This window comes from Silene latifolia, chromosome Y, assembly GCF_048544455.1.
Source record: "Silene latifolia isolate original U9 population chromosome Y, ASM4854445v1, whole genome shotgun sequence".
NCBI classification, from domain to species: Eukaryota; Viridiplantae; Streptophyta; class Magnoliopsida; order Caryophyllales; family Caryophyllaceae; genus Silene; species Silene latifolia.
Window position 1 is genome coordinate 456,059,073 of NC_133538.1, and position 72,089 is coordinate 456,131,161.

The 72,089-nt window shown below is 40.4% G+C and overlaps 2 protein-coding genes across 2 annotated transcripts; both read right to left on the reverse strand.

Annotated features, from left to right (window-relative positions):
- Positions 1–47,952: 47,952 nt before the first annotated feature.
- Positions 47,953–49,240, reverse strand: LOC141632832 (uncharacterized). Its single transcript, XM_074445343.1, has 2 exons — positions 48,981–49,240; positions 47,953–48,700 (listed from the first exon to the last, which is right to left on the reverse strand). Exons 1-2 carry the CDS (start codon positions 49,238–49,240, stop codon positions 47,953–47,955), a joined length of 1,008 nt encoding a protein of 335 aa, XP_074301444.1.
- A 631-nt stretch (positions 49,241–49,871) lies between these two features.
- Positions 49,872–51,612, reverse strand: LOC141632833 (uncharacterized). The gene is made up of 2 exons (XM_074445344.1): positions 50,820–51,612; positions 49,872–50,563 (listed from the first exon to the last, which is right to left on the reverse strand). Exons 1-2 carry the CDS (start codon positions 51,610–51,612, stop codon positions 49,872–49,874), a joined length of 1,485 nt encoding a protein of 494 aa, XP_074301445.1.
- Between the last annotated feature and the right edge of the window lie 20,477 nt (positions 51,613–72,089).

Sequence of the window (72,089 nt, forward strand, 5' to 3'; positions counted from 1 at the left end):
TTATATACATTAACTTTTCAATTTTAGATCTGAAAAATATAATAAAATGCAACATATGATGTTTTTCTTTAGTCATAGAGTATGTTTTATTAATTTTTTTTTTCATTAATTAAGTCACTATTCATGCCATTTTTCTTCAAAAATCCATAAATCATGCAAAAGACTTCACTATAGCCCATTATTTTACACACATCTTGTAAAATTGCATGTGACAACATACTAAATTTCTATGACCAGATTCGAAATTTATCTCATATTAACCTATTTTTCACCTAAATCCGAATTTAATAATGAAAAATCCATTTTTCGAGCATAACAAGTCCAAAAATTATGAAAATTTACAGGATATCTCAAAATAATATATGTGACAACATATCCAAAAATCACTGGAAAATTCGAAGTATAGCTAATTTTAGACCGAAAATGACATTTTTACTCATAAAATCATATTTAAATGCCATTATTGTATAATATGAACAATAAAAATCCGTAAATTAACCAAAATATCCTAAAACATTTTAGGACCAGAAATTTTAACATGCATGAATTAATTTTGTGATATATCATAATAACACAAATTTTACAAGTTTTATATGTTAATCTTTATAACTCGGAAAAACTTTTAACCGATTTGCATGCAAACAACCTTGGCTCATGATACCGATTGAAGGAAAAGTAGATCTATATACTTACATATTCATATATGTTATAATTTAATTTGTCATAAAATTAATGATTGATCTTATGCATGCAAACATTAAAACAAAATAAGGAAGAAACATTGTTCTTACATTGTGATTTTCGGTTTAATGGGCACAAGAGAGATCACCTTTCTCTCTTGTTCTTGAACTTTCCCTTTTGGATGAACTAAGACCCAAGTGTAGGATCTCTCCCAAGGATTTATACCCAAAGCTTTCTCTTAATTAAAATTAATATTATAGATACTATTACAATATTAATCTTGTAGAAAAATGACCCAAAACAATTTGGTCTTTAATCTCCCAAAAACCGGTTGGGAGAGAATAGGAGAGGAAGTATTTTCTCTTTCTAAAATCTTAATTTTTGATAAGTTAGAATGAATGAATAATGCACACTCATGCATGTAGTGTATATAAAAAAATATAAGACAAAAACCCTTTGCCTTTTCTTTGGTAAAACCGGGTAGGAGGGAAGAGGAGGGAAGAAAGGAGACCCGATGCATGCTCTTGTTTGTCTTCACAATGCAAACTAGGGTTGCATGGCTAGGCTATTAGTGAATGATTATGTTTTCCACTAATTTAAACAACACAATTTTAGCCAAAACCTCCCCTTAATTTCGGTACATACATAAAATGGAATCCATTTTATTTTTGTCAATTTTGTCTTATGTCACATGTCATATGTTACATAAATTAGTTATGTATTTTTAACATATTAAAAATCAACGTATTAATAAAAATACGTCATATACAAAAATCGACTTAGTAATTCATAATTACTTGTACCAAAATATTTTACCAATTTACAAATCACAATAAATTGTATTTATAATAATTCATTCAATTTTAATTGTTTCTTTAAACAATAATTTCATCTGAGTAATGATACAATTCAAATACTCAGACCGTATCTCATTTTAATCAATTTCAATGTGATACGTAAATTTTACTTCCAAAATCGTCCGTCAATTTTCAAGTAATAATTTAATTAACTCGTAACGTTATACGATTAATTAAATGATCAATTAAGAGTGTTGCCCTATAGGTATGACCTAGCTAGGGGATCAACTGATCACCACCGTCGCACGACAGTAATGTCAAACTCTAGTCAGCCAATCATTACCGATATATGTTGATCAGTTGACAGTAAAATATTACTTCCCAATTGTATTCTTTATAATGAGACTTAAACATGTGATCATCATGATCAACAGTCGTGATCGCATTATTATCGGATTGAATTAATATACCCTCATGTCAAGCTTGTCCCAGTGAAATCTGGAAACAACAAATACAAACCCCATGTTTAGTTTAGAGTAGCATGTAGTTATTTGACATATGCTTATTATCAATTTTGTTGTATTATGCTCAAAAGGACTACTGACGAAGATTTGTTGTCCATCCTTCGCTGTTTTTAAATGACCAAAGATGAAAATTGCGTTGAGAACTAAATACAAGGATTGGTACTTCACACTATAAAAGAAGGACATCCACTTCAGTGAGGCATTTTGCATTATTGCATTATAATCCAAAACCAAAGAGGCAAAGAGTAGCTTTGGCTCCATTTTGGAAATGGGGAAAAAAACATAATAACAAGCTCTGTTCATAATAGTTTTTTTTAATGTGAAAAGGGAACAACAAAGGAACAGTTTTGATGATGGCGGGTTCTGAACTCAAAAAAGATCAGCAAGCTTTTTATTATTGACAAACCCAATAATAGTTACGTAAGGTCCCAAGAGGCAGCATAACCAGCAGTTGATCCAGTATATACCAATTGTGAAGAAGGATTGTAGCACAAGGTCTTTATCCATGATTAACATAAGGTCACATAGAAATAACATGGGCTACATCACTAAATGAAGGAACTGTACTCTAGTAGAGTCAGGAGATGCTCTGTCAGAGTTACGAATTAAATGAATGAAGCACTGAGAGTCGCGGTATGCAAAAGAAGCAAAATCATAACCTGTGCGATCATTTGCCTTCAAAACTGCTATTGTTTGATCAGATGTTGGACCATATAAAGCTACATTTCCAAGAGACGAACCACTCAGAATAAGTTGGTCCTCTCCCAAAGCTAAACATGTTATAAGTACAGAATGCATCCTACAAGTTTAAATAGAGACTCATCAGCAGGATATAAAGGGACACACCAAGTATATCATAACCATTCCATAGATTACATAGTTACATCGAATACTCTCAAATTAGACTGATTCCAAACATATTTCTATAAACCACGTAGGTTTGTGCAAATAAAAGTAATGAATGGGTGGACATTTACTTAAAAATACACCCCCCCCCCCACTCACGACTGAGGCTTCAGCCACCATGAAATCTAGCCCCTGTAATATAGTTTTCGCAAATTTAAATAATCCCAAGTTTCCATCATCTACCAGAATCAAGCTTGGGTTTGAGTTTTCTTATAAAAAGGTTTCAACTGTATACATTTGATTATATTTTGAATTTTTTGTCGATGAGTGGGAATTACAATGCACCCGTAGATAATACCCCCGCTATTCATCTGAAATTCATACATTTTCGACAATTTCCTGTATATACAAGAAATAAAGCACTAAATTTTGAAAGGATGATCATTTTAAAGTATGGGAACCTTGAAGGTTTGCTCATTGTAGTGGCCAGGAGACACACTTGGAGAGCGCGGTCAGCTATCATTGAATGCCCATGTTCGATCCACGGAGGGTGGGCACCGGTCCAAAACCGGACCGGACCGGACCGGAACCGGTTTGGACCGGAACCGGAATCGACAAAATTCATGGACCGGGACCGGACCGGATTACAAAAATCCCGGACCGGGACCGGACCGGAAAAATTCCGGTCCAAGACCGGACCTGACCGGTTGGACCGGAATTACCCACTTTTTCAAATTCCGGTCCAAAAATTCCGGTCCATTGGACCGGATCGGACCGGATTGGACCGGAATAAAAATACAATTTTAAGAAAAAAAATGCAAATAACAATAATTCCGGGCATTCCGGTCCAAATCGGTCCGGACCGGAAAATACCGGTCCCGGACGGACCGACCGAAACCGAATCTTGGAAAATGGTGGACCGGAGACCGGACCGGAATTTTTAATTCCGGTTCCGGTCCACTAGATTCCGGTCCGGACCGGTCCATTTTTCCGGTCCGGACCGGATTATGCCCACCCCTATCCACGGTCACCCTGGCTCAAAGCATCTCGCTCCATTTCCTCTCCTTACTCTCTTCCCATCCCTCCTCCCTCTCTCTCCCCTAAACTCCGGCCCGTTAACCCTCTCCCTCAATCCCACTCAATTTTAACAACAACATGCATAAATGTTCTCCCTCCCTTCCTTCTTCCCCCCTCTCAATATGAAGCAAGCCATGCAGGATACAATACAACCCGTCTGAAGCTTGGTTAGTGAGCAAACTTGCGTTCAAACAAAGACCTCATCGAAATCAAGACCACATTCAAAAGCAACATTATAATGACTATAAGATTGATGATCTGGACCTTACCACCCCTAAACACAGCTTTCCTCAAACAGTAAAATTTACATTGTTGTAGACATTTTACAGACATATCACTTTTCATGGCTTGATTGTTCTCATGGTATATACTTAAGCGGCTTAACATGAAAAACATTAGGATTATCCTTCATATATCAGAGGGATCAACTAATGAATGATATACACTGACCTGAACCCCCAACAGTGTTCTGAGCAGTGACAAGAGTGATAAACTGATAATAGTAGAACAATAGACTCTAAGTGTGGCACGAGCCTTCAAGTCTGCCTGAATTCCAACACCTGCAACCGTCAAAGCATGCAGTATTTTCTCTTTGGCGCCATCATAAACCCCTGAAGCCATCAAAATGTACAGTTATTATACCTTCTGGAAGCAGCTGGTGATCTAAACTTGCTCAATTCAACCCCAAACTGCAGTTCTGTGAAGCACATAATCACAAAACTAATTATGCCCATTCGATATTAACCTGCCTGTATGGGTCAAACCCCATTAACCATTGGCTTCTTACTTAACACTAATCTGAAAGTGATAATTCATTCATGGTATTGTACTTGTAAATCTGAGACTCCTATCTCATCCAAATTCAAATACTAACATCAATTTCCACTTTCAAGGTTTGAGTCGAGACGACAAATATTTTGTCCAGGCTGTTCATCGGGCACAATGAACATCAGATTAAGTGAGTAGTTCATTCCAAACAGGAGAAGTATCTAAGGTCTTTCTAATATCGGAATAATAAGTCAAACAGCTGAGCTAAATCAGGTTATATAAAATTGGCAGGTGAGCTTTCTAGATGTCTACTATCCACAAGAAAACCAAGACTATGCCAAATGTTATTTCTTTAAGGGACGTGCATGACCCAATATAACGACACGAAACACTACAAATTATGAGGAGATAGTCTGACATTATTAAGCGTCAACCAAACTTTCAATAAACCAAACTTTCAATCTGTCTATGTCACATGACAAACAGAGAGCTATCAAATGAGATTTTTAAGTAAAATTGAACTTATTTATGCCACTCCAGAAAACATTATCCCTTCAACTTTGTTGGTTAAGGGATGTTTATTTTTGCCAATATTTTCTCACAATAAACAATATTACAAACATCTTGAATTACAATAATATGTAAATAGTTCAATTTTACATGTATCTTCACATATATGTGAAGAAATTAATGCCAAAGTTGATGAATGAAACAACAGGAATGAAAAAGACATTCCTGTCAAGAGTAAACCCATTTCATAAAATCAACAGACAAACAAAGCATTAATCAGGATACCCACGACTATTCTTTTTCAATGTTATCAGCCTTAGTCTAAACTTTCTAGCTTTCTATATTAAGTATCGCTTGGGCTACTCTGATAGTTTTTCTATTGTTCGTTCCTTTGTATTAAACAATTGATACTCATGCCTGGGTTTAAGATCAATTTATCATTATCAGCAATCAGCTTATTCTCTATTTACAAGGGCTTTAGGCTTTAGTGGCTATGTGAGCACCTCTAGGTTCAAATGGAACTGTATCGAATCTCGCTTCATTTCTCAGCTCCCTGAGAAACAGGTTGACTGCTCCCAGAAGCTTGACAGGGTTGTTAACAGGGTCAATAATTTGGAATGGAGGTAGTATAAAATAAGTTTACTTCAAAACGATTGAATCAGATAAGGACAGTATTTATACCTTAGCAGATAGGGTATATCTATCTAGAAAGACAGTGAATAGCTTGCACCACAAAGATGAAAAAGCGACTACACATCTGTTTGGGAAGGCAATGAAAATGCACGTTTCTTCCAAAAGTGACCAAGTACACATAAACACACATGGAAAACAAAAAGATGTGATCTTAATGTAAGCCGTCACTTGCAAATATTTTGACATTGGAGTCATGAAGCACGGAAAATAAAATCAACACTACAAAATGATAGTACACAGCCAACAAAGAAGAGTAACACTTAAGAGGGAGACATGAGGAAGAATAAGATACATAATACGTATAAATCCCTGCTCGAATTTGCCTTTGCACCCCCACAAATCATTATTCTCAAACAAGACAGTCATATAATTCAGCCTGATAGACAACCAAACATGTCTCACACTTTTAATAAGTGAGATCGTCTTTTAGGAGACTCACACTCTATGTCTCAATTTATATTTACCCAAAAAATTCCTAATCATAACTTTTAAAATCTATTTACGAAGCACAGTTTTCTGATAGATTTATGAAAGTTAAGACAAGATCAACAACCATTAAATTATACTTTCAAAATTTTGCCATTTCTCTCTCTCTCTCTCTCTCTCTCTCTCTCTCTCTCTCTCTCTCTCTCCCCTTTTTCTACACATAAGAGAAGCAAGTCAAGTGACAACCTAATGGCTCAACTCTCAACTCTCTTCATATTAGTGTCCTTGTTTTAACGGAATTACATGTAATTACAGGATCGAGCAACATATCCTTACCCCTTTCTCGTTAACCTAAACCCGACAAAAGACAACTAACATAGAAAGCTTATAAAGACACAACATACTCACTCGTGACATAAACAGTCACATGAGAATTTGTCTAAATTCTAAGCTCCAGTCGCACTCCAATGCATAGCCAAGTAGAAGTAGATTTTAACATGCTGATATTACCTCATTATCCATCCACCAAATAAACAGAAGCAAAACCTCAAAAAAGCCATTATTCTCTTTTAAATTTCACGCATAAGACACCAATGTCAACTTGCTTTGACTTCCAAAAGAGTTCATCATCTGAGCCAGCTAGCATTAACACCCCCACATTCAACTAAAACTAATACGATAAGAACTACCGCTAAATGTCTAAAATCTAAGTTCATTTACTTTCTGAAATTAACAAACCGCCATGAAATACAACCAAATTTACAAACAAACACAACTCGACTATCCTACAAACAGGGGCGGAACCAGGAATCAATCGTACCTAGGGCTAAAAAAATCTAAAGACAATTTTATAGATAATTCGAATGGCCGCACTTATAAGACCGGTTAAAATGTGCCACACAATTATTTAGTCGACTAGTATTAGACCAAATAACACACCGAAACTCATTACATAAAAAGCAAGAATATCATCAATAATTCAATTATATTTGATTACCCATTGCAGTTATTTAATTAAATATAATTTGACTCTTTTATTTGTAAAAGAATTGCAAAAATATTGAATCTTTCAAAAGTTTTATATACACTTTATTGGATGAGTCAAAATACTTGGTAACTTCTAACAAAATTAACAAATTTACAGCATAATGAAGTCAATTAGTACAAAATCCGAGTTGGGTAGTAGGAGAATTTTATATAAATTCAATGGGCTCACAAAATCTTTAGTAATGAGAGTAACAAAGCAAAGGTGCCCAAAATAAAAAGTGGAAAAAGGCTGCCACGAGGAATTGAACCCAGTATCTCACATACAAAAACCAGCAATTTAACCGCTGGACTCCATCTGTATCTATGCATTTTAGTTGTAGTAATTTGTATTTGATAAAACAAATCGGGCTATAGCCCAAGTAGCGGACCTCTGGTTCCGCCCCTGCCTACAAAGCAAATCCTCTCAGGATTGAAGCCAAAACTAAGTAAATTCAGCTAACTGAAGCAAAATCAGCAGCTAAATTACAACCAAACATAGACACATAGTACCTTGGGTAATTCACTCTTACGTCTAATGCAACACGTCACCGAGGCAACAATATCTTAAAGATTATCTAGTAAAAGATTCAGGAAAATAGTAAAATAATAATAGAACAGAATAATGTTGACATACAAAATAGTAAAAGAAAGAAGTTTTTGCTTAAATGGGGACGAAATACAAACTATTTAACAAAATAAGGCGGGTTTCAAACTATTTACCAAAAATGAGTCCACGTCATCATTTCCGATTTATAATTTTTTTTTTTGAAATTTGAACATGTCGCTGTCCTGGACAGCGAGAAGTTGCTTCGATATTTAGGTGTTTGACAAGCTACATTCGTCGTGTCCGTTCTCCTTACTTCGACCACCAAATAATGAAATCCAACCACCATCATGTTCTTCTCACTTCCCTTATCATATACACATCTTTTGTTGAGTTATTAGCTTCATGGTTTACGCGAAAAACAACCCGCAATATCGCCGGTCACAAACAATTTCTGTTGCTAGCTGCAAAAACGAAACCGAAATGGCTGAATGTTGTATGCTCACTATTGATTTACCTTGAAGTGGTTGCCGAAGCCAACTGGAGTTGATCAACCTTATAATGAAGAAAATGAATCTGGTTATTTTGAGCAATGACATTGATCGGTGCTGATTAGTTTGATGAGCAATTTTCCAGCAATGACATTTAATTTGTCTGCTTTGGCTGAAGTTACTCCAAGTGGAGATTGATGCAACAAGTATGGTGGCTATGAGTATATTCAAACCGTCATACACTCATACCAACCTTTACTCATACCAACGCGGTTAGAAATTTTCTGTACGAGGCTCATTTTATGTAGAGTTCTCATATTTGTGATTCCTCTCAATGAAATTTTACATGTTGAAACGCTATTATGAGTTGCGAGCTTCCAGCTTCTTCGAAGCTACTTATTTGCGGTTTTGAAAAGTAAGCTTCCCATGAAACAAAGCTGTAGAAGCTGACCATAATTCCTAAATCCTACTGTATATCACTAATATCACTATCAATATAAAAGGATTTCTCGAAACCGAAATTGTTAGTGAACGGCGATATTACGGGTCATTTTTTGCGCAAACCATGGAGCAAATAACTCAAACAACAATGTGAATACAATAAGGGAAGTGGGAAGATGTGAATGGTGGTCGTATTTCATTATTTGGTGGTCGGAGTAAGGAGAACGGACACGACGATTGTAGCTTGTCAAACACCTGAATATGGAAGCCACTTCTCGCTGTCCAGGACAGCGACATGTTCTAAATTTCAAAAAAAAAAAAGAATATAAATCGGAAATGATGACATGGACCCATTTTTGGTAAATAGTTTGAAACCCGCCCTATTTTATTAAATAGTTTGGATTTCGACCCCATTTAAGCAAAAACTTCTAAAAGAAAGATATTTGGACCTAAAATGAACAATGAAGATCACATTTGGGTGATATCACCAGTGACTTAATCATCAACCTCTGCAGCTAATATGTGAGCAATGGCGTCTACACCATCTAATGTCGATGTGGCCCCATTTCGTTCACTACCTGCACGATATGTAGCAACTGAAGCTAAATCACTTTCCATTCAAAAGTAACACTACAAATTTGATCTTGAGTTTGCCACTGGTAGTACTTTCGACGACTAACGTGATATCTTACTTGAAAATGGCGTATGATAAGAGAAATTATATAAAAGAACAAATAAGCAGTACCTCAGTGTCACTGCATTACAAACTCATTCAAAAAACTCTACCACGCTGTCAGATTAATGACAACTGAAAACAGCTAGTGAGATAGTTCCTCCGACGAAGCAGCTATCAAAAATAGACTAAAGCAACATTCAATTTCACTAATGAAATATATGGATTGAAAAATCATCACCTTCTAACCAGGACAAGTGCCATCAGCACGGGACTCCATCACGAAACTCTGGTAGGACCCCACAACTTTCACACTCCATTTACAGATGTATCTCACGCCTTTATAAACCCTCAAATTTATAGACAACTCTCCTACAGTCAGTGTTCTTTTTGACACAATGACACCTATTGATAGGTACAAAACTAGGTGTCGTAAAATACTAGAATTAGCCTATCAAATTAACAATTTATAAGTCAAACTATACTCTAGACTACTCTAAATGATAAAGTAATATAGTGCAAGTAAGGGTCTGTCCCAAGAGAAGGTCTTTTAAGCTAAAAACTTGAAATGTAAACTATTGACTACTAATGACAAAGCTATAGACAAACAATGGTTATTCACAATGTCAAACAATAGAGAGACATGAAAAGGGGGGTTTTTGAGTTGATTGGTGACATGAAAACAAGGTAAAATTGAGATTAGATGAGATGAAAGGATGGTAGGTGAATGTCTTTAGGTCTTCAAACTCTCGGGTATTTATAGGCGTTCACGAAAACCTAGAAAGATTTCCACTTAAGAAGCCCACAAAGAAGATTAGAAAAACCCGTAAAGCAGAGCTGCGCAGGCTGCGCAAACACTGTTCATGCCTGCGCAATTTTGCGCACCTGCGCACCCTGTTTGCGCAGGCTGCGCACAGGCTCGCATTTCTGGGCTTCTATTTTCCACGAGCTAGACCTCTTCAATTGCCTTCATTTCTTCTAGTCTTCATTCCTACTTCTCCTAACTGGTTTCCGGGTTACAAGTGATCCTCTTGTGCCTTGTCTTGACCTTTGAAAGGTGCTCTATTGCCGCTCGGGTTCCATGCATAAGGATTGAGTGCCCAACCGAGTAAAAATGCACAAGTTACCACCATATAACCAATTGCCAATTGTTAGAAAAAGTGTACCAAAAGATCCATATTGAAAGACACGAGGGTGATAAAATCACCCTCTTAGACCGACACAATACATTACTATCAAACTCCCCCACACTTAGACTTTTGCTAGTCCCGAGCAAAACCCGAAACAAGCAACCATGAAGTCTACAAGAGGGTGTAGGAGCGAATGATCTCTCTTCCCTTTCCTCTTCCTTCTTATATCTCCCTCAAAACACAACCACCAATTAAAAAGAAAAAGAACTTGACTCAAATTTGACACCACTCTTCACTCACTCCCCCGCCTTATTTCTCCCTCAAACACGGACATGACACACCACCAACGCCGACTCATCACGCAACTCCACCCTTCTTATATCACCAAAGTAGAAGTGGTCACTCTTGCCTTATCCCAAGGCAATAGCAAAGTGACCTAAACAATCCTCCAACTCATTCATCTTCCCCTTATATCACCCCCTTATCACTTCAAGCAATGCAAGTCATGCTACTAAGTTGGCCAAACACCAACCAAAGATCAACAACTTAGTAGCCAACATGAAAAACCACCAATTTGAAGTAAAATTTTGTGACACAAAAAGAAATTAAATCCTAAAGCTAGCCTCCTTCCAAGACCCTCCTTATCACTCCCTTCTTGTCCCTCCATCTTTTTGGTGTTGCATTTTTCAATTTTTCAATTTTTTTGTTTGAAAATCCCTCATTTTGCCCAAGGTGCCCTTTCGGGTTTTCACCTTAGCTTTTTCCTTTCCTCTCATCGGTGGCTCGCAACTCGATTCTTCATTTTGCCCGGAATGCCCTTTCGGGTTTTCATTCCGTCCTCGGCCACCTTTTCCAATCTTGCCTAGGTGCCCACCCTTGTGGGTTTTCACCTAGCCGGAATTTTCAATTTTTTTTTTTTTTTTTTTTTTTTTTGCATTGACTTGAAAGACAATTTACATATGTTACAATTTCTCACTCCCTCACACTTAAATCTCACATTGTCCTCAATGTGAGGGAGTGCCAACTTCTTCAAACTTTTAGTTGGAGGGGCCCGAGCCTTCGCCTTGCTCATATGCCCCCCGGTTCATTCTTCTTCTTTCTCTTCTTTCTCTTTCTTGTTGGGCCCTTATGTAGGCCGTATTGACTTGAGCTTCATTGATGGTGGGTTGATAGGTTGGTTCATTATGATGAAGAGTCATGCCGGAAAGGCCTTGAATAAGGCCAAAGGAGTCTTCATGGGCTCGAGCGTCAAAGTAAGAGTCCTCAAGGTATTGGTGGTGCCTTTCGTTTTGCACCCCAAATTGTTGACTCACTTCTTCACGCCACTTATTTTGCTCTTGCCACATGGCTTGATTTTCCGCCCAAGCCTTGGCACTTTGTTGTTGCCATGCAAGGGACTCCTCTTGCCTCTTGGCAATCTCCTCAAGAATTTTCCTTTGGGCCAATTCGGCCTCATCTCCTAACCTTTTATGTTCTTCAAAAGATTTTCGAAATTGATCAAAACTCTCCAATCTTGGCGCTTGTTGTTGTTGCCAAGAATGGGAGCTCTCAACCCTCCCACTAATTGCTTCCAACGTCCCCCGGGTCTCCTCAAAGTACTTAAACATTTGGTGTTGCCATGGTGGTAAAGGTGGACTTGAGGAACCTCCGGCCTCAAACATAGGAGTGTCTTGAGGCGGTTGGTAGGATGAAGGAATGTGTGGGGTCTCATGGAAGCCCCCCTCAATTATCTCAACCTCTCTTTCTTCCTCTTGTTGGGGATCACGAGAAAATTCAACGGCTCTCCTCTTCCTCATTTTTGGTGGGGGTGGGTTGGGGAGATTGGCCTCGGCGGGACAAAAGAAGTCCCGGGCTCGTGGTCCACTCGGGAGGGGGCCATTCAAAGGTAGCTTCATGTATTGTACACCCCCCTCCCCCAACCAATGACAACTCCATGGAACCGTATCCAATGGATGAATCATGTGAGTCTCTACCAACCCCGCTTCATTGTAAAGGTGATTCCCCCATACTTGAGGTTGTTCATCCGGAATATCCCTAACCAAACTAGCCACAAAAACAGTGACCAAACCTCCACAATTAATGCTTCCCTTCTTCTCACGTTGCTTAGATGCACCAACCACAAAATGCCTTGCCCAATCCGGCACCCCCTCCCCCTCGGGCAACATTGCCCACATACACTCACGGACCCCATCATTGAGTTTGGTAGGCTCCCCCATCATAAAGAAAAAGCACGAAATCATCCGTGTAAGAATCCGGATGGGGGGGTTTGTGATTGAGGAGATCTTGTCATTGTTTGTCCGGGGTGTTTTCCTCGTGAGGGCAAACCAAGTATCGTCCAAGGCCGTACCCGGTAGGTTTAAGGAGGAGGGTGGTTTGGTGATTCTAAAAATTTCCCTCACTTTCTCAAAGGTTATGGTATGCCAAGTTTTGTTCAACCTAAAGTTCACCCGTTCATTCCCTCTTTCCCCCGTGATTTGGATGGTCGAGAGGAATTCTAAGGTGTAGGCGGGGTATGTACGAGGTTGAAGGTTAATGTACCTCTCTAACCCCACCTTGGTGAGGAAGGCAAGGGTGTGGTCAAGGATACCCATATCCCTCAAGGTTTCCGGGTGAAGGAATTTGGAAATCGGTAGGGGCTTACTCTCAAGGAACTTAAAGTAAGTCTTAAGGTTGTTTGGTAACCCTTCATCCCCCTTAAAAGGTTTGGGTGGTGCATTGGGTGGAGGTTGGTTTGAGGATTCACCCTTCTTCTTAGACTTTCCTTTGCCAAGACCAAAAACCATCTTGTTCTCTTTTAAAAGTGCAAAAACAACCACTTAAAAACAACCAAAAATCTGAAAATTTTTCTAAGGAGCAATTCAACAAACACCTTGTGTGCACTAGCACAATATTGTGTAGCTAAGGTAATTTTGTTGAATATTTGCCTTCCCTAACAGAAAATGATTGCCAACAATCCCCAAACAAGCAATTATAAGCAAGAATTTAACTCAACTACTCAAAGGAAATCGAATTGAATAAATTTAAGACAAAGATAGTGAAGAAAGTTGTTATACCTTCCCGACAATCCTCAATCTTGCTTGAATACGGAAGAATGTTGCATAAAAACCCCTTTATAACCCAGAAATCCACTTGAACAAGCTTCAAATCAACCCGGAAAAATTCTAGGGTTTGGGAGATTGGGAGATTTTTGTCAGAAAATTGGAGATTTATTGGTGTTTTTGATTCCAAGGATGAATTTGGTGAAGAAATTGGTGATGAAAAGGAGGTTTGTTGTTGATAATAGGTGATTTGGTTGGATGTTGAATGAATGAGAGGAGTACTTTGGGGATTTTGTCGAAGAAAAGCTTAGTGGGGAATGAGGGTTGAACACGGGATAAGAAAGGATAAGGAACCGAGATTACAGACCTGCGCAGGCTGCGCAGGCTGCGCAATCACTGTTCACGCCTGCGCAAAAATGCGCACCTGCGCAAGCCCTATGCGCAGACTGCGCATACCTTCGCAGTTTCGTGCTCAGCTCCTTTAATTGTGAAAAAGCAAATCTAGTTCATTTTTTTCTTCTTTTACCCTTGATCTCTTCTTCAAAGCTTCTTCCAATCATGTTACCCATTAAACCCGACTCTCATATCCTCTTGGGCACGCCTTCCAAGAGGGTTTTTGCAAATCACTATATCATTTAACAAACCTCAAGTGCCTTTTTACATATCAAATGCAAATGAAATTAATTCAACGAAAATTAACATGCGAGTAAAGAAATTGCGGAATTAAATTGCGGAAGTAAACTACGCTAAGAAAGCAATTAAATTGGGATAGAATATTTACAAACTTGCCGTTATTTAACGTCGATTGTTCGACTTAGTCAATGTTGGAGAATCAATCTTTGTAAATTGGATCCTCTAGAAGAAGATCCTCTTCGCCTCGTAGTTCGATTCCTTTGTAGTAATTCTTCAACCTTTGCCCATTTACCTTTATCACTTTTCCCGAGGTCGGGTCTTCCACCTCCACCGCTCCGTGTGGAAAGACCTTCTTGACTTTGTAAGTTCCATACCACTTCGACCTTAGCTTGCCGGGAAAATTCATGAGGCGACTTTGAAAAACCAACACATCTTCTCCCTCTTTGAAAACCCTTCTTGTGACCATCTTGTCATGCCAAGACCGAGCCTTTTCCTTGTAGATGCTAGCATTGTCATAGGCATTGTGCCTAAGCTCTTCCAATTCTTGAATTTGAAGCTTCCGGTGCAATCCCGCCTCATCGACATTTTGATTAAAAGCTTTGATTGCCCAATAGGCTTTGTGCTCCACTTCTACGGGAAGGTGGCATCCCTTCCCATAAATTAGCCTATATGGGGACATGTCGATTGGGGTCTTATAAGCCGTTCTATAAGCCCAAAGAGCATCTTCAAGCCTCTTGCTCCAATCCTTTCGGTCGGGATTGACCGTTCTTTCCAAGATGTGTTTAACCTCCCGGTTAGAGACTTCCGCTTGGCCATTTGTTTGGGGGTGATATGCCGTAGAAACTTTATGAAGCACACCATATTTTTGAAGCAAGGTTGAGATCACCTTGTTGCAAAAATGAGTCCCCCTATCACTAACAATGGCCTTTGGGAAGCCGAACCTTGAAAATATATTGATTTTGACAAAAGCTTGCACCGTCTTTGCATCATCACATTTCGTGGGAATGGCTTCCACCCACTTAGACACGTAATCGACCGCCAAGAGGATGTAGATGTATCCATAGGAATTAGGGAATGGCCCCATGAAGTCTATTCCCCAAACATCAAAAATTTCCAAGTAAAGCATCGGTTGTTGGGGCATTTCGTTCCTACGTGATATGTTGCCAAAACGTTGGCATCTATCACAAGTAGTAACGAAAGTATGAGCATCTTTAAACAACTTGGGCCAATAGAACCCGCACTCAAGGATTTTACGTGCCGTTCTATGAGGCCCAAAGTGACCCCCACAAGCGTACTCATGGCAATGTTTTAGGATGAATGGGATTTCTACATCCGGTACACAACGTCGGATGACTTGGTCTTGACACATTTTCCATAAATATGGCTCATCCCATATATAGAATCTAGAATCGGACTTGATCTTGTTCCTTTGACTAGATGAGAGTGAGGTGGGAAACTTCTTTGTGACCATGTAATTGACAAGGTTGGCATAACAAGGCTCAACGGCCTTCATGGAATACCGTCAACTACTCCCATAGTCTTCACGAGATCTTCATTGATGTGAAGCCTACTCAAATGGTCGGCCACCACATTAGCACTCCCTTGCTTGTCCTTGATCTCTATGTCAAACTCGCTCAACAAAAGCACCCATCTCATGAGCCTTGCCTTGGTGTCTTTCTTGTCTACAAGTTGCCTTATAGACTTGTGACCGGTATAGAAGATGACCTTTTCACCCAAGAGATAAGCCCGGAATTTTTCAATGGCATACACCACCGCTAAAAATTCCTTTTCCGTGACGGTGTAGTTCCGTTGAGCATCATTCAAGAGTGAAGGAGCATATTGGATCACATATAAAGCTTTGTCATCTTTTTGTCCCAAAACGGCTCCAATGGCAAAATCTCTTGCATCGGTCATGATCTCAAAAGGCCGATCCCACTTGGGTGCTTGAATGATTGGGGCCGATATAAGTCTCTCCTTCAACAAGTCAAATGCTTCCCTACAATGATCATCAAACACGAACTCCACATCCTTGTGCAAAAGTTTGCACAAGGGGTTAGCTATTTTGGAGAAATCCTTAATAACCCTTCGATAAAAACCCGCGTGTCCTAAGAAAGACCTCACGTCTCGAGTATTAGATGGATACGGTAAGGTTTTAATCACATCCACCTTTGCCATATCCACCTCAATCCCTCTTTTCGACACTGTGTGCCCTAACACGATTCCGCTACTCACCAATAAGTGACACTTTTCAGAATTTAAAACGAGGTGAGAGTCTATGCACCGTGATAGGACCATAGCGAGATGATCTAGACACGAGTCAAATGAGTCCCCATGGATGGTGAAGTCATCCATGAAGACTTCCAAAATGCGCTCCACATAGTCCGAAAAAATGCTCATCATGCATCGTTGGAAAGTGCCGGGGGCATTGCACAATCCAAAGGGCATGCGGCGGTAAGCATAAGTACCAAATGGGCAAGTGAAGGTTGTTTTGGATTGATCCTCCGGGTGAATGGGGATTTGAAAATACCCGGAATACCCATCCAAAAAACAATAGTACTCTTTCCCACCTAACCTCTCTAGCATTTGATCTAGAAAGGGTAGGGGGAAATGGTCCTTCCAAGTGACTTGGTTTAGGCGGTGATAATCAATACACACCCTCCATCCCGTTTGTAAACGGGTGGGGATCAATGCCCCTTGAGTGTTTTTGACTACCGTCACCCCTCCCTTCTTTGGCACAACTTGAGTAGGACTTACCCATTGGGAGTCACTAATTGGAAAGATAATACCCATTTGGAGAAGTTTGATAACTTCTTCCTTGACAACTTCCATCATAGGTGGATTAAGCCTCCGTTGTGGTTGCCGGACGGGTTTTGCATCCTTTTCCAATCGAATTTTGTGCATGCAAGTGCTTGGGCTTATCCCCTTGATATCCGCGATGCTCCATCCAAATGCTTCTTTGTACTTATGCAAAACATCCACCAATCTCCTCTCTTGATCACCCTCAAGTTGGTTTGAAATTATGAGGGGTAGAGTGTTATTTGCCCCAAGAAAGACGTATTTCAAATGGTCGGGGAGTGGTTTGAGATTGGGGGTGGGTGGCTTAATGATGGATGGAAGGGGACTTTCAAGGGAGGCCTCTAAGGGAAGAAAATGGGATGGGTTGTCATAAGAGTAGGAAGAAAAACATGATTCGGATGAGCTGGGAATTGCGCAGGCTGCGCATAGGGTCTGCGCAGGATTGCGCAGGCTGCGCATGGGGGGTGCGCAGGCTGCGCATGGGCTCGACATTTCCTCTTCAATTTCTTTCACTTCTTTTTCTTCCTTTGATTCTTCTAGTGGTTCTTCCTTTTCCAATGCTTCTATACTTTCCTGCACATCATGAGACAACAAAAACCGCAACCCTTCCTTCTCGACATTGTTAGTGAGGGTCACCTCAAGTGGGTCCCTATGACTAATTTGGTAAACTCGATTTGCCAAATGTTCAATTTTGTCAAGAAAGTAGCAACAACTCAAATCATTGGTCTTTTTCATCGTCTCATACACATTATATTTCAAAACTTTCCCTTCAAATTCCATGGTCAAAGTTCCATCATACATGTCAAGCTTGGTTTTAGAGGTTCTCATGAAAGGCCTCCCTAGCAAGAGGGGTGTAGCCTTAGAGTCCGGTTCCATATCCAAAACATAAAAATCGGCCGGAAACATGAATTTATCAACTTCTACCAACACATCCTCTACAAGGCCCTTGGGGTGAATTGTGGAACGGTCCGCCAATTGGATCACAACATTGGTCCTAGACAAGGGAGGCAATTCTAAGGTCTCATAAATGGAATAAGGCATGACATTAATAGAGGACCCCGAGTCTAGCATAGCTCTAGCAAAATCTTTGCCTCCAATTGAGCACGGTATAGTTATCATGCCCGAATCATCGCACTTTTTGGGAAGATTTTGTTTGAAAATGGCCGAGACATGCCTACTAACCGTGACTCTTTCTACTCCTTTCCTTGGCTTCCGTTTAGGGGTGCAAAGTTCTTTGAGGAACTTTGCATACCTAGGAACGGTGTTAATGATAGTAAAAAGAGGGATGTTGACCTCACATTTCCTAAAAGTCTCATAAAGATCGGTGTCTTTATCAAACTTCTTGGGACTTGTGAGGGCACTAGGAAATGGTACCTCCGGTTCATATTCCTTTTCAATCTCTTGGAGTGAATCCGTTGTGTCGGTGCTTCCTTCCTTTCCTTTGCCAATGCTCAAAGGACTCCTCTCTTTTTCCTCATTAGCTTTTGAAGATGATCCTTTCTCTTGTTCAACCACAAGTTCTTCTTCAATTTTCTCTTCAACCTCAATAACCCTTTCTTGTGACTTGCCCCTTCTCTTCTTCTTGGGAGGTGATTCTAAAGTTCTCCCCTTTCTCAAAGTCATAGCACTAGCATTATCTCTAGGAGGAAATGTAGTGGAGGGAATAGAAGTTGAGGTCCTTTGATTTTTCTTGGCAAGTTCTTGGGCAATTTGGCCAAGTTGGACTTCAAGGTTGGCAACCTTGGCATCACTAACATTCTTGTCGGCATCAATCTTGTCAAGCCTCTTGTTTGTTTTAACTTGCTCTTGCAAAATGTTTTTAAGCAAGTCTTGAACACTTGGTTCCTTTTGAGAATTGTTGTTACCTTGATTGCCAAATTGGGATGATTGACCTTGGCTTTGGTTTCTACCTTGGTTGTTGAAATTCCCATTCCTATTTCCTTCTTGATTGAAATTCCCATTCCTATTTCCTTGAGAGTTTGAACCTTGACCTTGTCGGGAATTTTGGTCCCTCAAGTGGTTGAATTGACCATTCACAAAACTCTTTGAGGTGTCACCACCCCAACCAAGTCTAGGATTGTCTCTACTCCCAACATTGTAATTGTTGCCACTAGGGTCATAATTGTAGTATCCTCCTCCGGAAGGATTCCTAGCATTGTAATTCCCATACCCCATTGCACTTACATTCTCCACTCCAATTACTTCTTCAATCATGATGGGGCAATTTTCCTCCAAATGAGGACCTTGACAATAGTCGCATTCCACTTGATTCCCTTTTCTCCCATCCTTGTTTGGATTGTTAACTATCATATTCTTCACTAAGTGAGTCAAATCATTCACACTTTGTTCAAGGTTTTGAGTAGATGAGGAAGAGGTTCCCATTGAAGAAGTATTCCTTGTTCCCCTTTGAGTTCTTCCATAATTCCTCGTAGTAGAGGCAAGTCTCTCAATGATTTCCTTGGCATCCACCACTAATGGAAAAAACCCCTATTGCGTCAGTTGTAAATGGCCTTTTGCGTCAGTTTTGGCCTGACGTATATCGAGGGGTCGTATTTGTAATGCGTCAGTTGTAAAACTGACGTAAATGTTGACTATTTGCGTCAGTTGTACGTACAGAACCGACATAAATAGCTTACATTTGCATCATTTCTTAATAAATAACTGACGCAAATGTGCTTAGAACTGACGCAAATAAGTCGTTATTTGCGTCCGTTTTTCTCGTGACTGATGTTATTGACATTTGCTTTGGCGCCAAATTGGGTAACCTTTTGCGTCATTCCTTTACAAGATATAAAAACTGACGCAATTGATTATCATTTTTTTCAAAAAAATATAAAAATTTGCTACCAAAATTTTGGCAGCACCTCCCCACAATAATCATCAAAATGCCAAAAAATTTCAACCTGCAACAAGATATCCAACCAAAGGACATTACATCTCATTCCAACCAACAAGGTTCCAAAATCAATCCAACCAACAACGTTCCAAAATACAATCCAACGAACGTCGTTCCATAATACAATAATCTAACCTAACTAAGTTTCCAACCAACAACGTTACAAAATACAATCCAACGTATAAAAATCCAACAAAAGTCATAGTTAGATGTAATCTATACTAAATGTATGTTATCTAAACATTTATTCGCCCAAACTTCTCTTGCCATATTCATATCGATCATTGACATGGATGAAGTTGCAATATTCTGCATTTTCAAAATCAGTATTATAGTAATAAACGTAAATGAAGAAAGAAAATTGACAATGAAAACTTAAAGTAAGATTGAATTACCTGTTCAAATTATATCTCCGCAGATTTACAATAGTTGAAGGTTATGTCATACATCCATTTCATGACATAATAACCACACTCATAATCCTCTGGTTGTTGCGGACACTAAAATTTTAAAAAAAATACAATTAATAATAAGTATTAGTAGATACATAAAGTAAGATTAAATTACCTTTTCTTTTTTAGAATTTGGCAAAAAAAGAGTCTAAATTTTGTTTATGTCAATCTTAACTAAGTTTACAAAACACCATATTTACTTCACATATTATCATCACATTCATTCAACTAAAGATGGGTTTCAACGAAGGAGTGGGGGGACACGACTCATAATAAGAAAATCATAACCAGGCCAAACATAGAGTACTTGCTAAATTGACTTAATGACGCGTACAAGAGATTCCTCATAAGGCACTAAGATACCTAATTCGCTATTCAAGACACCATAACGCTCCTCATAGAGATCATACGAGACTAGCCAACCGTCACCTTTTCCATAGTAAAACCGGTCCCTAACAATACCTAAATACCGACCACAAATCCCATCTGGTAGCGAGACATGGTATAAAATCATCCAGGATTTTGTAACTTCATATTCAGCCATAACCCACATGTCAAAAGACGAGGACATAAATCCCTTCATATTATGTCCTCTCTGTGCATTGACCAAACCAACACACCCATTGAAGGTGACAATAAACATATCAGACCAAGCATATTCATCTCCTACAATAGGAAATGCTATCATTCTATACAACTCACATTTAGCGCATCTACGTTTCCAGGATCACCATACTTATCTAATAAGAAGGCGTAAATTAAAACAAACTAATAATCGTCCATAGTGTCGTTTGAGGAATCAAAGGGAGTGTGTTGCCGTAGTCCCTCTCCCTGACAGTATTTGTTTGATGTAATTTTGGGACTGATTTCTTTAATTCTTATATATAACTACACTCACATTTCAACAACGTGTTGGACAATATCGAGAGATGAAGGGAAGGGAGTTCAGAAAAATCATTTGGTTAAGAGAGGAAAAAAAATGACAAGGGTATAATTGTTACGTACCGTGATCTCTTTGATATATAGTTTAGTATTTTTAACATTATAGTTGCGTCGTCCTCCAAAAGCACAATATAGTATCCAAGCACCTTCAAGAACCTTTTTTATGTCCATTGTCTTAAGATCCCTTTTTCGTGAGTCCAAAATATACATTGTGTTTAATCCCACGCAAATGACAACCAACATCCAATGATTACTGTGATCAAAACATGACAAAATCATTACATATGGCAATACTACTATTGAGTTGGTTAGGTTAAAGTCTGATCATGAATTTACTAAATTTGAATTTGCTAAGGAAAGATTGATTTTGTTAGGTCAATATGATGCTCGTAAGATTGCAAACAGTGGTCTATGACTTCAAGACTTGGAGGGAACTGTATATAAAAAAAGGCATGGAGAAAGTAATAAGTCACTAGTTAACTCTAAAAGCAAGAAGAACCTTCAATTACAAATTAAAGTTGCGTTCCCAAGCCTTGTCTATGGTCTGTGGACTAGAAATGAGATTATAATTGTCAAGGAGATAATTAAAGAAATAACCCTTCCCTTCGCTCTTTATTATTGGAAGCGAACTAAGCATAAGCCAGTCAGGCGCTTCCTCTTAGCATTTCAAGTTAAAATGTGAGTGTTATTCTACCACTAGTTCATAAGCTAATCCACAAGCAAATACTTCAAGTCCTCACACCTCATTCGACTTGACCAAATGCTCCCCTTCACTCAAATTCGCAGTTCAGACATTCAACCAGCTGCATTACAGTTAACTAGACATTCCAGGTTCCTCATGATTACATACATTCATATAAGCATTACCAAATGAGCTTGAAGCATCGGTTGGGAATTAAGGAACCAACACCTCCCCCAGGTACACTACCAAACCAAATCCCACTGATTATTGACTATCTAACCTGAGGGAATGGGAAAGGGAGGTGCTACAGCTACAGATACAACTTAAAAAGCTAAAAAGCTGCCAGTTTAATACTTACCCTTCATGAAATGCTCCCATGATATATTTCTTTTCTTCTTGAATTTTCATTGCATGGGCAATATACGCTTCACATTGTTTTGGATTATGCATGTACTCCAAAAGTTTCACGGGGCACAAGTATGCAACTAATTTAGTAGTTTCGATTGTAGTTGCACACTGATACAAGAAACTACAATTTCCATCATAAAACCGCCGTGAGGAAATTAATAACCAAACGATTAGTGAACAAAAGACCAATAAATAAAATAGGTTTATATATACATACCTTTCCCAAGCTTGAAGCATAACAACATTTAGCCATAAATATATCGGAACATCTGCCTAATTTCAACGACGGTCAAATAGCATTCAATATCATTTTTCTCTCGATAATTAAATACTGAGGCATCAATCACAATTTTGATGCAGGCAGTGGTCGACAAGGAGCACAACTTCTTCTCTAAGATCTGACAATGATAACTCAAGGTTTTAACTTCCTCTACACTAAGAGGTGCTCTATCATCTTCTTCACCTCTATGTTGTCCCCCCTTGTCCTTTTCAAGGGATGTTGCCTATTATAACATAAAAAGAGTAAATAAAAAGTGCCCAAATATTACCATGCAATTGATCTAACCTTAGCATCAGAATCTATAAATAAATATAATTGAACTTAACTACCTTCTTTTGAACCTTATTGCCAGATTCTTTAGTATCTTTGGACTTGACTTTTCTCTTTCGAGTCTTCTCTCCTTTATTGGCCTAATAAAAATAATAATATTTGAAATATTTATTTGATGAGAGTAATGTTAGGTTTCTCACTAAGTATGACAATGGTCTAAATGTTATAGATGAAAATCAAGTTACCTCATCATCACCTAACAAAATCAAGGTTTTCGGCCATTGTGCAAAACTCCCTTCCACTTCTCCAACCTTACTAAATCCATTCCATGGACATGGAAGTAGTGCGTCAGCTTTAATAACTTCATCGATGGACACATGGGCCTTCTGCATGGTTAATTGTGTGTTGTGTACCTTTTTGCCTTTAACCCATGGTGAAACCATCCCCTGAGCAGCAACCTTCACTTCTCCGTCTTCAATGATAGCAAGTCGACAAGGAACTCTCTCCTAAGACATTGTCATAATACAATTAAAAATCAAAAGATCTGTATCAAAAGATCAGGAAAAATAACCCAGTTTGTCAGTTGGTTAGTTGGTCAAGATATCATCCACAGAACAAAAATTCACAGTCTGAATGATGCACATTGTCCAGATCAGTCTGAATGATGAACAAAAATAACAACTTTTATCTTATTTTAGCCTACTGCCATTTCTGTCCCTACTTTATGCTAATCATTGTTTTCTAATTTATTTGCAAGATAAACTATAACACATCACCAAACCTCCAAAGAGTTTGTGAGTTTGTTAGTTTGTGTCAGGTGTATCATATCTGATGCCTATCAATTCATGGTTTCAAACTTCTAGTTTCAAAGTCGAGTATGTTATGCGTTCTGTTTCAGATTGTTTCAGATTGTTGGGTTGAAGCACAAAAATTCAGTAATAAACAAATTCTACTACTATTTAAATAATTTTTGTATAAATAATTTTTGACGATAACTTACCTTTAATTCGATGAATGGGTCACTTAGATGAGTTGAATGACAACTACTATTATCATGTTCATCAGGAGAATGATTCTTTGGCAAATTCTCCAAAGTAGCATCAGATAATAACATTTTCCCACCATTTCTCAAAGCTTCAGCTATTTTCTTTTCCATCAGTGCATTCATTTGCTCCATAGCTTCACTCTTCGCCTTCTCAATAAGCAACTTGATGTCATCATCTGTATACCGCTTTCCACGATTATCTCGACTCAGTGGTTTTCCAAAATAAGTTTGGAGACCAACAGAGCCGCCAACTCCTCTCGTTCTCCCTGAGTGCTCTGGTTTCCCTAATGCTTTCACCAACGCATCCTCAAATCTAGAAGGAACAAACTCCCCTTTTTCCTCCTTTTCCTTCCAAATCCCCTATTATGAAGGAAATATGGTACAATGCGATAATAATGCACACACTAACATATTTACTGAAGTGATAAGAAAAAGATATTAATTTGTTTAGAATGAACTTACATATTCATCAACAACTTTTTGTAATTCTGATGGAGGCTCAGCAGTAGTTGGCGGGGTATGTGCTTTGATCCAAGCATAACCTCTATCACTAAGACGGTCCACTACCGCTTTCTGTGTAAGAGCGTGATCTACATTAGGTTGTTTCTCTGTCTCTTTCTTAAGTTCTTCTACATACCATTTATCTTGCTTGCCTACATACCCGGCTCTTCCCAAATAATGTGGATGTACATTATGCTTCTGGGTGTTTTGAGCCTTTTTTCTCTTTTCCTATAAAAAAGCGAATCCAAAATATGACGAAAATGTTAGAACATAAGTAAACGAATGCTAACTGCTGGCTTATGTTTTATGATCTCGTCAACAACAAACACATGGCTGAAGGTATTAGTGCAACCACAAGAACTAAAAATGCATAAAGTAGTAAGATGTTAGGTGTTTCGGAATCGGTCCTCTGAGAGTGTTATTACCCTCAGCATCTGTAAGGCTTTGCACTGTCCTATCTCATTTGGGATTGACCCGGAAAGGCGATTATTTGACAAATCAAGAAAACTAAGACCATAATGCAGGTTGCACTGTCCTATCTCATCTGTCAGTTCCAGCCAACAGCTTGTGAAAGTGGTTTCCGTACCTTTTCTCAGCCCAACTCAAACCTTATTTCTTGAGATTTTATTGATTAAATAGTACAATCTTCACAATGATTTGGGTAGGTTAGCAGGATTACGGGTTTTGTTCCTGAGACGCTTGAAAATTGCTCTTTTGGTATTGAACCAGACAGACTATTCTAATAAAGATATATATTCACAAGCTCAGAACAGTTACCTAACTCAGGTGGGATATCCCACCTGACACTGTGTCCCAACTCTTTTGGGATACTCCCTGAGAGATCCTTATTTCCACCTGCCCTTAAAGTTTGAAGATTTATAAGTTTTGCCAACTCAGTTGGGAGTTCACCATTGAAGTTATTATCAAAAAGGAACAGATTTTCTAATGCAAGACAATCACCAACCGCAACTGGGATACTACCAGTGAGTTGATTGGAGTTCAAGATCAAATCTTTAAGGTTCTTAAGCTTCCCAATTGAGTTGGGAACAAACCCTACAAGATTATTAGTACTTAAGTCAATAAAGTTGAGTAAAGGGATTGTGCCAGTAAGATGGACAACAGATAAAGAAAAGAAAGAGATCCCTCCATGATTCCAACTATGTGAAGCGAAATATATGTTAAAGCAGGAAGAAATATAGTCCTCACAACGATTGATTCCCATCAACCCTATTGCTATCTTAAGTACCGTTGATTGTTTTTCTTATCTATAAAAGGTAGAAATAGTGTCATCGTATATAACATTTTGCATTTGCAGCATCTGCAAAGTGAATTTCCCTGCTCAGAATGTGAGTATTTGGCTTAATAAACAGCATGGTCGGACAAAACTTCAGGAAAGAATAGTCTGTGCAGGATGATGTCTGGAGAGCTGAAAAATCATTTGAATAAAGAAAAAAACACTGACCTGAAAATCAGCAGTCATGCGCTGCTTAACAAACTCGTCCCAATCCTCTTGCGTCAGTTGTTTGTACTTTCCAACTGGACTTTTAATAGCGACTTCTCCATTATCAGACTTTTCTTCTCCATCAGACTTCTCTTCCCCATCATCAGACTCTTCTTCCCCATCTGTTTCTTCTCCATCACCAGACTTTTCTTTAGGGAAAATGTAGGGGCTTGTCATCCTCGTCTTCCAATCCTTATATCTATTACGCACAACCCTTAAAATATATTTCTTTTTGTCATCCTCTAGATTCCATGTTTTCTGGAAAAAAAAAAAACAAAGATAATGCTACTAATGATCTAATACAAATTTTTTAATTCAAATAATCATAATGCTAATAATTTACTACCTTCGCACAACGCCACATTGTATTTCTCTCGCCATTTGTTACATCTTTCCAACTTCTAATGATCCTGATATTTCGCGCCAACTTTCCCATATCAGACCTAAATTTCTTCAACCACCGTCCATAAGGCTGACCAAGCTCATTAAAATCAATATACATTTTCTCTTTTTTCTCATTTTTCGTTTGGTCTGCTGCATTATCAGTATTACTAAGAATCTCTTCAAAAGTTTGTCCCGTTAACGGACCCCTCGTCTTCTTTTTTGGACGTGAATCTTTATCTCCATTTGCACTCATATTGTGGACCTGAATTTAATTAAAAAAAATTAGTATGAATAAATGAAGAAAAATAACCTCATACATAAATGGGAGTAGCATTGGAGATTCAAATAGCAGCCTAATTAAAAAATTAAGAAAATGAACATAAAGATAAAACGGGTAATCAATTAGTCAAGGATGATGAAAAACAAAAACAGATGTAGTCTTCTTGTATGCTTCTACTCGATTCATTAATGCAAATAATGACATTTAAAAATAAAAATAAAAAGAAACAGAGCCAAAATTTGTGAAATATTAGCTGATAGCATTACTTCATATAACAAATTTCAGTTCAAATAATTATACATCAGCAACGCAAATGACATAATGACATAATCGTCTACAAACTATTTTAGAAATCAACAAAGGATGTTATTTTTTATTTGGAGTTATCAAACCATAATCCCTCATCATGGTCATCTCGCACATAGACTTCGTCACGTAGTACTTGCGAATTTTGACATGTGGTCGAAAAAGGAGAAAGTTCATCAACTTGATCATACTCTTCTTCATCAACAACACCATCTACGCCAAGAATGCGTCTTTTACCATTACAAACAACTGACCGTTTCTTGTCTACAGGATCCTCAATATAGAAAATTTGCTTTGCTTGAGATGCTAGGATATAGAGGTCGTCTTTGTGACCTAGAAAATTGAAATCTACTAAAGTGAAACCCATATCATCAATATGAACTCCCTTATCACAATCGGCCCACTTACATCGAAATAAGGGTACTGAAAAATCATGATAATCAAGCTCCCATATGTCTTCAATTACCCCATAATAAGGCTTTGTTACATCTACAGGTTGTTTACCCTTTCCTACATATTCAACTGACGATGCCATAACTATAACGCCGCTATTTTGCATCGTACTTTTCGCATCCTGACGACTTGTATAAAAGCAGAACCCATTGATATCATACCCTTCATAGGATATGATGGTGAGCTTGGGACCATATGCTAACCATCTTAAGTTCTCACTTAGGTCACATGTTGTGTCCGAGAACTCTGTCATCACCTTTTCTTTAAACCATTGTACAAATGTCCGATTGTGTTCACTTACCAACCAAGCTTCACGTTTATGTGGATTTTGTCTTTTTATTAAGGCAAAATGATCAATTAAATATGGATGAACTTCAGTCATATGTTGCAAAACATACATATGTGCCTTATCAAAACAAGCACGGTCAACTGTAATAAACTTTTTTCCCAAAGTACCCTTCCCTTGAAGTCGTCCCTCGTGCCTAAAGGTAGGGAGTCCGATAGATTGCACACTGCTCAAGTAATCTTGGCAGAATCCAAGTGTCTCACAAGCAACTATTGCTTCAACAATGCTAGCCTCAGGTCGATACCGATTCTTCACTCGCCTCTTATACGTCCCCATCTCTCGCTCCATAGCCCACATGTTTCTGAGGAAGACCGGGCCACAAAGTTTGATTTCTCTAACCAAATGAATGATTAAGTGAACCATAATGTCGAAAAAACTGATGGGAAAGTACATTTCAAGTTCGCAAAGTGTAACAATAATATCAGCTTGTAGCTCATCTAAAGACTACGGATCAATGTCCTTAGCATTAATTGCACTAAAGAATCTGCAAAGCTTAATGATCACTTGTCTAACATGTTTAGGTAAAACGGACCGAATAGCCACAGGGAGGAGTTGTGTCAACAAAACATGACAATCATGAGATTTTAGTCCCACTAACTTCAAATCTTTTAGTGACACAAGACGGCTTATGTTGGAGGAATACCCATGCGGTACCTTTATACCCTTTAAAGACTCACACAATGCCATCTTCTCCTTCCTAGATAGAGTTGTGCAAGTCGGGGGTAAGTAGGTACGTTTCCCCTTTTCAATTGGTTTTACCTCGAAACGCCCCCTAGCAACCATGTCATATCTAGCTTTGACCCCATCCTTGGTCTTATTAGGCATGTTCAACAAAGTGCCGATGATACTATCAAATACATTCTTCTCTACATGCATGACATCAATACAATGTCTAACCGACAAGTGCTCCCAAAAGATGGACCTCTTTGTGTGGTACACCCCATCCGGTGGAGGTCTGTACGGTTTTCCAAATTCTGTGGTGATGTTCATAACTCGTTTGTGATACTCTTTTCCACTCAAAAATAATGGAGCCGGCCGGTGCTCTGTTTTACCATAGAATGCCTTCTTCCTCTTACGATATTGATGACTTTCATGAAGAAATCTACGACTGCCCGGGTATACATATTTCCCGCAATTCTCCAACCATTCAGATTCAGTGTCATCACCACATACGGGGCACCCCTTGTCAGTCTTCAGCCTATAACCAGAAAGGTTTCCATAAGCCGGGAAATCATTAATTGTACAATATAGCATAGCACGCATTTGAAAGTGTGAGCCGCTAGCTGCATCAAACACCCGCACACCAACATTCCATAACAATTTCAAGTCTTCTATTAGTGGAGCCAAATAAACGTCTATGTCATTACCAGGTTGTTTAGGACCCGATATTAGGAGCGTAAGTAAAATGTATTTACTCTTTGTTGTAAGCCAAGGAGGCAGATTATAAATTATTAGCATTACTGGCCAGCTGCTATGTTGGGTACTAAGAGTCCCGAAAGGATTAATTCCATCGGTACAAAGCCCTAGTCTTAAATTCCTAGGCTCTCGACCAAAGTCTGGAAAGGTTCTACCAATTGTTCTCCATTGGGGTGCATCAGCCACATGTCGTAGTTTACCATCTTTATTTCTCTCTTCGTGATGCCACACCATATATTCTGCATCTTTTGGATTTGCAAAAAACCGAATAAACCTTGGTATAATTGGCAAATACCATAAGGTCTTGATCGGGCTCCCTTTCTTCTTATCTCCTGCTTTGATCTTTTACCTCGCTGCTTTACATCGTGGACACTCATCTAAGTCACTATAATCTTTCCAGAACAAAATGCAGTCATTTGGGCAAGCATGAATTTTTTTGTAACTCGTAGCCAATGGACACAACACTTTCTTACATCGATAAGTATTAACTGGAAGCTCATTATCTTTTGGCAACATTTATGATAAAAGTTTCACTAGAGCGGTGAAACTCTTATCACTCCATCCATTTGCCGCTTTCAAAGTATACAATTTCAACACAGCTGATAAACGAGTGAATTTGGAGCAACCCGGATATAACGGTTTCTTAGAATCATCAACTAGCCTCTGGAAAATTTCCGGACATTCTATAAAATCTCTTTCTAAATCATCCATCATTCTATCAATATTCTCACCCTCTACGTTGTTGTCCTTATCTTGACTATCATCGTTATCATTGACCACATTAATCGGAATGTCATTAAAATCCAAACCATGCATCTCAAATTCATCCACATTATCAAACTTGGTCCCGTGATTTAAAGCATTTGAGGTACCTTGCATGTCATATTCTTTCTCTCCATGCCATATCCACACATGATAATCAGGTTTAAACCCCTTCATTGCCAAATGATTCCGCAATTCCTTTGCACAACTTACCTTTTTCCGGTTGTTACATACATTACACGGACAAATGAGATGCTCCTCATCCCCATGTTGTTTTTGATGTGCAACAACATGGCTGATAAATTCATCAAGCCGTTTAAGAAAATAGAAATCTCGTTTCCCATACATCCAATTCCGATCCATGCCCAGCATATTACACCGCTAAGAATAGAATAATAGTTTGTATTAGAATAATGGTCAGACCCAGGGACACTGACAGGACAGTGACAGGAATATTTTTTATAAATAAACACCGAGAAAAGTATGTATATAATTTCCGTGAAACAATGAGAATTATTATAGTTGAGTGCAGCAGGTAAGAATATCGGATTACAGTGGTGTAGTGGTGTGGCAGGGGTTTAAATTGTTAAATTGTTTGATACTTGTATGTATTCTGCATAATGCTGCTAGTGCTCTTTGTCCCGATGGTATGCATTTTTTGGGTAGGTTTTGCTGTCTAGCTTAAGACGGTCTTAAGCTAAGACCTCTCATAGTCGCCTTTTCATTTTAATATATCCAAATCGATTGTGGGTATATATGAAACAAGAATTTGGAACATTTTTGTACTTATCCTATCTGATTGTCAGCCAATTGCTTGTTATGTTAAAACAGGTTGATGAAACCGCCATTTGATTGTCAGCCAATTGCTCTCACAATTAATGAAAACTTGTCACGACCATCCCTTTATTTTGTTGTAGTTACTGAAATGGAAACAAATAGAAAAAAATATATGAGTGCCAGCAATGTTGATTCCGCTGAATATTTGGAAGCCCATCACATACCAATCAACCTTGTTTCGGTGTTTTGAATTTGATTATGATTCATGTGTTTTTAGTTGATTCATGATGTTCAATCCAGTGGACGTCAAGACAATTTTACTGGTATGTTGAGCTTGCAGGCTGCAGTAAGTGCCCACTTATTAATTGTACATTTTCAATTCTCACACTGACATTTTGATTTTCCTAAATCATTTAATTTAATTATATCCAATTCAAGTAACTTGTAGGCTTAATTGTGCTAGTGTCATCATAAACAATTATTGCCTATTAGTTGATCTTGAAGGCACTAGGCAGGAGTTGCAGCATCTAAAGTAATTAAATTTAGCTGGTGTTTTTGTGCAGTGCTGGTTGATACCTGTCGAAATGAGTATCAAAAATAATATTTATAATTTCCAAACTACAACTAGCAAGCGGTAGTAAGGGTCGATCCGCAGGGAGGTAGGGAGATAATAGTTGTTATTAATTCTAGTCTAAGGGTAACAGTTGTGGGGGGTTTTGGAGTGGATTATGTCTAAGTCTAAATGCGTAAATAAAAGGGCAAGTAATAAAAAGAGATGTAAGCAATAATAAAAAGAATGCTAAGACGGTCGGTTCACTGCAGCTGCGACGACGGTATCTAAGTAAGTCTGATAGATCACGATAGGTGGGCAAATAAGAAGTCCTCTCGGTCCATTCTTAACTAGTAGCGCCTCTCAGCCTATATGCTATCGTCCCTAGGTCTCACTAATACTAGCTCTCGCCCTGAAAAGTGATTCCTAATGCCTAAATTACTTATCTTTCGATCTTAGCAATTTAGTCGTCTCAATTTATTAATCTATTTTCCCTCCCCTATCTCTCGATCTTGTGGGTCGGTCAAATACTAAGCATTTAACAAGTCTCCTCTCGGTCTCGTTGTCAAATATTGCAATTAAAACATTGAAACGGTGCTAATTTATCGCGCGTCAGTCGATCGACCAGCTAAGCCAGTCGATCGACCAACAGGTCCAGTCGATCGACTGACTAATCCAGTCGATCGACCAAAGGCCGACATCAGGTTTACTAATCTACGTCGTCTTCACCGCAGGTCCCCTCACATCTTAGCACGGGGTTTCAAGCTACGCATGATAGAATTGATAACAACAACTAAATTAACAATTAACGGAAACGAATACATAATTAAACTAACTAAGCAATAGAGATGCAAAGGACGAAATATTGATGGCTTTGGGAACTAATCTAATCAATTCTAAACTAACAAAATAATAAACTTAAGGACTGAAATTATGATTGAGCAATACCGAAACTGAAGGCAGAAAGGAAATCCAGATGCAAAATAGCGAACATTATTGAGAAACTAAAATATTTGAATTGAATGTAAACTATGCTAAAATCGAGACCTAATGTCTCTCCTAAAAACTCATGATTATTCTGAAAACATAGGTTAGTTTATATAGGAAAAATCCTGCGTAACCTTTATTCCTAAACCTAATCACAATGGGCTTTGGAATTCTCGATCTCTTAATTTGCGCATCAGACCCGTTGTTCAGTCGATCGACCATAAGCATCAGTCGATCGACTAAGTAGCAGCGAACAGTAGCTACTGGAACCCGTGGGGTGGTCGATCGATCACTTGGACCAGTCGATCGACCAACAGCGCTGTACAGAATTGCATTCTGACGAATTCTGCATCGCGCACCGATCTTAAAACAGCTGCCATTTCTTCGTTCCTTGGTCAAATCAGACATTCTACGCGGCGTTGGAAAGCTAAGAGGATAAGCTTTCACCTCCAATTCGAATCACTCGATTATCAGGTCTAGAACTCAAGATATAGCCATCTGAAGCAGGCTGCAATGTCGAGAAGCACTTCTTTGCTTGTTAAACTCGTACGCACCCATGCTTTTGCTATCTTTAGGCCTTGAAACGCGCACCAAGCTCATTCCTCGAGTCAATACTTCATGTCAAATGCAATGTTAATTACTTAGGGACGGATTCGGCTCGATTTCCGCTCAATTCTTCATATTTCTGCAATAATAGACAAAAACACAAAAGTAGAGGAAAATAGGGAAATAATGGCATATATTGCACATTTGAGCTCTGAAATGCGTGTAGAATAAAGTGTGAAACATTATATTTTAGACACGCATCAAATCTCCCCAAACCAAACCTTGCTTGTCCCCAAGCAAGAACTAGACTCGATCTAATGACCTAATGGAACGAGTTCAAACTCAGAGCAAAATGCAAACTGTAAAGCCTAAACCAGTTTAATGCAAGAACCAACAATCAATTAGCAAATGAATCATGCAAACGAGTTATGAAGTCGTTAAAAACTGCTGAACCGTCAACCATAGAGACTTATCAAATTGGACTCTCACGGGTCGCTCATATCACACAAATAAGAACAAGGTGAAAATATAAGAGGATAGAAAGAATTCATTTTGTAAAGACTCTCACCTAACTACGACCTATAAGAACATGCCTGCAATATAATATGAAAGTAATCTCTACAACCGTACATATGCATTCCAACCAAACAGATGACCATGACACATGCCGAGGTAAATATGGATATGTGAGGTAAAGGGTAAGAAGGGGCTAAAATGAATTTGGATATGAGGAGTAATAAGCCAAGCTAGTAACTACAATCCAAACTATAAGCGAATCCCAACTTCAAACTCAATGTAAATGTTACAAGACGGTGCCAATTCAAGGCACAAAACTCACAATCTCCATAAAATTGACTCCCCAAAGAATATAAACGATAATATGGGAGTGGAAATCACCAAATCATAATAATTGAACCATGTGATTTTTTCGAACTTTCTTTTTCTCGGGATGCAGTCGATCGACCAATATAGCAAGTCGATCGACCGTCCTCTACAGTACCGAACACTCTTTTTTTTTCTTTTCTTTCTTTTTCGAATCATTTTTCTCTTATTTTTTTTTCTTTTTTTTTTTTCAATTCTATTTTTTTCTTTCTTTCCTTTTCCTTCATCTTCCCAACATTATCTCAAAATGAGCATATAACCAAATCGCAATAAAACATTCCCAAAAATACAAGTACTAGCTCGGATAAGGTAGGCTAATTTTAGACTGTAGTTTATGGGACAAAAGAGGCTAAATTTGGCTATGAGGGGTTTATGGGCAAAATAAGAAAAGGGGAAACCTCTTCCACATGTGTCAGCAAAATCACAAACCGAATGCATACGGGTATTAAGCAGATTAAGTTCATATTTATGCACATTAAGGAAACGTGTCTCATAAGGAGTACTACTCACATTCCTAAATAAACCGGTCATAGATGACACCAGTTATAAAGCTCTAAACCTCAGAAATATGATGTAGCTTGCCAAATTTCTAAGTCAAGTTTAAAGTTCAAATGAATAATTTAACGAAAACTCGTAGATATGCATATACGATTCTACTAATAACATGTTAATTTAGCAAGGCTTAGGCATAAACAAATGCAATTGCGATGTCATCATGGAAATACTACCGTTCCGACTCAACCTATATGCTAAAATAAACGTGCATTTTATGGAAATTTTTGAAATTTTTCAATTTTTTTTTTTTTGAATTTTTGTATAAAATGAAATGAACAATGCAAAACAGAATGTAAACGTGAATGCAAGCAAATGATATGCGACGCAAAACCCTTCCCCAAACCAAATCTCACAATGTCCCCATTGTGCAAAATCATGTAATGAGAGAAAAGAGAAACGGGAAGTTGCGAGAAATAAATAAATGAGACATGAAGTGGAACTCGGGAACTCACAAGACTTTAAAGCGCGAAAGGAAACCTCCCCAAACCAGCGTGAGCTAGGAGGTTTCGTGGCAGCGCAGATGCTACCAATAAATACCTGAAAAGATAAACAAATACCACGCATAAAACCGAGAAAACAATAATGAAGCGGCAATTATGTGCAAAATTGAGGAAAATAGAAGAAATAAATAATGACGGAAGATAAAGTGGAGCAGAAAACTCCCTTAATTCCGCAAATCGACCAAACATAGCAGGAGAGAGGTCGTAAACAGGTACAGCAGTGCAGGGTGGTCGATCGACCTCATCACTCAGTCGATCGACCAAGTGAACAGGAACAGAAGCTCCTGGAAACCGCAGACCAGTCGATCGACTACATAGCCCAGTCGATCGAAAATCTGCTTGTAACTTCAGATTTCTTCGAATTAGCTCAATTACTCGAGCTAATGAGGTCTACAAGCCTGCAAATGCACAATAATACGCGCCCAAAATTGCGCAAAACCCAGTTGTAACAGTCTTAAGACGAAAATTAAACTAAGCACACACTAAGAGTTTTTATTTCTAAACAACTATGAAGTTTATTCGCAAAACTAAATAAATCACATCCGGGTTGCCTCCCGGCTAGCGCTGGTTTCAGACTGGTCCCGCTCGACCTCTTTTTCTTCAGCAGCTTACTCTAATGGAGCCCAATCAAAACAACTCAAGGCTCTCAGCAACCTATCATACATCTGCGCATGTGCTACACAAAACTGTAAGTAGCACCATAAGATAGAAATAGCATAGGAAATCAAAATGTAAAAACATTTAAGCCTAACAAATTTCCTATGGCAGCTCTTAAAATCATCCACAAAATAATTCTGCCCTCCAGCTAAGGGAGGAATATAAAAGCTCAAATTATCCGCAGGTGTAAAATTAGAGAGCTCAGGAGCAATTAACTCAAAAACAACGCGAGTAGAATTAAGATGCTCAGACGGGTATGAACTGTGAGGTGGAGGAGTCTGTTCAACTAAGGGAGAAGGTGGATAATCGTCCCAAATGCATGGGGCGGTAAAGTCAAATGGGTCAATTGGGTCCTCTATAATAGGTTCGTATATAATATCGTCATACACATCCCAATTAACCTCAAGACTGTCACCCTCCTCATCGCTAGACTCGTCAAGATGGAGGTTCTCAAAGAGAGCCTCCATATCGACCTCACTATCAGTGCAAGAATCATAAAGGGGTTCTAGACTATCCTCATAAAAAGGATTGTCAACCACGCTAATGGTCTCCTCTATGTCTCCGTCAGCATTTCCTAGATTGGTTTCTAAGGTCTCACTCACCCCCTCATCTGAGTCAACATGAAGAGAAAAAGTAGGTTTAAGAGATTCAGTAGCAAACCAATTAAAGAATTCTAATACCTCAATGACGGGGATTCCTTCGAAATCCCACTTACCTATAGACTCGAGGTATGCTCGCGTAGGGTCATTCATATGCCTTAAAAATGGTGCGAAGATATTTGGAGATCAGAGAAGGCATCTCGTCTGGGCTCAATAAACTCCCAAAGTCTGGCTAAATAAACACCAAAGATTTCGTTCTCTTCCTGCGGAAAACTCAGAAGGAACGACATGAGAACGGTCTCAAGGAACCGAAGTTCCCTGAGACTAAAGAAAGAAAGACTAAAATTAAAAACAACTAAAACTAGCGTTGCCTCCCCGGCAGCGGCGCCAAAATTTGATACCTGTCGAAATGAGTATCAAAAATAATATTTATAATTTCCAAACTACAACTAGCAAGCGGTAGTAAGGGTCGATCCGCAGGGAGGTAGGGAGATAATAGTTGTTATTAATTCTAGTCTAAGGGTAACAGTTGTGGGGGGTTTTGGAGTGGATTATGTCTAAGTCTAAATGCGTAAATAAAAGGGCAAGTAATAAAAAGAGATGTAAGCAATAATAAAAAGAATGCTAAGACGGTCGGTTCACTGCAGCTGCGACGACGGTATCTAAGTAAGTCTGATAGATCACGATAGGTGGGCAAATAAGAAGTCCTCTCGGTCCATTCTTAACTAGTAGCGCCTCTCGGCGATCTTTTGGTCCCTAGGTCTCACTAATACTAGCTCTCGCCCTGAAAAGTGATTCCTAATGCCTAAATTACTTATCTTTCGATCTTAGCAATTTAGTCGTCTCAATTTATTAATCTATTTTCCCTCCCCTATCTCTCGATCTTGTGGGTCGGTCAAATACTAAGCATTTAACAAGTCTCCTTTCGGTCTCGTTGTCAAATATTGCAATTAAAACATTGAAACGGTGCTAATTTATCGCGTGTCGATCGATCGACCACTAAGCTGATCGATCGACCAACAGTCGATCGATCGACGACTAATCCAATGATCGACCAAAGGCCGACATCAGGGTTTACTAATCTACGTCGTCTTCACCGCAGGTCCCCTCACATCTTAGCACGGGGTTTCTAGCTACGCATGATAGAATTGATAACAACAACTAAATTAACAATTAACTAAACGAATACATAATTAAACTAACTAAGCAATAGAGATGCAAAGGACGAAATATTGATGGCTTTGGGAACTAATCTAATCAATTCTAAACTAACAAAATAATAAACTTAAGGACTAAAATTATGATTGAGCAATACCGAAACTGAAGGCAGAAAGGAAATCCAGATGCAAAATAGCGAACATTATTGAGAAACTAAAATATTTGAATTGAATGTAAACTATGCTAAAATCGAGATCTAATGTCTCTCCTAAAAACTCATGATTATTCTGAAAACATAGGTTAGTTTATATAGGAAAAATCCTGCGTAACCTTTATTCCTAAACCTAATCACAATGGGCTTTGGAATTCTCGATCTCTTAATTTGCGCATCAGACCCGTTGTTCAGTCGATCGACCATAAGCATCAGTCGATCGACTAAGTAGCAGCGAACAGTAGCTACTGGAACCCGTGGGGTGGTCGATCGACCACTTGGACCATCGATCGACCAACAACAGCATCACTGCATTCGACGAATTCTGCATCGCGCACCGATCTTAAAACAGCTGCCATTTCTTCGCTCCTTGGTCAAATCAGGCGTTCTATGCGGCGTTGGAAAGCTAAGAGGATAAGCTTTCACCTCCAATTGGAATCACTCGATTATCAGGTCTAGAACTCAAGATATAGCCATCTGAAGCAGGCTGCAATGTCGAGAAGCACTTCTTTGCTTGTTAAACTCGTACGCACCCATGCTTTTGCTATCTTTAGGCCTTGAAACGCGCACCAAGCTCATTCCTCGAGTCAATACTTCATGTCAAATGCAATGTTAATTACTTAGGGACGGATTCGGCTCGATTTCCGCTCAATTCTTCATATTTCTGTAATAATAGACAAAAACACAAAAGTAGAGGAAAATATGGAAATAATGGCATATATTGCACATTTGAGCTCTGAAATGCGTGTAGAATAAAGTGTGAAACATTATATTTTAGACACGCATCACTGGTGGGGAATTGTTGAAGGCTGGAGTCCACAGAAGTAATCATCTGAGAATTTCAGCACTGCAGGTAATTGTAGTTTAATACAGTATATAGTCTGAATTAACTAACAGTCTTTCTATTCTGTTTTGCGATCATGGTTTGTTACATCTCATTTATTTGACTGGAGCAATATTAATGTATTCATTTAACTTGTAGGTATTAGTTTGAATCTGGTTTGGAAACTGCACGGATAGGCGAAGTATGGAGTAATGGAAAATTTCAAGTGAAGCCCATTGAGTCTATTTTTGAGTAAATATGCCAGTCTTCTATATTGTTACATATTTGGACGAGGAAGCTCTTAAATTGGAGATCAGAGATACAATACAAGATACAAGAGCTTGAAGTAATTTCAATGTTGTCTCCTTTTCCTTTGCCCAGGTCGGAATATCGGATTATAACTAAAGACGTATGGCATTTTGGTTGAAGGTCGTATTATAGCTAAAGATGTATGGCATTTTGGTTTTGACACAGCCATGTTATAGTCAAATTTAGCTGTTGTGCTGTGAGATTGAAGCCCAAAATTGAAGCTGTGTTGTGCAGTTAGATCAAGACCCACAATTCAAGTTTTTGTGAATGTTTCGGTAGCTTCAATTTCGACTTTTGGATGGCACCAATTTAGGTTTAGATTATCTATTGATTAGGTGTTACCGAATTGAGTTCATGCTCGTAAGCTTTTGTAATGACAAATTTTATATTCATTATAATATATGCTATTATTTTATATATTGTCATTTTTTAATTAGTTAAATTTTATTTTATATAAAAAAAATCAAAAACCTTTAGAATTTAAAATGTCATTATCGATGTATATGAAAAAAAAGGCGGATCTTAAAATTCATAGAAAGGGCTTAGATGGCGTTTATAAAGCCCTTTACCAGCATATCAATAAATGCCACTAAGAACTTTTAGCGACATTGGATTTGGCGGCATTTGATCAAATGCTGCTAGAACTTCTCCCGGCGTTTATAAATGCCGCCTTAAGCAAAATCAAACGCCATTATAGATGTGCATTGTTGTAGTGCCTAGAGATGCCAGACCTTAAACCCACCCTAGCAGATAGTAGAATTTGCAAGAGACTCGTAAATAAGAGAGTATATTTAAGCCGTGCCTAGATGCCAGACCTCAAAGTCTCAAACCTACCCTAGCAGATAAACCGCGTAAAGTTAAAGACAATACGGTTATATCGCTTTGATGTTAAATATACATTTGCGACTAAAGAAACAGGAAAAAGCGGTGCAAATGATTATAGAAGAAAATGTCAACAAGACAATTCTGACCCACCACCTTCCCCTTTATTCACAATTCTGTCACCCTTTTTGTAACAGGTGACCTAACAGCCTGATGATGCAAATTAAGAATACAATTCAAATTTATTTAAGCATGTAAACTTGATAAAAATAAAACAAAATATTGGTACCCGAAGAACAGCAGCACGATATTGGTGTAAGCACAAGCACGACAATAAATCTAACAGCATCTAAACTCAATGAACAACAAAATAAAAAGACGTAAGACGGACAGCAGCGAGCATACCTGATAAATAACTGGCGACGGACAGCGGCGAGCAAAATAAAAAGACGATCAAACAATTATCAACGCTATAAGCTTGATACCCGACGAACAGCAGCACAATATTGGTGTTAAAGGGCAGCGAAGAATCTGGGTGGCGATGACAGAACGACGGCAGCACGGTGGTGGTGGTGCGATGATTGGCGACGTCAGAAGCAGAATCAAATAGCAGAATCACGACAATAAATAACCGACGACGTCAGAAGCACGGAACGGGAGGACCGCTTTGGTGGCCGTGGTGGCGTGCGACGGCAGAACGGTGGTGGTGGTGCGAAGTCTGAGCAGCACGGTGGTGGTGGTGGGGTTTGGTTATGTGAGGAAGAAGAAGGGTTTTGAGTATAATTGGAATTTAATTTGGGAATGAGGGGATACGTAATAGCGAAGTATCGAGAATTTGCCTTTTTTTTTTTTTTTAATTATTATCATTTATATCGGTTTAAAACAAAACTGATGCAAAAACACAATTCTAAATAAGTCGGTTATGTTAAACAACTGATGTATTTGATAAAATACGTCAGTTTCTAAAGACCGCCAAAACTAAGAGCTTTTTGCGTCAGTTTTAGTAGAACCGACGTAAATTGATAGACGCAATAGGTGTTTTTTCTACTAGTGCACTATGGAAAAATTTTCCAACCCTCCTCCGGTAGCGGAATTGACCATTCTTTGATCATCTTGGCTTAGCCCTTCATAGAAGTTCACAAGAAGATCATCATCGCTCAACCCGTGGTATGGGCATTGAGCTACCAACTTTTTGAACCTCTCCCAATACTCATACATGGTTTCACCATTGAGGTCTTGTTCTATGGTAGTAATGGCCTTCTTAGCACGGTTGTGACGGGCATCGGGGTAGTACTTATCAAGAAAAGCCGCCTTCATTTCCTTCCAAGTTCTTATAGATCCCGGATCAAGATAAAAGAGCCAATCTTTGGCCGAATCCAACAAAGAAAATGGGAAGGCCCGTAATTTGAATTGATCCTCCGTCACCCCATTCGGAATAGCACCTTCACACATCATGTGAAATTCCGAAAGGTGACGGTTTGGGTCATTCCCCGCATGGCCATGGAACTTAGGCAAGTTATGGATAAAGAAGCCTTTGAGTTTGAAATTTGCATTGGCTCCTAGAGGAGGATAGGTATTACACAAGGGTTGCTCATCATAATTCCTTGCTCGTATTTCCCGGATGGTTCTTGTGTCATTCGTCATATGGGGATACTCTACTTCAATCGGATTGACTTCAATAGGTTCTTCTAAAGGTGCTTCTTCTACTCTATGTTCTCTTTGTGCTCTTTGGTACCGAGGATTAGTAAATAACCACGAATATGTTCCAAAAGCGTCCTCTTCCACGGGGGTTGATTCACCGTGTTGTGGAGAACTAAACATAAACCTTCGCACTACACACACAAGTTAGAACTTCCACTTACTTGTCCAAAACAAAGAGAAGAGAAATAAAAACTAACATGCAATTTAACAATCAATCCTTTAGCTATGTTGCCCTTCCCCGGCAACGGCGCCAAAATTTGATAGGTACAAAACTAGGTGTCGTAAAATACTAGAATTAGCCTACCAAATTAACAATTTATAAGCCAAACTATACTCTAGACTAGTCTAAATGATAAAGTAATATAGTGCAAGTAAGGGTCGGTCCCAAGAGAAGGTCTTTTAAGCTAAAAACTTGAAATGTAAACTATTGACTACTAATGACAAAGCTATAGACAAACAATAGTTATTCACAATGGCAAACAATAGAGAGACATGAAAAGGGGGGGTTTTTGAGTTGATTGGTGACATGAAAACAAGGTAAAATTTGCAATCTTTGTCTAAGAAGCAATATAACAAACACTTGGTGAGTAAGATGATTCAATAATTAAAAGAAACTTGGTGCAATTCTTCCTTTGTAACCAACAATGGTAAAGTTTAACTCTTTAACAACTCTCCTCTTAATTTCTACCCAATACTTTCAAGTCAAGATGATAACATACACAAATTAAACCATCTATGTATATTCTTCAAGTTTAACCGACAATTCATTAAACCATGAGTGCAAGTTAAGCATGAGCATTAAAGATATGCCAAGACAAGAAGCTAGGATCAATTCTCACAAGATTAAACCATACAAATGAGAAAAGACATGAAATTTCCTACTTATTGCATGAATCCTTTAAACCAAATCAACATACAACAAGCTTGCTCCAAACAATCCTAGATAGATTAAACCATTTCTCTAGAATTTGCAATAGTTGAACAAATAAGAAGCATGGATGGCCAACCCAAACATAAACACATTCAACATGAAGATTAAGCATAAGGAAAGATCATTAGATAAATAAGAGGAGATTAAAAGAGTCTTACAATACCAAAGTTGGAGACTTTGGATGAATTACACCAAGAAGGGAAGGATTTAGCCTTCCATAGTCTTCAAAACCCAAAGAAATAAGGAAAGATTAGAACTTTGAATGGAAAAAGTCTCTAAATTATTACAAGATTAGAACCCTAAAAATGAGAGTAGATGAGATGAAAGGATGGTAGGTGAATGTCTTTAGGTCTTCAAACTCTCGGGTATTTATAGGCCTTCACGAAAACCTAGAAAGATTTCCACTTAAGAAGCCCACAAAGAAGATTAGAAAAACCCGTAAAGCAGAGCTGCGCAGGCTGCGCAAACACTGTTCATGCCTGCGCAATTTTGCGCACCTGCGCACCCTGTTTGCGCAGGCTGCGCACAGGCTCGCATTTCTGGGCTTCTATTTTCCACGAGCTAGACCTCTTCAATTGCCTTCATTTCTTCTAGTCTTCATTCCTACTTCTCCCAACTGGTTTCTGGGTTACAAGTGATCCTCTTGTGCCTTGTCTTGACCTTTGAAAGGTGCTCTATTGCCGCTCGGGTTCCATGCATAAGGATTGAGTGCCCAACCGAGTAAAAATGCACAAGTTACCACCATATAACTAATTGCCAATTGTTAGGAAAAGTGTACCAAAAGACCCATATTGAAAGACACGAGGGTGATAAAATAACCCTCTTAGACCGACACAATACATTACTATCACCTATTTCTCGTTTAACAATCTACAAATTCAAGAATTGAAAATTTAATTAGATAGAAACTAATGGAAAAGTGATCCCATATTAACACTTTATACCTAATGTTTTGGTAAATTTCTACCAATTTAGGGTTATAGCGGTCTTAGCGTTAGGTCTATGTTACGATTTGAATGATTATTGTATGTTATCCTGTATGAACGACTTAAACGAAGAACACACGCAATTTTGGTGACGCGGAAAACCCGATGTGGGAAACAACCGTGGGAGGAGACGGAATCCCACCAATATTTTCACTATAATTCGAGAGGAAATACAGTTCGTATGCTTGCTATGAATGCTAGGGTGTAGTTCTTGTATTTTCTGATGATCTTTCTTCTTTGCATTGAGGCTCTTTATATAGGGGAGCTCGTTGGGCTAGGGTTTCTTGCTTTCCCTCCAAGTTATCCCTAATTTGACATTGGGTAGGACTTTCCTTCTTCGGATCTCGCAAGATGTTGGACTCTCATAAGCTTCTCCCGCGTGGACCAAAGCCCATATCCTATCTTTTTCTTGTGGACGCTGCACCACGACTCCGATACCCCGCATCCCGTGACGCTCCCAGGCTGCTGCCGCCCAAGTCGCCCATATCCGATTTTGGGCCTAACAGTTTGCCCCCAATTTTCTGCGAAAAGTGCAACCCTAATTATTTGAGCGGGAAATTGCAGTGTATCGTTGAGTGACTTCTCGCATACTCCATTTCAATTCACATTTCTGAAAACCCCAACTACCCCTTCCTATTTAATCTCATCCGCCCACCATTTTCTCTTTCATCATCATTTCGTCTCCTCAAAACCTTCAACTTTCCGTCTCCCCAAATCCCTTCTTCGTCAACGTCCTTTCACTGCCAGCGCCGCCTTCATCCGTCCTCTCAGGTACTTTCGCTTCTGTCTCCTCGTTTAACATGGCTAAGACCCGTTTAACATCATCTTCCTCCACCACCATCGACCTCAAAAACGATGACTTCCCTTCACAGGGAGTCCTCAAAAGACCGCATTCCGGCGACTCCCACCTAACCCAAGAGGATATACCTAGGATCAAAGCTCTGCTGGGGTTGGGTGACGATGTGGTGATCCTCATCCCCAAACCCGGCCGAGCGACGCCCTCCGCGCGGGGTGGATCTGCTTGTATACCTATCCCTTCGCCCTTGGCCTTAGATTTCCTTTTCCCCTGATGATTCAAGAGTTCATTCGTTTGAACTCCCTACCCATGGCCCAAATCGCCCCTTATGCATGGAGAATCCTTTTGTCCACCGTTGCTCTGAACAACAGCCTGGGCGCGGAGATTGGGTTATCAGGTCTGGCCCATAAGTTTGAGTGTCGGTCACTGGGGCACGACCAATATATTTTCAGGGCCGTGGAGAATACTGAAAACTTCCTCCAATCGGCTGCTAAAGGGAAGGACGATGGGTGGTATGAGGATTTTTTCTACGTCAAGCTTGATTTTCTCCCCATTCATGCTGATTACTTGTTCGAGCACTGGGTTTTTGCTAAAAGTAAGTATATTTTGCATATCTACTTTTGATTGTTCTTGTCACTTACTATTCTTACTCTTTGATCTGATGCAGAACTCACGAACCCCGAGAAATCCGAGGACGAGGATACTTCTGTTGCCAAGCTCTTTTCCATCCCTGAAGATCGCAGGCTGTTTCCCCTTTTGCTCTCTGGCTTAGCCGATTCTGCTACTGAAGAAACCATGTCTTCTGGTAAACATCCCTCAATCTCTTGGAATCTCTCGCCTTCACTGGCTCTTTATTCTGATCCCCTGCATTCTTGTGCCCCTGCAGGAAGTGCTAAACCATCTGCCTCTGAGATCCTGATGCGCCATGTCAAGAAAAGGACTGCTGATTCCTCTCACTCTCCTGCCTCCTCAAGAAGGAGATCCTCCTCTAGGCCTGCTCTAGAGCCCATTGAAGTGACCCCGATATCGCGTGCACCTGGGTCCCCTATTCATACTGACGAGCTGCTGCTACGCCTCCCTGCTGAGTTTGGGGACGCTGATCGCGCCAATTACTGGCCTGCACTAGAAAGGCTTCTGACCCCGGCTTGCTCCAAGGCGTTTGACTCGACTGCCCCCCAAGAAATGACCGACCTGGTTGCGGAACACTGCTTTCTGGTGAGTCTCCTTTCACTGCTTCTTTTCTTCCTTTGCCCCTGTGCTTCCATGACTAACCCTTTCTTCATTGCAGTCCCTCCAATCCTCCCTCTATCTTTGTAAGATGCTGCAGAGGGCCAAGATTGAATGTCTGGCCTCTGTGGGAAAGAACAAGGAGCTCACAGCTACCTGCGCTAAGTTGAGGGAGCAGCTCCATGTGGCCTTGAAAGAGAAGGAGGCAGCTAAAGACCAGCTGGCGAGGACCCAGGAGGCTAACTGCGTTCTGACTGCCGGGTTGACAAAGGCAGAGGCCCGTGCTGAAGAGATGGCTGAGCTAGCCAAAAATGTGGGTGCCTATACTGCTTTTGAGGGGCGGATTGACTGCATCCGTGCTTATACTGAGGGGAGGCACACGTCCTGGAACCTGGAGGAGGAGCTGGCAGAGTTTGCTCATGCATTTCCCAATGGCATGGACCTGAGCGCCCTGTTTCCTCCTGAAGCTGAAGTTGCTAACCCGGAGCCTGAGTATACAGCCATGGATATTTTTGGAGCCATCTCTGGGACTGTCGAGGAGATCCTGGCTGGGGAGACTGGTGATGGTGCCACTGCAACTCCTAAGGCTGTTCAGGCACCTGCAACGGAGAAGCAAACAGAGCATGGGGAGCAGAGCAATGGTCAGGAAGCAATTATCGAGAGGATTGACCTCTCTTAAATTTTATTTCAAATTATCTGGGGACTTGGCCCTGTGTGGCGCAAGTTTTGTAAAAAACTATTTTCTTTCTTGTTTTGGTCCGTTTTGTGCCTGCCGGTGTGCAGGTTTTGAACTTTTGATGGCGCCTGCTAAAGGTAGCAGGTGCCCTAACTTAAAGTAGCTCTGGGCCCTGGTTTCTAGGCCCTACTTTTGTTATACTTGCATTTTGCCATTGATTTCTGGAGTTTTGTTTCCACATAGATATACCTGGAAGTCGACTGCTCCAGTGCGCAGCTCTGTTTTTACATGACAGTTTTGATAACATATTTTACCCATGACGTAAAATATCTTATCACTAGGGTTAGCTGATTAGAGCGTACCTTTATTGAATGTTTCTGACTAACAAGGAATGTTGCGTTCCTTGTGGTTCCAGACGTTTGAAATCGGCGCGTGCACTCTTTGATCGATGACATAGCTATGGGATTACTGAGTTAACGTTAAGGTATGGGTGGTCTTAGTATGCCGAACCCTGCGCGCTACCTCGGCGTATGCTCTCCATGTGGCTTGACTTAAGATAAACGTCTTCGTAGCCTCACATGGTAGGGGCTGGACCCTCAAAGTGTGCCTCATCTGATAAGTAACCAACATTAGTACCAAAGCCTTTCTTCGTAGAAGCGTTATAAAGTCCAAAGTAGTGCAAATTACCTGGTGCTATCTCATGGTGTTCCAGGGCAACACCTGGATCCAGGAAGCCACAGCATGTACTACTCGGTTTAAAAACGACTCTTTCTGACTTCAAAAAAGAAAAACTAAAAGAAAAAAGTTTTGTGAAACATACTAACACCTAAAGCATATACTAACCCCCACCTTTTTTTTTCACGGACTTTCGAAAGGTCCTTTGTACACTAAAGTTTTGGCACTTTGTCAGACAAAGTATTGTTTCAAGTGACGGATGTTCCAGGGTTTATCCAGGATTTGACCGTGCATGGTCATCAACCTGTATGCCCCATTCTTGATAATGCTTTCGACCTGATACGGCCCTTCCCATTTGTAGGCAAACTTCCCTGCTTTGTGGTTCTTGGTATTTTCGAATACCCTTCTGAGTACAAGGTCCCCTACTTCAAGGGTCCTGATCCTAACGTTCTTGTTATATGTCCTTGCTACGGATTGTTTATATGATGCCATACGTATGTAAGCGCTTTCTCGTAGCTCATCAACTGTATCCAGGCTCCTAGCCATTTCGACTTTGTTTTGCTCTGCCGTCTGACAGCCGTATCTGTGTGTGGGTACCAGAACTTCTGAGAGTATTACTGCCTCTGCTCCGTATACAAGGCTAAACGGAGTTTGGCTTGTTGCCATTTTAGATGTTGTTCTGTCTGACCAAAGTACCAGTGGTAGTTCATCTGCCCATTTTTCCCCCAACTCTTCCAGCCATTTTCTGAGGTTCTCCACAATGATTTTATTGCTGGACTCGGCTTGGCCATTGGTTTGTGGATATCTGGGGGCTGATTTTCTCAGTGTTATGTTCCATCGTGCACAGAAGCCCTCGGTGTTATCTGATATGAACTGGGACCCGTTGTCGCATATGATCTCGGATGGTATCCCAAATCTACTTATGATGTTGCGCTTGATGAAAGAGATCACCTGCTGTTCTTTTACCTCTGTTATTGCCTCTGCTTCAATCCACTTTGAGAAGTAGTCGGTCATGACTAACATATATACTCTGTTTCCTGGAGCTCTGGGCAGTTTACCCACTATGTCCATGCCCCACATCATAAATGGCCATGGAGAGATAATCGGATGCATTGGTTCTGCTGGCTGGTGGATTGCTGGAGCCGCCTTTTGACACGACTCGCAGCGTTTAGCGTGATTTACAGCGTCTGCGCGCATGGTGGGCCAGAAATACCCTTGTCTCAAGATTTTGTTTGACAGACTTCGTCCTCCAGCGTGGTTCCCACATTCTCCGCTGTGCACATCTTTCAATACTGTTTCAGCTTCCTCTTTACCTAAGCACCTGAGGCATGGTCCTGCCAATGATTTTCTGAAGAGAATATTATCAATCATGATGTATCTAGAAGCTTTTATTCTGAAACTTTGTGCTTCTTTTCTGTCTTCAGGGAGTGTCCCATCCCTTAGCCAATTTAGGTATGGAACCCTCCAATCTGCGTCCTGCTGTCCTACTTCGGAAACCAGCGTCCTGGTTCCTAGTGCACACTGCATGTGTACATCCTCTTTCATTGGTCTCTGATCTGGCTCTCCCTAGATGGCTGGGGTCAACACATGAGTAATCGGTATGTTTGATAGTTCTGCGGGCTGGAAGGTGGATCCCAACGTGGCCAGAGCGTCTGCCTCCATGTTCTGCTCCCGCGGCACCTGAGTTATCTTGAATGTTCTGAATTTTGACTTTCGCTCTGTGGCTATTTTCAAGTAAGCTATCATCTTTGGATCACGCGCTACATACTCGTTGTTTACATGATTTACCACAAGTAAGGAGTCACTGTATACCCTCAGGTTCCTCACTTTGAGCCCTGACGCCATCTGCATCCCAAGTATAAGAGCTTCATACTCGGCTTCGTTGTTGGTTGCCTTGAACTTACACCTAATGGCTTGCACTATCATGTCTCCTTTAGGAGATCGAAGGACTAGACCTACGCCAGCCCCTCTTGCATTTGAGGCTCCATCAATGTACAAGGTCCATATTTCACCATCCTGATTCCCTGTTATCGCCAGCATTCCTTCTCCTGCCTCCCTACGGGTGGCGGGGCAGAAGTCAGAGACGAAATCTGCTAGGGCTTGGGATTTTATCGCCGTTCTGGGTTCAAATTGCAAGTCATAGCCACTAAGATGTACTGACCACTTAGTCATTCTGCCTGAAAGTTCAGGCTTCCTCATAATAGTCTTTAGCGGGTAATTGGTTATGACATGGATGGTGTGAGATTCAAAGTACGGCCGCATTTTATAAGAAGCAGTAACCAAAGCCAATGCTAGTTTTTCAAAGGAAGTGTACCTGGTCTCTGCAAGGAGCAGAGACTTGCTAATGTAATACACGGGATGCTGCACTCCTTCTTGTTCTTTGACCAAGACTGCGCTTACAGTTTGCTTAGTGGACCGATGTACAACAAAATAGTGGTTCCCCTTGCTCAGGTTTCGCGAGTAATGGTGGCGTGCTTAGGTAGCTTTTGAGTTCTGCGAATGCTTTTTCATGCTCCTCGGTCCATTCAATTTCTCGACTCTTCCTCAATATATCATAGAATAGTTTGCACCTATCCGAGGCCCTTGATATGAACCTGTTTAGGGCCGCCACCTTCCCCGCCAGCCTCTGCACGTCTTTTGGCTTCTGGGGTGATTCCAGCTGGAGTATTGCTCTTATCTGTTCTTTGCTTGCCTCAATTCCCCTCTGGGTCACCATGTACCCTAGGAATTTTCCTGAAGATACCCCAAACGAGCATTTGGACGGATTAAGTTTCATTTTAAACTCCCTTAACGTTTGGAAGGTGTCTGCTAAGTGCTCCATGTGCATTCCTGCTTTTTTGGACTTCACCACCATGTCGTCTATGTATACTTCCATGGTCTTTCCTATTTGTTGCTTGAACATTTTATTTACTAGCCGCTGGTACGTAGACCCGGCGTTCTTTAGGCCAAAGGGCATGACCTTGTAACAATATATGCCTCTTTCCGACATGAATGCTGTTTTCTCTTGATCTTGCGGATGCATCTTGATTTGATTATAAACGCTCCAGGCATCGAGGAAAGTGAGTACCTCGTGTTCTGCGGTAGCGTCCACCATTGCATCGATATGTGGCAGTGGGAAGGGATCCTTGGGACAAGCTTTGTTTAGATCTGTGAAGTCTACGCACACCCTCCATTTGCCGTTCTTCTTGGGCACTACTACTACGTTAGAGAGCCACTCAGGGTAACTGACTTCTCTAATTTTATCTGCTGCCAGGAGACTGTCTACTTCTTTGTTAATGACCTCATTTCTTTCTGTCGCGAATTTTCTTCTCTTCTGCTGTACTGGGGTGCAGCTTGGGTTCACGCTTAATTTATGCGAAATAACGGATGGGTCTATGCTTACCATATCATTGTGGGACCAGGCGAAGCAGTCCATGTTGTTCTTGAGAAATTGAATCAACCGGTTGTGCAGCTCTTCACTGCAAGTTGCCCCAATCAACACTGTCCTATCCGGGTGTTCCTCGTCCAGGTGTATCTGGTCCAGCTCCTCCGAGGGAGGCTCCTTGTATTCTGTCGAGGTACCCCGGTCCTGTAATTGCTATGAGGGGAGCTTGGTTGTAGCCTTGAGGGCTTGGGTATAGCAGTTTCTGGATTCCTCTTGATCTCCTTTTACCGTAACCGTGCCCCATGGTGTTGGGAACTTGAGACACTTGATGATATGTTGAAGGCACTGCCTTCATCTGATGCAGCCACGGTCTTCCTAGTATCACGTTGTAGGTGGTTGGACCTTCCATGACTAGGTATCTCACTAGTTTATTAACTCCTTCAATATACGTTGGGATGGTTATCTCACCTACTGAATGCGCGGTCTCCCCACTGAATCCCACCAGGGGCACAGATTTCTTTATCAGGTTTTCTTTATCGAAACCCATGGTTTTGAGGGTTTCGAGTATGATAAGGTTCACAGAGCTCTCTGTATCTACCAATGCTTTCCGTACAGTGCAATTGCCAATGGATAACGTTATAGTTAGGGCATCTTCGTGCTGCTCTGCGCCGCTTTCTATGTCAGTCTCATCGAAAGTTACCGGGGGTAAATTGCTCTGGCTTACTCTGTAAGAAATTTCAGGATGATCCCCTTTACTTCCGGTGGCTTTCCTCTTGGCAACGGAATATGTCAAACCTGATAGCTCGGATCCGCCTGTTATCACGTTAATAATTTTCGTGCATATGGGTGGAGCAGAAGGAAGCACCTGATTTCTTTGCTTCCCTCCCGTCCCCTGCTGCCCCCACGTGATAGCGGTGGTCCAAGTTTCCTTTGCGTACCGAAAATTTACTTCCTTTCGCAACCTGTAGTGGTCTTTTTACGTGACCTATGTCTTGGTGCCATTCGCATCTTTTGTCTTGTCTCTCATCATCGTTGGGTCGGTCTGAGTGGGAGGCTTCGGCCACCTTACCCGATCGCCTGGGCTCCTCGGTGCTTTCGGATCCTTCCATTCCCGTGTTGAATCCATATTCAGATAGTTTAGGAGGATGCTGGGAGTCGTCAATTTGCTGAGTTTTTTCTGCTACCCTGTTGATATTGGGTCTGCTGTACGGTTTAGCTCTGTCGTCTTTCTTTTCTGTTGCAAACTTCCTGCTTGTCTTGTCGAAGCTTGCTATACCCTTTCTAGCCTGTATGTCTTCTTCTAACCTTAACGCCGCTGTAGCTCTCTGCTGGACTTCATCGAATCTTTCACAAGGGTACATCGTTAATTCTTTGTAGAGGCTGGATTCCTTATCCAGGCCCTGCCTGAAGGCATTGATGGCAGTGGACGTATCGCAGCCCCGTATTGAGACTTTCTCTGCATTGAACCTTGTGACATAATCTTTGATTGATTCACCTATTTCCTGGACGATCTTGTACAGGTCGCTTGGCTGCTTGGGTGTTTTCCGGCTGCTGGAGAACAGTTGGTTAAATGCGTTGACTAAATCAGCGAATGAACTTATGGTCCCGTTAGGCAAGCCAACGAACCATTGTAATGCTGCTTCGGTTAGGGTTGAACCAAATCCTTTACACATACATGCCTCCTTTGAGGCTCCCGTGGCGGTAGTAACCATCATCTTCTGCTTGAATTGACTGATATGATCACAGAGGTCTGTGGTTCCATCGAAGAGGGTCATCGTTGGGACGCTAAGTCCTTTTGGTATGGCCACTGTAGCTATATTGTCAGTGAATGGTGAGTCAGCATAGCTTTCTGGTGCAGCCATCTTCATAGGCAGAGGCATTCCTGGGACCCTCCGGAGAAGGCTCCGTAGTTCCTGGTACTGCTGTTCTATGTATGTCTCTCTCCCGGTGGCTCGCAGATGCTCCTGTGACTGACGTTCTGCTCCTCGTACGAAGTTTTGCTGTTCCAGGACTTTGTTTGACGTGCCTGCGATGTTTCTGCCGCCGGAGTACCTTCCCGGGTATATTCAACTTGATTCGTAACTGGCATCCTGGTTATTGGGACCGCAACTGTAGCCCTGCTTCTCTGCTGTCCCACCGCGCCTGATGTGGGTGTAGGCTCTTGGCGTGCTGGTTCCTCGTCTGGTGTTAATGCCCCCAGTCCTGTTGGGACCAGGCCTCCTCTTGGCTGTGGTGTTCCATCCATGTCTAGCCTGAGTGCTACTTCGCGTGGTAACACCCGTGTCTGCCTCCGATCCCCACTTTCTCCTGGCGGCCTTCCAGATCTGTCTTCCTGCACCCAAGGGGTTGAACTAGCGGCCTGGCTCCTTAATTCGTTGATCTGCGCTCGGAGGAGATTGTTGTCCTCTTCCATCTGGGATCTCAAGCTTCTATTTTCGCTTTGCATAGTCCTGATGGTCCTAGCTAATGTGTCCAGCCTGCTTATCATGATGCTGGTGGGACTCGGAGGAGCCTGAATCTGTTGCCTGGGTTGTGCTCCTCTTTCAGACTGCATGACTCCCTGCTGTCCCTGGATGACTCCTGTATCTCTAGTCTGAGCCCTTCCCGAAGATGGGCTTGCTGCTACCTGGGAACTCTGACTTTGTTTGGCTGCTGGTATCTGAGCAGCAGTGGTGGTTTTACCCGAAGTTGTACGCGCTACCGCTGCTGCCGAGGGAGATGGTATCTGTGTTGCTGCTGAAGGGGGTGGCACCTGTGTTGCTGGTGCACCGCCGACGTTGCCTGAGGTTGTTTCTTTGTGTCCGGACATGTTTTGACTGTTGACTGGACTGACTAACGAAGACGACCACTATGCCCCACGGTGGGTGCCAAACTGTTTTGGTAAATTTCTACCAATTTAGGGTTAAAGCGGTCTTAGCGTTAGGTCTATGTTACGATTTGAATGATTATTGTATGTTATCCTGTATGAACGACTTAAACGAAGAACACATGCAATTTTGGTGACGCGGAAAACCCGATGTGGGAAACAACCGCGGGGGGAGACGGAATCCCACCAATATTTTCACTATAATTCGAGAGGAAATACAGTTCGTATGCTTGCTATGAATGCTAGGGTGTAGTTCTTGTATTTTCTGATGATCTTTCTTCTTTGCATTGAGGCTCTTTATATAGGGGAGCTCGTTGGGCTAGGGTTTCTTGCTTTCCCTCCAAGTTATCCCTAATTTGACATTGGGTAGGACTTTCCTTCTTCGGATCTCGCAAGATTTTGGACTCTCATAAGCTTCTCCCGCGTGGACCAAAGCCCATATCCTACGCCGCTTGCTGACGCTGGCACCCTGACTCCCTGATACCCTGCATCCCGTGACGCTCCCAGGCCTGCTGCCCCTAGTCAGCCCATATCCAGATTTTGGGCCTAACACCTAACTATAATTTACAGCTTTTTCATATTCTCATTAAATGTCACGTCTTAGCTATGTGTATAATTTTTTTCAAACACACTTGATATGGTGGTGATTTATATGTTGTATCAAGTATTCTAATGCACTGGCTGTACGTAGTATGCAATGTTTCTCAATAAAGAATGCATAGAGTTTTTTTAGTGTAGTGATAGGCTTAAGGGGGAAGAATACTCTAGCTACAATTATAGCCAACACCAACAAACACGAAGAAACCAACAAACACTTTTGATATGCCCATTTACCTTTTGCTCAACACAACCACCCCGACTTTTCTTCGCCAGCGCATCACTATCCCCACTTGCATAAAAGATAAACACTAAGTTATTCATCGCAGTTCCAGTTTATATAGAGGTTAATCGTCTTTTTTTTGTAAACACCAAACTGGTTGTCATTTTTTTTTTTTGCAATGTAAACTGACATTCAATGCAACTATCAGCTTCATTATGGATTAAATGGGAACATTGTTTTCTTGTGTTGTTAATCGTTTACACAGGGTGTGGATGTATAAATTTGACCCACAGACGGTGTCTGTGGGTAAAACCCATGATGTGGGGATATATGAAGGGTGTATGGGGTAGGAGTTATGAAATGTCACTGCTCAAAACAATATCTACTGTATTAAAAATTTCCTTTCAGATGGAAGCTTTGGACATCTTTGGAACTCACATATTGCAAAGTTGAAAGCAATAATCGGATATTTCCTTCTTTTCATTTCGACCATCGTTACACTTTAGTGAATCCATTTTTGAAATAATGCCGAAAAATAAAATATTTGTCGTTTTGGGTCGGTTTTGAAAATATTTGTCAAAATGGTGTCCACGTAGGTTCGTGATTTCTAGACCTGAAACACACCACTACCAATGACGTGTTTTGTGAAAGAAACACGCCATTAGCAGTGGCGTGTCTTTACAACAATTTTTTTCTTCAACTGACATAACTTAAAAAAAAAAAAAAAATTATACTAAGACACGCCATAGGGAGTGGCGTGTTTCCACTCCGAAACCTGCCATTCTCAATGGCGTGTTTGTTTTAGTCCATTTTTTAATGAAGTTTCTTTCCCTACTCATTATAAACACGCCATTGGTAGTGGCGTGTTTTTGGTCCAGAAATCCCGAGCCTACGTGGACACCATTTTGACAAATATTTTCAAAACCGATCCAAAACGACAAATATTTTACTTTTGAACATTATTTCAAAAATGGACTCCACTTTAGTTTCATAATCCTAAAAGCCAAGCAAGCAAACATTACATCTACAACATCGGTATTCTCTAACATTATGCGTTAGAAAATGAAAAGAATTGAGAGAGCTACCTTAATTGCTTCGTTACCCTGTCAATGAATTGGAACCAGCACATTAATTAGAAATATATTGATGAAAATGATGAACGATTTGCTGAATTCCCTTTTTGTCTCAGTCATTTATTTTAAATTTATTTAAAATCTTCTTCGCAAAAGAAAGGAAAGGCCAACAAATGACTGGCACGGAGGGAGTAACGTATAACAAGTAACATACCAGAACATCGTCATCGGAAGGTGAAATGTTTATTGGGGCAGTATAACACCCTCTTTTATCCAAGAGCCTTAACTAGGCCTTCCTAGATAAAAGGAGTTGTTACCATTTCGGATTGCCCGAGATAGTGAATAACATAGTAAAATAAATCACAGTACTTTAATTAAAATAAACATTTAATGGTCTTATTACAAAGTTCCCCAAAGCAAGTAACTGAATAAATATTAAAGTACAAACTTGCAGCGGAAATTAAATGTTATAGAATAAAACAACTGTCTAAACTAGTGAGCTAGACGACTAAGTCGACACGCCATCCATCCTCATGCGTCCCAATGCTTCCCTAAATCAGCTAGTCTCAAGTACCTGTTATCTTTAATCCACTGCCCAATTAACCGGAAATATTAATTGGTTCACCACATGACGCCATCAATTAAAGCAGGCATCAATTTTATTTGATAGACACAAACAAACGTCAACCTATGGTCGAGTAGGATAAATAAACAACATAAATAACAACCACAATATAAATAATTGTTGAGATATGCAAATGCTTAACCACCAAATTCAATCTCCCGAGACACCCATTCATCCCGCCAATCCCTGAACCAGGGTATTCGCACATTATCCACCAGAGACTAAGCCTGGGGCCTTCCATAACACACATTATCCACCAACGACTAAGCGTGGGGCCTTCCAATACTCACGTTATCCACCAGAGACTAAGCATGCGGCCTTCCAACAATACTTACATTATTCCCCAGAGATTAAGCCTGGAGCCTTCCAATACTCACGTTATCCACCAGAGACTAAGCCTGGGGCCTTCCAAAAATACTTACCCATATATATTAATTAAACCGTGAAGCACTTCACAATTAAATATAATAGAACACAGAATATATTCCACACAACAATCCAAACAGAAACTATTTCTCAACCACCATATAAAACTCAATACAATAATGCAACACATTAAGACGGTCTAGCGGAGTAGATATCCTATCTGGCAAGCAATACTCCAATTACGCAATCAAATAAAAATATTCTTCAACCGAAACCGCCACCGATGATTAATAATAATAATTACAAATTACTATCTACCAATTATATAATACCATTAAACTATTTATACATTAATTATATTAATTACATTATTACGTAATTCAATAATATAAAACCCGTCTCAACCCAAAACCAAACCCGTCTTATACTATCAAATCGCCCGCGTATTTCCCCCAAAATACCAACCCAACTAACACCCAACACCCATGTTTAACCCGTGTTAAACCACACACAAAACAACCCCCTTATACCACAGCATAACCACCACACCATAACCAGACACGGTGCCCAACAGCCCTGACCAATACCCGTGAAACCACCACACGTGGCTGCCAAATACGAGCCCTAGAAACAACAACAAACAACACCAACAACCACCTTTATACTCGGTTTAACAACCAACTAACCACCATCACCAACCAACCCAGCCACCTCTGACCCACGGTGGAACTAGCAATACCACCACCCTACCATGGTCTCGAGTCAGGTCATACCACCATGACTTGGGTCAGCCTTACACACGACACACAACAACAAACAACAAACAACAAACAACAAACAACAAACAACAAACAACATAACACCTCCTGTACACACGGTTTTCTGCCACAAAATCAGCCATTAAACGCAACCCAAACCACCACCAATTGTACCACTGTGGATCACCACCACACCGTGCCTAACTATGGTGAACCACGTCCCAAACCTCACCAGCAATTCCTCCTAAAACACGACCTAAACAGCAGCTTAACACCAACAGTAATAACAACACCTTGACCACCCTATATAAACAACCAGTTTACTACCACTAACCACCACCCAAACCGCCATCCACGACAACCAACGTGACCTCTACTCCACCCATGACAACACCCAACCCTGAGCCTACCCTAGGTTAGCTACGCACAAGGGTAAAAACCAGCCCAATGTCGGTCCATTCAATAACAATAATAGCAATATACCACTAGTAGAAATAAGGAGATTGACATCGGCACAGTGGCATCGATTCTTATTAAAACCAATGCCAATTGTTGTTTAATGTAATATTGGCATCGGTTAGGACTAAGGAACCGATGTCTATAGTGTATTTTTAAGAATTGCCATCGGTTGTACAATTGGAACCGATGCCAATTGTATTCCTATCATAGAGGGTAAAATTAGAGCTGCTGTTAAATGAGTTGTTTCCTCGCACACAAAAAACCATAGAAACTCAGATCTATATACTCCATCCTCTCACTTACAACCTTTCAACACTTGATCCAACCACGACGGCTAGCAACACCGCACACCGGTTGCTTTGCTCTTCTCCGCACACCCCACCACCACAAGCGACATACATATACTAATATCAACCCTCCTGCAGCTCCTACATTCCGTCATTCTCGATATAATAGGTATAATCTCCCTTTTGTATAATTTTAATTAATTTTTCAGGGGTTGTGAGTCACTTTTTGAATCTTATTTTATGCTAAATCGACTATGTTAAATCATTGTTTGATGTTATTATTGTTGTTTCTTTTCTTCTACTTCAGGTCTTCGGTTAGATTGACATAATTTGATAATTAGGGTTTATGAAATTTGGTGTCTTTTATTCAATTCAAATTAGGTTGTTGCATTATCTTATTCAGGTATTTGGCTTACATCTATCTCTTAATCTTGTACATTTTTACTTGTATTATTGTAGAACTAATCAAATACGTGAACTTACTGTGTGATTGGTTTAGTTTTTCAAACAAAGTGTTTGCTGTTCTACTAGATAAATCAGTTGTTGTAAAACAAAGTGTTTGTTGTTTTACTAGATAAATCACATGTATATGTTGAAGAATCTCATTTTCACTAGGCATTTACCATCAACTATAATCATCTTCGCTGATGATATTTTTCTTTCCCGAGAGGGTGACAGTAGTACTTTGTGGTTTTTATGGTCATATGCTACTCTTATTCATGTTTATTGTAATAGCTGTAAGCTGTGTACTTGTATGATGAAATATGAGTAGTGTTTTTTTTTAAAAGATTTGTATAAATGGGGTGGACTGAAATAAGAGGCCCTAAAGGTTAAAATTAGATACCCTTTATATGCTGTACTACTATTTTTTGAAAGCAATTATTCTAATCTAGGTAGATCAAACCTAGACATCACTTCCTTCTAGTTCTCTTCATATACATAGCCTATTCCGTTCCTCTTATGCATTAATTTACTCATGGGCATTTATCGCCTATTTTCATATATTCATTATGGATTTGGCTTACATAATGTCTGGTGCTTTATTTGTTTACAAGTGCTAAATCTTTAGTGCTTATGTTTCTCTTTCACTTGCCTTCTTTTGTCTTACAACTGACCTAATAATTATTATTTAGTTAAAACCTCCGAGTTCATGTTATAATTGTTATAGGAGGGAGATTTTGGGGTTAAGTTACATATCCCCGCATCTTATAAAAACTAGGATGCTTAGATTTGATGTTTCTATATCTTACTCCAAGGTTTTCAATTTTAATTCTAATAATGGATATATGATGCAGGTTCAAAAACCATTCGCAGCTTGAGGGAGGATTCAAAAAATGGAGGATATAAAGTTTTATTTTAAAATCGATTTTACATTTTCTTTACGTTTTAGCATGTTAATGTGTTTGCGTCTTCTTTACGAATCTACTATTAATAACCGTCATTACAAGTGATATTATTTAGGTGAGATTCTGGTGTTGGTAGCCATGTGGGCGGGTGTCTGGTGGATCTCTTAATGACTGGGTAGCTTTGTTTATGCCTTATGCTTGTGCCCTATGCTTTTTCAAGTTCGTTAAGGAGCAGTTTAGTTGTTTGTGCCTTATGCTTTTCCAAGTTCGTGAAATGTATTTCAATTTCATTGTATACTTATTTAAAAATCTACCATTATTATTCTTTTTTGTGTTGTGTATTTCAGGTTCAATAATTACACTGGAAATGCAATTTTTGTTTTGTTATCATTGATCTTTAATATTGGTTGTTTGCATAATCCAGCGCATTAAATTCAAAGATTTCCAAGTAAAAAAAATTACTCGAGAAGCAAGAAACATGTTATTGATCTCTAAGTAGTTTTTTTCCCTTTCAGTTTCTTATTTCCGCCCTTGATTTGGAGATTTTAAGGATCAGACACTCGGATCCCTACCTGTATCAGATCCTTATACCAAGGTCGAGCATCACATGTTATATAGTCGTAAGACTGTGTACACCTGACAACCTTGTTCCGCCAATTATGAGTGAACTTAAGGCGTTTGGGCTATATTATTGTTGTTGGTAATGACTGAAATGTATTTTTAATATGCAGCTCATTCAATGATGTGCCTCCAAATGAAAGTGTTGTTGCTAGTCCGTTGGGACATGACCTTTTCATAAAAGAACATAACGATCTCATAACTGATCTTAAAGACATCCCAAAGAATGCTTGTAATCGATGAGTAAGTTTAAAATTTTATCTTACACTAAGAATGATCCAACCAACAGTGCTGGTGCACGTTTGTTTAGTCTGTGATATGTTCAGGTTTTCCAAGTTAAAACTTGCAGGCTCGTATCAGAGATGGTAGTCACTAGGAATTTGCTGCATTATACTAAGTATGTTTTTTTTGCAAAGAGTAAGTCTCAAAATGTTGTTTGTTCTTTTCAGGTTAATGAATTTGTGAAGCGCGCTCGAGCAGCAAATGTCCATGCCCTCATTATTGGTCATCTGAGGAAGGAGACTCCTCTTTTGACTGGCAATGTCAAGGCCCAAGAAACCCTTATTAACAATTTAGATGTTGAATTCAGAAAGGTTTTGTGCTAATCCCTGTATAATTACTTTAGTTTGATGGTGTATTGTTTGTGTTCAATTTGATAACCTTATGTATTGTACATCTTTTGAATTGAATTGAGTTGTGGTTGTTTCATTTTATCTTTTTTATCAGATAGAATGATATGAATTGTTACTTTGCGATTATCTTAGCAGCAAAAATATCACAACCTTTAAAGTTATCTGGACGTCTTTCCGATATGCAGTCAATCAACAATTCGAAAATGCTAAGATGACTATCACTTTATGCCACAACTGCTGACACTTTTTTTATTTTTATTTTTTTATTTTTTTATTTTTTTTAAGATTGTCTATGCTCTTCAACTACAGCTTATTCCTTCTATTCTGCCTCGTTTCGGCCGAATGTTAGCACTCTTAAGAAACTTGACTCAAAAGGATTCGAAGGAGAGTTCTTGTGAGAGAATGAAATTAAGGTATATGAGTAATTATAGTTAGTAAAAGGGGATATGAGTATGGAATAGAGAAAGAGGGAGACTGTGTACTGGAGAGGAGAGTGAAATTGTGCGGCTGACAGTAGTAGGTATCTAAGACATGATAAAATGAAATCATTTGCTTAATTCCATTCCTGTACATGGGAAGTATGTGTACTTGTGTAGGATCCAATTTTGATCCTTAGGCTGGAAATTGTACGTGTAGTTCGAATTAAGAGGGATTGGGCAGTTGGTTCCCAAGATTCCGTCTTGCCATGAGTTTTTCCTATGCTTAATTCCATTCTTGTTGTTTCCAGGTGTTCGTAAGTACAACTAATCGCTGTAAGGATAACATTTGCTACATTTGAACATCACACAATTTGAGAAGCAGGGGCTGAGCTAAATGGTGCTTTTAGGTACGATTACAAATCTCAAACTAGCTTGTCAAATCAACTATACTTAAACGCATTCATTATTCGCTGGTATAAAAAAAATAGTCGCATATAAGTTTTTGTGTTAAGTTAATCAAAATCTTTGTTTAGTGGTTAAGGCCCAAATTAGACACACCAACAAAATTAGTTTCTTAGATAAAAAATGCACTCCTAGTACTTGCTAAAACCACAATGCACCCAAAAAAAATACACAACCCAAAATAGCTAAATTCAAATTTTTTTGTTCTTTTGGACCGAAATCGTTTAAACTTGTGGACAAGGCCCTCGGGAACTGCGTCCGCGGGATCCACACTAGGCATAATCGACTCGAGGTTCTTTCGAATCGAATTAAGACAAATTAGAGTCGCCACCAAGTTTTTTGGGAACTTGGAACCGTTCAAGTCAACTTTACACCTTTCATCGAAAAGCATAAAGCCAATCGACTACGAGTGATTAAAGATAAAGACTTGTACCCTATATCACTCGATTTGAATGAATCTCGTAATCCAATGGTATTTAGACGGATCCACAAACCATAGATCTTGAGTAAGGGGTGATGGTACGTGTTGGGAAGCCCATAAGGACACCCAACCCCGCCCGTCAATAACGGCCTCTACTAAGTCAAGTGTCGGAGTTCAAACAAGGTCATAGCTACTACGATGTATGATATGCAAACGTTGTTTTAACCCTATCATGTGACAACAATTTCTATGTCGTTTTAGATGCAACTAAACTAACTTTGTCAAAGTTGTAATTTAGCATGTGGGTTGATTAATCTAACAACATACAAAATAAAAGCAAACAAGGCTTAAGGGGAATGGGGAGCCATGGGATCTACCTATTACAACCCAGGCATTTCATGCCGACACAACGAGAAATTAGAAATACAACTCGATCTAAATACAATTGCTACATACAAAACCGTACACGATAACACACACGGCCAATCGGCCTAGAAAAACGTGCACAAGAGGGGTGGCCCACGGCTTACATGACCCACGGCCTTGGGTCACTCCTCGTGTTGTGTGCTTTCGCTTGATCTTATCGAATTAGACATTGGGCTACGCACCAAAGCATGCATTAGCATAAATCGGGCCATGTTGCTCTAAACAACATGCGATTTACTACGCTCTTACATGCATTGGGGAACAACCGTCTAACCAAACAAGACTAAAGTTTTTGAAGAGGTTTTGACTCGATAAAAGTAAAACAAGCTCGAAAATTACAACTCGACAAACAAATTACAAATTACAAGCAACGAAACAACGAAGAACAAAAGGTATGAAAAACGAAGCAAGAAAGACAAAGAAGACGGCCAAGCTCACGGCCCAAACCACGGCCACCCTCACGGCCAAGACAAGGCCATCCTAGTTCCTTGGTTAGGTTCATTAGTTAGATCGAATGATTGCGAAACGGATTAGAAAACGAGTTAGAAAACGAGTTAAAAGACAGGTTGATCGATTGAGGAGAAATGCGCGAGTGTGTATTCTACACGGCCTAAAGGGTCCAATTAGGTCACAATATCATAAGATTAAGGCTTACTCGTCGAGTGTTAATAGGAAGGTGCTAATCACGCACTCCTATGCTAGTGAGAAATCAAGTGATAAGAAAGATGTATTCAATTAGGTTATAGAATTGTTAATCGATTTTTAAAGCTATGTCGATGCCACCTAACATGTCTAATTAGGTTATTAAATTGATCGAACGTCGTCTAAATACGTCATATGTTAACAATCAGAGGTTAAACTAACATACAACGGATCCTAGGGTGTGTCGAATTGGCCGAAACAACAAAGGGGTCAAAAAGCGGAGAACGGTTAGAAATTCGTTTTATTTATGCCCTACCTTGAACACGAGGATATGTAAATGAGACGGGGGTGTACGACCGACTGATTTAGCGGTTTCTTTTCCCATCTCAAGTCAACGCGGGTGTTCATGGTGGTACTTTAACTCATACTCGGACTAAACTAGTTTCATAGTTAATTTAAACGATAAATAAAAGCGATAAACAAACAAAAATAAACCATAAGAAAAACAAACATAAAAAACGAAATAAAAAAGGAGAAAGAGGAGGATTTGATGCACGCTCAACCTACATGTATCGTTGACACCGTCTTGGGTCGTAATCGATGGTAGATTTTATCTCGAGAGGCCGTCGTCGACGAAGAAACAAAGCAAACACGCGTTTTTGGCAAATCTGGACAGCAACTTTCAAACGATGATTTCTCCCTCGTTTCACGATGAAAATTTGATTTAAACGATGTTTTGAAAACTAGAAAGAGAGGAGAACAGAAATCTTAAAGCAACCCCTGCTCGTTTTGAGTTATTGGGCACGAAAAACGAGCACAAAACAGAATGACAGACAAGAATAAACAATAAAACAGAGTGTATAACACTCTGTTTTTCGAGGGATTTCGTGTACTCTCAAGGGCAATTTGGCTCGTAAATCTTTGTCTAATGTGTAGATGGATGTTATGTGGTTAATTAGGAACAAGAAAATTGAGTTTTGGTGGAGGTTTGAGGGAGGAACGAATTGTTTTTCGAGGAGGACACACAAACAGTTTCAGTTTGTATGTCGGTTTTGTGGAGGGATTTTGAGAGGCAATTAGGGTTTGTTTCTGAGGTTTAAAGCTTGTGAGTGATGGTAGGATGTGGGGAGAACTTAGAGGAATGAATGTATGGTGAAGGGTGGGTATTTATAAGGAGTTAAAGTAGGGCAAAAGAGAGGGAGAGGCAGTCGGGCTTGCTGATCATAGCTGCTGTCCAGCAGCTTTTGGGGGGTTTTCTAGGGTTCGTATGGGGGGTTTTCTTGGTGATTAAGGTAAGGTAATATGGGTAGGATATTAGGGTATGGGTTAGGGTTAATGGGTACGGGTTTTGGTGGTATTTGGAGCGGGTTTTGGGCTCGGGATTGAGCTGCCAAAACAGGGGGGCTGCTCGTGTATATGCGGGCTGTTGGGGGGTGTTTGGGATGGAATTTGGGCCGTGGTTATGGGGGTTCGAACAGGGGTGGATGGATAGAGGCTTAGGTTGGTTAGTGTACTCGATATTCGTGCCAACTCGCAAAGAAAACGGGCTCAAAAACCGAGCTAAAATCGAGCTCAAAAACGCATGTTCAAAACGAGTTCTTTTCGATTTTCAAATCGATTTTTCAAATCAATTAACACATTAAAATAAATGATTTTTCAAATCAAATATATTCATAAAATGATTTTTCAAATCGATTATTTATTTTATTTTCAATAAAATAAACTTGGGAAAATAAATTCAAAATAAAATAAAATAAATTGAATTCACCTCAAAAAAAACCATAATTTAAATATCATTTAAAATAACAAAATGAACTCACTAAAAAACATTAATTTAAATATCATTTAAATTAATAAAATAAATTCACTTAAAAAAAATATTAATTTAAATATCATTTAAATTAATAAAATACTTCATCGACGACGCCCATTCTACATCGTAAAACGAACCCAAATAATGACAATGACAACTAAAGGATACATGTGTCCTATCATCATCGGGTGTTTGTCGGGTTCTCTATAAATTCCAATATCGACGGATACGGGTATCTACAGAGCCCCCACTTTGACTGAGGCTTGGACAAGGCGAAAGTCAAAGTATACCCCAGTCCCTCTCGACCGAGGATTCTTCGGTCGTTTATAGTCCATTAGACTTGCGTATATAAGCTACTTGACCATAAGAAGAGACCATACCTGAAACTTCGTTGGGGATTGACTCTTGCTTCTGTTGTGTCAAATTATCGTCGTTGGTCGTCGACCCATAAAATTGCATATATGGTGGACTGAGCCTTATCCTTAGGCGCCTACGTATCCGTTTCTCGACGGAATCAAACCAGCGTCGTAGTTCGGCCATCTAGCGACACATGCCCAAAGTTTATCATCTGCTGGCATTTGTCTAAAATTCATCATCTCCGACATTTGCCCAAAATTTATCATTTGCTGGCGCTTGTCCGAATGGGACGGGACTTTCCAAAGAGGTTGCCGCCACTTTCATCATTTGCTTTCAGCTACGGAATTCTTCCATTTCATACTCTTGTATTGAATTGAATTCTTGGTGGATGTCATCCTTTACATCTTGATAATGGTCTCTGAAGCCAACGGCTTGAGCCCCGATTTGAATGGCTCTAAAGTCGAAGACTTTAGAGCCCCAGAAATAAGCATATCCCCGCTCAAATTGGAACACAAAAACGTACTAGCAATAATCATTACATAAGCACATTTGGATCATCGATCTTGAAATTGGATCATTTTGAAATACTGGGTCATCGACCCGAAAATTGAATTTGAAAATTTTGAAAAAATTGGGTCATCGACCTGAATTTTGAATTTGACATTACTTGGTATGTTGGGCCATCGACCCAAAAAATTGAATTTGAATTTTTGAATTTTGAAAGATTGGATCATCGACCCGAAAAGATTCTGAAATTTCGGAATTTTGAACTTTTGAAATTTTTTTTTTTTTTTTTTTAATCGAACCTTGATGGGTGAGCATGAAATACGACTCAGACACTCTGTATGACCGGTAAACAACGTGGGCGTAGCCCGCTACCGTAAAACAAAAAAGGAAAATAAAACCGTAAGTGTGCACGGGCTTTAATTCAAATATGGATTTGTCGAGGGTAGAAATGTAAATCGGCCGTTCCGGCGCTCCCCAAAACGAGATAGATGTGCGAAAACCCGATGCATCGTGCCAAAGACTGGTGTGAACTGGGGCGGGCCTAAGAGGCACGCGACCCAAGGCCCACACGGCTCAGAAAAACGGCACCCTAGGGGTGTCATCCTAGATGCTTCCTTCCCTTATTCTTTCTATATATAAGGAAGAGCTATATTGCCAAATTTATTCTGCTTTCCCCCAAACTGGTGCAAATAACATAAATTATTATGAATAATCTAGCGAGTGCTATGCGAGCATGGGAGACGGACTTCACTGGCGCAGAGAGACAAGAATTAAAGTCCGCTCAATCGGCGCATTATTTCCCTTACGCCGATCCCCTTCACTGCGTTGTTGGAACACTGCCTTAGCTATTGGGATCCTTGTAACCATGTTTTTGCTTTTCCTGAGGGGAGATCTGCCCTCTACCCGAAGAGTTTTCTGCCCTGGGAGGATGGGATGCTGAGGCCATACCGGCTATACCAAAATTTCATTCGAGATGGCGTGGAACATATCTAGACTGCCTTGGCCTTTCCAGGACGGAGTCTGGGGAGATAGTTACTGGTGACGAAGTCAACCTTCTTGCTATTCATCGGAAATTTTGTATCTTGCGAAACAGTACTTTACTGCCAGCGTACTGCCGCAGAGCCTTTGGATTAATCATGTTACACCTTTATGTCTTCGAAGGTAGGATGAACAAGACAACTTGTGTAGGACAAGCGAAGCTTTTATCTATTGTATCGCAGATGGAGACGGGACATAACCCTTCCTGGATTATTCTCGCTGAAACTCTCCGGGGTTTAGATGCTAAGAAAATGAACCCTGGTGCCGATTGGTCGGGATGCTCCCGTCTATTGCAGGTAACCAAATCTATTCTCCTGATTTCGCATCCTTGATTGACCACGATTCTTGTGTTGTTGCCACGATTTATTTATATTTTGCCACGATTTTGTTGCATTCTGCCACAATTCCGTTGTATTCTGCCACGATTTTGCTGTATTCTGCCACGATTTTGCTGTATTCTGCCACGATTTTGCTGTATTCTGCCACGATTCCTGCCACAATTCCGTTTTTTTCCTTCTTTTTCTTTTTTTTTTCTCTCTTTTTTTTTTTCGTTTTTTTCGTTTTTTTCTTTTTTCGTTTTTTTCTTTTTTTTCTTTTCTTCTTTTTTTTTCAGGTGTGGCTTTTTCATGTTTTTTTTTTTCAGGTGTGGCTTTGCGAGAGATTTTGGCTCTTCGCCCCGCCGCGTGAGCGCAGCTCGTATCTCGCTCGTATGCTGACTATGTGTGCCAAGCGGTATGAAGACGAGCATCAAAATGACCTTGCCTATTGGCGAAACAAACTGACAGAAGGGGGAGGTCGCCCTCTTTGCTGGTTCATGCCTTGGCTTCGCCTCAAATCTTTTACTATCCTTCCGGAAGATGATAAGACCAGACGTTTGCAACTACTAGGTTTAGAGAGGTCTATTCACATTTACCCTGACCGCGTCCTGCGTCAGATGGGTCGTAGACAAATAATTCCCAAGTGTGAGGCTGTTCTGGGACGAGCAAGAGAGTTGAATTCCTCTATATGTGATGATTGGCTCAAGAGGTGGCACCAAAGGCGTCTTTGGTACGTATCTGCGCGCCCTCAGACTACTTGTGTATCCCCGTCTTATACTAAATGGCTTAAAGAGAAGACCGAATCAGGTAAGGACTTGTGTCGGAAGGATGAGTTTGTCGACATCAAATATTATGACAAAAGCAGAAGCAGTCGCGACTTCTTTGTTAACGATCTTTCGTCTGCATCTGGACCTGAAACTAAGACTGAGAAGACTCCTAAGACTGACTCACAGGCGACAGGTGTGTGGGAACGGTTGGGTTCAAAGGCACACTCGGGCTCAGCCTTGGAGGGGAGGCTTGGTCCTCGCTTGAGTGTAAAAGATAGGCTAGGCCCTCGGGAGGAAATGACGATCCCTCCTAAGAAGCGCGCTAGACAGAACGCAACTACCCCTCCTCTGCAGGAGCCTCGGTCACGTGACCCAAAAGGCAAAGGGAAAAAGAAGATGTAGGAGCCTTCGACTCCAATCTATTATTTAATACTACTACTTATTATTTGTTGCTAGTTTTTTCCTTTTTTTTTTGAAGGATGTAATGGGCATCGCCCGATCTTTAATAAGACTTACTATCTATTAAAATTCCCGTTTCGCATAAAATTTCATTTTATTCAAGGAAGGGTCGGTTGTACTCTTTTAAAGAGTTGCCTACGTATCTGTTATCAACAGAATCAAACCGAGCTCGTAGTTCCACATAACAAACGCGCTACAATCATCGATTTATAACGCACAAAAGCAGCGAAGCAAAAGTGCCGCGGCCTAGACTCGCTCACGAGCACTGCAATTCAAAATTTTATTTTACGACATTGAGAATGTGTTCTACGGATAGTATTTCTTCAGTTGATCCAAATTCGTCGGATTCGCAAAGTCATTTCCATCTAGATCATCGATCGACCGCGCCTCCCGATAATATTTTCTTTACTAGGTAAGGACCGCCCAATTCGCTTGAATTTTCCCCTCGGTCGATTGGTAGTAAAGCGCGCCTGCGACTTTAGGACCAAATCCCCATCCTTTATTCCTCGAGGTTTCACCTTTTTGTTAAACGCTCTTTGTATCCTTTTCTGATAGAGTTGAACATGGTGCAACGCATTTAACCGTCGCTCGTCGAGCATGACCAAGGAATCATACCTGGCTTGCAGCCAGTCGGCTTGAGGACCGACTTTCTAATGTTAATCCTTAAAGAAGGTACCTCTAATTCGATAGGTGGACTCGCTTCCATCCCATATGTTAAATAGAACGGAGTTGCTCCAGTGGCTGTGCGAATAGACGTCCTGTATCCCCATAGTGCGAACGGTATCTTCTCTGGCCATTCGCGATAATTGTCAGTCATTTTCCTGAGAATCACAGTGATTGTCTTGTTGGCGGCTTCCACTGCACCATTCGTTTGAGGTCGATACGGTGACGACTTGTGGTGTTTGATTTTATACTTTTCAAGTATTACGGCAGTTTCGGCCTGGAAGTGATTGCCATGGTCGCTAATGAGCTCATGCGGCACCCCATATCTGCAAATGATTTCATTCTGAATGAACTTTGCTACCTGCTTTGCTTGTAGAACCTTGTATGATTTCACTTCTACTCACTTCGTGAAGTAATCGATGGCGACTAACATGAAACAATGCCCACCTGTTCCAGATGGGTTGACCTTTCCAATAATGTCGATTCCCCATGTTGAGAAAGGCCATGGTGATGTCAAAGTATATAACAGTGATGGCGGCACATGCTGTACGTTTGCGAAGATTTGGCAATTATGGCAATGTTTGACATATTGGCGACAATATGTCTCCATTGTGGTCCAATAATACCCTAATCTCATGATTTTACGAACCAGCATATGGGCATTCATGTGTGGGCCACACTCTCCGTCATGGACTTCTTCCATGAATCTTTTCGCAGTTGGTGAGTCTATGCATCGCAGAAGGATATTTTGCGCGGTCTTTTTGTACAATTGTCCGTCATTGGTTCTAACGAACTGAGCGGCTAGAATTCGAATAGCGCGCTTTCCGCGGTTATCCATGTCGGGTGGATACTCTCCTGATTCTTTAAATTTCAGAATAGCATGATACCAAGGTTCGACCTCGGTTTCTTCTATGTCTCCGATTACATTAACATAAGCAGGTGATGATCTTCGTTCGACACATATCGGCATAGTATCCATATGATCAGGTATGTTGATCGGAAGCAGCGACTAGTTTTGATAGTGCATCAAAGAAATCTGGTTTTCGTCTGCGGGGAGGTGCACGTACTTGACCTCGACGAACAACTTTTCTAGTTCTTCGATTTTTGCTTGGTACGGAGCCAAGCTATCACTTCGGGTTTTCCACGTCCCGGCCACTTGATTGATCACTAATGACGAGTCTCCATGTACTACAAGCTTTTTGATGCCTAACTCGAGAGCACTGTGCAAACCGAGTAGGCATGCTTCGTATTCGGCCGCGTTATTAGTGACGTTAAAGTCCAACTTGATCGAAATGGGCACATGTCCACCTTCTGGTGAGATGAGTAGAACTCCTATCCCGTATCCCCTATAGTTCGATGCTCCATCGAAATAGAGGTCCCACGTATCATTGTCTATGTGAACGATATCTTCGTCGGGAAACGACCACGTATCCACAACCTCAGTTTCTTCTATCGGGTTATCCGCCAGGAAGTCTGCAACCGCCCTTCCCTTTATCACTTTTAGCGGTACATATTTCAGGTCGAACTCGGAAAGCATTAAAGTCCATCTTGACACCCTGCCGTTCAGAACCGATTTTTCAAACAAGTATTTGATTGGGTCCATCTTCGAGTGGATGCAGACACTATGACTGAGCATGTAGTGCCGTAACTTCTTTGTCGCCCATACTAAAGCCAAACATGTCTTTTCGAGCTGAGTATACTTGATTTCATACTCCAAGAACTTTTTACTAATGTAGTAACTCGCTCTTTCCTCTTTATCGACTATCTCATGACAAAGATTGCCCCCATTGCAGTATCCGTAACTGTAAGATACAACAAAAGTGGTAACCCAGCCGTTGGTGGGCTGAGAACGGGAGGGGAAGATAGTATTTATTTGATTTTATCGAACGCAGCTTGACAGTGATCATCCCATACGACGTGTTCCCCGACCTTCAATTTCTTGAAAATTGGCTCGCATATCATCGTTAGCCTTGCCACGAACCGACTTATATATTGGATTCTTCCCAGGAAACCTCGAATTTCCTTCTCGGTTTTCGGGTGAGGCATTTCCATTATGGCCTTTATTTTCGATGGGTCCACCTCGATGCCACGGTGGCTAACGATGTGACCCAACAGTTTGCCGGATGTGACTCCGAATGCGCATTTTTGTGGATTCAACCTCATGTTATACTTGCGCAGTCGCTCGAAGAATTTGCGTAGCGTACTAAGGTGGCCATCACGCTCCTTTGACTTGACAATCATGTCGTCGACATAAACCTCGACTTCCTTGTGCATCATATCATGTAGCAATGTTGTCGCGGTCCTCCGTATGTAGCCCCTGCGTTTATCAACCCAAAAGGCATTCTTGTGTAGCAATAGGTTCCCCATTGCGTTACGAACGCATCTTATGCATATCTTCTTTCGCCATCTTGATCTGATTATAACCGGCGTATCCATCCATAAAGGATAGTAATGCGTGTTTTGCCGTGTTGTCAACCAGGATGTCGATGTGAGGTAATGGGAAATCGTCCTTTGGACTTGCCTTGTTTAAATCCCGGAAGTCGACACAAACCCGAACTTTACCATCTTTCTTGGGCACTGGTACGACGTTAGCCACCCAGTCCGAGTATTCTGACACCTTGATGAACCCAGCTTTGAGTTGCTTGTCGATTTCTTCCTTGACTTTCAGAGACCAATCTGTATGCATTTTGCGTAGTTTCTGCTTGACCGGCTTATATCCCGGCTTGATTGGGATCCCGTGCTCCGCAATTTCTCTATCAATGCCTGGCATGTCTTTGTAGGACCATGCGAAAACATCTTTGAACTCATGTAACAACCCAATGAACCCTTGTCTCTCGGTGGGACTTAAAGTAGTTCCTATTTTAAGCTCCTGTGGTTCTAAGGTTGTACCTACATTGATGGTTTCGGTATCTTCGATGATCGAAGTTTTCTGTTCGTACTCTTCCAACCCTTTTATCAACTGTAGAGGTGGTTCCATTTCTTCTTCTTCTTCTTCTTCGACCAACTGTTCATCCTCGACCTCAGTCTCAATGTCATTATTAAAACAATCATTTTCAAAGTTTGAATTGCAATGTAAGTAAGACAAGTCGTAAGCAAACTGGTTCATATTATTATTGATTTGAAATTGCGCGAAATGCGCTAACATTTGAGCCAACTGATCAGAACTCAGTGGCGAGATAGGGTATTCGGGACAGGCCCGGAATACCACCATTAGGAAAAGGTGCATAGGAAGGGAAAGCTAGGGAGGGGTATTTTCAACACCGACTCCTTAGACTCAATCTTGGGACCTAACTCAGACTCAGACTCAGACTCCGACTCAGACTCAGAATCGGTAACATCATCCGGCTTGAACATCTCTCCTTCTCCCGTTGTCAACTTGAAAAGAAGTCCTTTGTTGTCAGTCCACTTGATTGTTTTCCGCCACCCCGTGTTGGTCCTAAGAGGATCCACATCGGTGATGAGGGTAGATGGGTCGAACCGCTCGCTTCTCAGGATCATGCTTACCAAATCTTCGTTTGGTATTGGTGATTTCTTCTCTTCACCGAAAAGAAGACCCATAGCTTTCTCGTCATTTATTGGATCCGGTTTGGTTTCTACTGGCATCACGGTCAGAATGTCTTCAGGGATTTAGTAGCAATCTTGGAATACTTCGATTCCTGGGACCATAAGGTTCTTCTTTGGGTCAAAGATAGGTTCGGGGAAGTCCATGCAAGGGAGTTCTTCCCCAGCTCTCACGAAGTGACCGTTTAGAGTTAGGTGATACGGTCCCATTTTGATATCTCGATCTTCGATCGTTCATCCCCTCTTTTCCAGCAGATCTTTCCCGGTGGGCTCATATCCAAGCCCGAACGTTACTCCTTTGGCTATTGGTGGTTTCAACTCGAATGTACCCTCCTTTCTAGGGTATAAAGAGAAACCGAAGTATTTCCCAGTCTTGAGAATCACTTCGCAGGCATGGCTTCCCGTGTATAGATCCATATTCTCTGCTTCGGAGTTCAGCTCGATCATGTTGACAATCTCGAAACCACATGCGTCATTGGTAGCTTCGACCCTTACTTCGGAAGTAATGTCTCCTCCTCGCTACGATGGTGGCGTGGCGTCAATGGTGACGGTTTTGCCATTGAGTGGGACCTTGATTTTTCGATGCAGCGTTGATGTTACGGCCCTTGTAGCGTGGATCCAAGGCCTCCCCAACAAT

Bases quoted from the DNA above. Each gene is read 5' to 3' on its own strand.
- LOC141632832 (XM_074445343.1), bottom strand. From the start codon at position 49,240: ATGGTGGTGAAGTCCAAAAAAGCAGGAATGCACATGGAGCACTTAGCA. The intron at 48,701-48,980 runs GTTCATATCAAG...TGCAGAGACCAG, and splicing joins AAGGTGGCGGCCCTAAACAG to GTACACTTCCTTTGAAAAAC.
- LOC141632833 (XM_074445344.1), bottom strand. From the start codon at position 51,612: ATGGCTGCACCAGAAAGCTATGCTGACTCACCATTCACTGACAATATA. The intron at 50,564-50,819 runs GTAAGGTGGCCG...ACGTGATAACAG, and splicing joins CGAGGAGCCCAGGCGATCGG to GCGGATCCGAGCTATCAGGT.